This window comes from Vigna unguiculata, chromosome 10, assembly GCF_037176805.1.
Source record: "Vigna unguiculata cultivar grain cowpea cultivar isolate G323 ecotype 2 chromosome 10, ASM3717680v1, whole genome shotgun sequence".
Classification (NCBI taxonomy): domain Eukaryota; kingdom Viridiplantae; phylum Streptophyta; class Magnoliopsida; order Fabales; family Fabaceae; genus Vigna; species Vigna unguiculata.
In genome coordinates, this window is record NC_140801.1 from 5,569,359 (window position 1) to 5,637,952 (window position 68,594).

General features: G+C 35.2%; 5 protein-coding genes, 1 long non-coding RNA gene and 1 pseudogene across 8 annotated transcripts; 2 read left to right on the top strand and 5 right to left on the bottom strand.

Annotated features, from left to right (window-relative positions):
* Positions 1 to 1,924: 1,924 nt before the first annotated feature.
* LOC146882039 (uncharacterized) lies at positions 1,925 to 3,409 on the bottom strand. The gene is made up of 3 exons (XR_014984974.1): positions 2,858 to 3,409; positions 2,157 to 2,753; positions 1,925 to 2,072 (listed from the first exon to the last, which is right to left on the bottom strand). It is a non-coding gene; the product is annotated as an uncharacterized LOC146882039 (long non-coding RNA).
* A 1,279-nt stretch (positions 3,410 to 4,688) lies between these two features.
* Positions 4,689 to 19,087, bottom strand: LOC114167615 (uncharacterized). Of its 2 annotated transcripts, none has more exons than XM_085668162.1 (4): positions 18,523 to 19,087; positions 6,593 to 6,796; positions 5,795 to 6,514; positions 4,689 to 5,312 (listed from the first exon to the last, which is right to left on the bottom strand). In XM_085668162.1, exons 2-4 carry the CDS (start codon positions 6,782 to 6,784, stop codon positions 4,863 to 4,865), a joined length of 1,362 nt encoding a protein of 453 aa, XP_085524288.1. In that variant the 5' UTR covers positions 6,785 to 6,796; positions 18,523 to 19,087; the 3' UTR covers positions 4,689 to 4,862. The 2 variants fall into 2 exon arrangements, with proteins under 2 accessions (XP_085524288.1, XP_085524287.1); XM_085668161.1 differs by lacking the exon at positions 18,523 to 19,087 and adding an exon at positions 6,888 to 7,327.
* Positions 7,510 to 16,815, top strand: LOC146882040 (uncharacterized). Its single transcript, XM_085668160.1, has one exon. The coding sequence runs from the start codon at positions 9,165 to 9,167 to the stop codon at positions 14,841 to 14,843; it is 5,679 nt and encodes a 1,892-aa protein (XP_085524286.1). The 5' UTR covers positions 7,510 to 9,164; the 3' UTR covers positions 14,844 to 16,815.
* On the bottom strand, positions 17,395 to 19,007 carry LOC114165138 (disease resistance protein RPV1-like). Its single transcript, XM_085667248.1, has 2 exons — positions 18,523 to 19,007; positions 17,395 to 18,428 (listed from the first exon to the last, which is right to left on the bottom strand). Exons 1-2 carry the CDS (start codon positions 19,005 to 19,007, stop codon positions 17,468 to 17,470), a joined length of 1,446 nt encoding a protein of 481 aa, XP_085523374.1. The 3' UTR covers positions 17,395 to 17,467.
* Positions 19,088 to 20,927: 1,840 nt separating the features above from the next.
* LOC114165789 (TMV resistance protein N-like) lies at positions 20,928 to 24,867 on the bottom strand. The gene is made up of 5 exons (XM_028050371.2): positions 24,318 to 24,867; positions 23,143 to 24,226; positions 22,804 to 23,061; positions 21,972 to 22,700; positions 20,928 to 21,511 (listed from the first exon to the last, which is right to left on the bottom strand). Exons 1-5 carry the CDS (start codon positions 24,800 to 24,802, stop codon positions 21,062 to 21,064), a joined length of 3,006 nt encoding a protein of 1,001 aa, XP_027906172.2. The 5' UTR covers positions 24,803 to 24,867; the 3' UTR covers positions 20,928 to 21,061.
* Positions 24,868 to 26,817: 1,950 nt separating this feature from the next.
* On the bottom strand, positions 26,818 to 30,806 carry LOC114165787 (disease resistance protein RPV1-like; annotated as a pseudogene). The gene is made up of 5 exons (XR_003599783.2): positions 30,194 to 30,806; positions 29,017 to 30,103; positions 28,665 to 28,931; positions 27,810 to 28,540; positions 26,818 to 27,370 (listed from the first exon to the last, which is right to left on the bottom strand). The product of XR_003599783.2 is annotated as a disease resistance protein RPV1-like (transcript).
* An 8,223-nt stretch (positions 30,807 to 39,029) lies between these two features.
* On the top strand, positions 39,030 to 40,122 carry LOC146882041 (uncharacterized). Its single transcript, XM_085667249.1, has one exon. It carries the CDS (start codon positions 39,030 to 39,032, stop codon positions 39,774 to 39,776), a length of 747 nt encoding a protein of 248 aa, XP_085523375.1. The 3' UTR covers positions 39,777 to 40,122.
* Positions 40,123 to 68,594: the final 28,472 nt, after the last annotated feature.

Genomic DNA, 68,594 nt, shown 5'->3' on the forward strand with positions numbered 1-68,594 from the left:
AAAGTTTATTTAATAAGCTACGTTAAAATTTAAGAAGATTTTTGAAAACTGTATAAAGCTCTCTTAAAAAGGTAGGTAGATTTTTAAAATATTTTCCATTTAAAATTTTAATACAATAAATTCATATATAAAATTGAAATGAGAAACACAAAAAGTTGTTGGTTTCTAATATTTAATGTTATTTAATGACAAAGACATTCATCTTTGAGAAGCCGTAAAAATATATCTTGGAAGTAGGTTGGAAGAAACTGAAAAGTTCTTTAAGAGGTTGAAAAAATATAGCTTGGAAGTAGTGTTGGAAAAAACTGGAAAATTGTTTTAATTCTTAACATCTTTATATTTTTGGAAGATGAAAAGTAGATTTTGAAAAATATAAATATATTTTTAAGTAAGCTAGGTAAAAAAAACAAAGTCTTAATTTTTAATTTGGTAATTAAATATATTTAAGGTAAGTAATTTTAAGAAATTATTAACTGATCAGATTTTAAGAAAAGTGTAATATGTAATGACTATTTTTAAAATAAATTAATAAAATACATAATTTTTCTGTAGAAGAGGAGAAAATATTAATACTTATATAAAAAATATTTGTTAGTTATAAATCTTTCTTCTACTTTGAACTTTTTAAAAGTCTATGTTATCATTAATGAGACAAATTCATGGAGTCAGAACTTTATTTTAATTTTGTTTGTTCTTATGCCTTTATAATTTGTATTTATTATAAAAATAAAATGTAGTTTATGATTTGCATTTACTTCACTATAAAAATTCTGAAATAGTAAATATTATCTTATCAAATAAGATTTAATATTATATTTTAAAGTATACACTCTCGATTCTACAAAACATTTCAGTCATGTAATATCCGTAAATTCCACACAAAATCCTAATTAATTTATTATATTACATTCTTTAATTAGATTTATTTTATAAAATTTAGCTACCTTCTCCAAGAAACTTTGTAAAAGTTTCTAAAGTTGTTATTTTATCATATTTACTTCAAAATATTAATTATGAAGACCACCAATGATGTATATTTTGGGATAATGCACATTAGAACTCAAAACAGTATTGTTAGCTTTGCAATTGTATATAATTATATATTAGATTATATACTATTAGAGATTTTGGTCATTCAAAATGACTTTTACTCTATGGGAATGTGAGAAGATTTTTGGACCCCGTATAAAAGTTTTTCAAGAAGGTATGTAGATTTTTTAAAATATTTTCCATTTAAAATTATAATACAATAAATTCAAATATAACATTGTATTGAGACACTAAAAAAGTTGTTGGTTTCTTCATAATTAATGCTAATTGATTATAAAAATGTGTTGGAAGAGACAAATTTTTATCTTGAAAGTAGTGTTGAAAGAAACTGAAAAGTTGTTTTTATTCTCCTAAACATCTTTTAATTTCTGGAAGATGAAAAGTATTTTTTGAAAAGTATTAAAAGCATATCTAGCAAGCCAAGTAAAAAAAAAGTTTTAATTTTTAATTTGGTAAATAAATGTATTTAAAGTAAATAATTTTATTTGCATTTTTTATTAATAAGAAATTATTAATTAATCAGATTCAAAAAAGTGTAAAATGTAATATTATTTTTAAAACAAAAATTAAAAAAATAACTAATTTTGTCTATAAAAAAGGAGAAACTATTAATATTTATATAAAAATATTTGGTAGTTATCATTATGTATTCTTTTAATTTTAAATTATAAATATTTTTTGTACTCTGAAATTTTTAAGACGTGGGACTGGAATGAGGAAGCAAACAAATATATTTCATTCATGGATTTAACTTATTAAACTTTAATAAAAACGTAAATCGGGTAACAATAAAGAGATCTACTGATAGAATGCATTATTAAAAAAATACCATGAACGAAAAAAAAATGACACCAAGAGAGATGAAGGTAGAAAAATGAAGAAGATGAACGGGTTGCTTGTAAAAGGTGGAAAAATACAAATAAATTGGTAAATAAAAAGGTAGATTTTGATACAAATTACTTACCAGTTAAGTTGTACAGCGAAAAAGACTCTTGAATCAGTTTGAAATCTTGATTTGAAGCCTGTAAACAGAAGAAAAATATAAGAAACAGTTAGATCAAAGTACATAAATGCCAAAAATAGTTAGATAAAAAGTTTTTATAAACCTGATGTTAAATCTGTCGCAGTGAACCATATTAGACATGTAGCAACCCTAGAAAATACCATCATCGGAAAAAAATAGTTAGATCTGAGAAAATAAAAGAAGAATATGAGTTGTTCGCTTGAGAAAGGTCAAAATGAAAACGAAATCTGCGTAATAAAACCATATCTCGCAGTGAACCATATTAGTCTTGTACAAAAATGAAACAAATAGTTAGATCTGACAAAATATAAGAAGAAAATGAGTTGTTCGGTTGAGAAAACTCAAAATAAAATCGACTTCTGGGTTTAAACCTGTAAAAAAACGCATGAAAAAGTTAGATCTGACAAAATATAAGAAGAAAAATAGATGTTCGCTTGAGAAAACTCAAAATAAAAATGACTTCTGGGTTTAAACCTGTAAAAAAACGCATGAAAAAGATAGATCTGACAAAAAATAAGAAGAAAATGAGTTGTTCGCTTTAGAAAACTCAAAATAAAATCGACTTCTGTGTTCTTACCTGTAAAAAAGCGCATGAAAAAGTTAGATCTGACAAAATATAAGAAGAAAATGAGTTGTTCGCTTGAGAAACTCAAAATAAAATCGACTTCTGGGTTCTTACCTGTAAAAAAAACGCATGAAAAAGTTAGATATGACAAAATATAAGAAGAAAATGAGATGCTTGCTTGAGAAAAATCAAAATAAATACGACTTCTGGGTTTAAACCTCTGAAAAAACGAATGAAAAAAATAGATCTGACAAAAGATAAGAAGAAATGAGTTGTTCGGTTGAGAAAACTCTAAATAAAATCGACTTCTTGTTTTAAACCTGTAAAAAAAACGCATCAAAAAGTTAGATATCAGAAAATATAAGAAGAAGATGAGTTGTTCGGTTGAGAAAACTCAAAATAAATTCGACTTCTGGGTTAAAACCTGTAAAAAAGGCATGAAAAAGTTAGATCTCACAAAATATAAACCATCTCCATAGTCGTTTTTTTGCGATTTAAAAACAACTCGATGAAAAGAAGAAGATGAACAGAAGAAGATGTTAGAGAAGAAGCTAAGAAAGGCAGAGAAACCATGATGAACGCAGAGAAACAGAGAAAGAGAGAGAAAGAAGTGAGAAGGAGGAAGGTGAGAAGACTGAGGAGAAGTGAGAAGATGAAGCGTTTGAATCTGTGAAAGTGAGAATGAGAGACGAAAAATAAAAAAGAGAGAGAAGAAGTTTAAGAGAGAGAATTGAATTTGTATTTTGAAAGTGGAAAGAGAAGAAAAATAAGCGGTGGGATACGTGGAGAAAGTGGAAAGAGAGAGAATTTTTTTTTTTTAATTTTTTTTCGAAGTGTCAAAATGATGAGAGTGTGACACGTTAGCTTTTTTACTTTTTGTAGATAAAAAATTTTGAATTGAAGTGTGTGATATATAGTATTTAATTGAAAAAGTTGCTATTTGTTAGTTCTCATTTGTATATATATAGATGTTATTTATCATATCCTCACATGCCACAATGGTTGAGCACAAATAGGATATTTGTTCACATGTAGTAGCACAATGATTTCATGGCAGTCTATGAAACAAACCATAGTAGCAACATCGTCTAATCATACAAAATTTTTATTATTACGCAAGGTAAGTTGTAAATGTGTTTGGTTAAGGTCTATAATTCAACATGTGCAAGAAACTTCTGGCTATCCCCGACAAAAATGGAATCAACAACCATATATGAAGACAATAGTGTATTGTTCAATTGAAAGAATGATATGAATATCCAAAAGATTCATTCATGTGAAAACTTGGCAACTTTGGACTTCGTCATTTTAATGATGTAAGTTTACACGAGGGAGAGAAATAGAAGATATAAAGAATAATATTATATTCAAAAATATAGAATGATGTATTCTTTTTTCTTCATTAGCTTTTTATCCTAGTAAAGTTTTAACGAGGTACATCTTTTCAATGGACATTCAAGAGGAAGTGTTATGAATTAATGGTCATCCATTGATTTGATGCATTTACTCATATGAATTAAGGTGTTATGTAAATATTTGTATTAATTATTTGATTTGTATCATTTATGGGTTACATGTTTTATCTATTAGAACTCTCCCTATATGTAATAAGACACACACAAAAAAAAGTTGTTCCCCATTTTTCATCCTGTATTCTTCTTTTATTTATTTTCTCCATTATTAGCTTTATTTTATAACATTTTATACTTTTTTATTAGTTTTGTATTCTTTATTTTATTTAATTTTATGTTTTTAATATTATTAGTATTAATTGATGTGGGTTTTAAAATAAATTGAAATCCTTCTAATTTGTTCTCGTTATTTTGTAAAAAAATAAAACTAGTTAAAAAATGAAAATTGAAAAAGAAAACATTTTTAAGTGATTTATAAAAGAAAGGAAATAAAACAAAATAAAAAATAATCCAACAATATCAGCCTTTATTTCATAAAGCATGTCTTTTTTCTTTAGGAGGAATTCTTGATGAGATATTATATGCTGAAAGGCAAAACAATTGACAAAAGAAAGGAGAAAACAAATATAATAAACAACTCAAGTGAAACCAAACAAACACAACTTCAGGAGTGAGAAACAGGACTAATATAAACATGAATTTCTTAAATCTATGGTATACTATAAAGTAAAACATGTAAAGTATGGGAAAATATAATGCCTAAAGTGATGCTACTGTTCTCAAAGAAGATAAATAAATGACTCACCAGAACTCACATTACAACTTTCTTTATGAATCTAATGAGAGAAAATTTCTTTGGCTCAGACGTTTCTTCCAAGTTCTTTGATTCACCACATATCAGATACACCGCTGTATTCTTAACCACCAATCCATCACCAAAATTCACAAAAATTTCCACCTTGTCTCCAGATTCTAAATTTGACACTATGCCATGCCAATCATCATCATTAAAAGAAATTACTGTGCCATGATTGTGTATGTGGCATGTACACTTTGTGTAATTAACAATTAAGACCGTAGTAAATTCAGGTTCTATGATTTTAGGGTTTGATAAATAAACAACACACAGAGTCATTCCCTTCATGTCACTATCTGAAGGCACAGTGAAAGAAACAGAGTGTCCCTCACCCATATGGGGCAAACAATAAGGATCATTAATAGCTGGGAGAGAAACATCACAAGACTCGTTCCTTGCCAATACCTGTACCATAAGATAAAATGGTTAGTCATATATCTAATTTCGCTGGCTATTCAAATTGTCTTTTGAAATCATTATTTTAACATGAAAAATTACAAAGCGGGCATTTATAATCAAACATAATGAAAAACATACCAATAATTAATATAAACAAATCTAATTAGTAGTTTTATTGTGTACATATATATCACCATCATGTCGTTTAGGATTTAGAATGCATTAATAGTGTTTTCCTCTCTTCTAATTTTATTTCTATGATGGTTGGAGTTACAATAAAAAAGTGTTGAAATAAAACCAAAATCACTTGGTTAGTTGATTACCAAAATCAGAAACTTGTAGATAAGGTTGTGTGCCAATAAATGCGAAGAGTATTAAAATTTGCTATTGTTGATTCAGTTAGATACTTCATTAGGATTATTTTATGTTCTCTTAATAGGTTACATGATAGTGAAGGTAATAAACAAAAGGGAAAGCTAGAAAAGAACCTTAGATATGCTGTAGCCGACAGTATTCAAGAATTCATTGCATCTTCCAACACCAATCAAAGAAGACCTGATGTGATGCTTTGAAGTTCCTGATTCTGTAATATTTGCAAAATATTCAACCAGAATATCTTTAACTTGTTTAGATAGTTGAAACTCGGTGTTACATTGCACCACAACACTTCGAAGATTTCTAAGGTGGCTAAGTAATGGCCCAATATCATCCCATCTATTATCATCTATATCCATGCAAAACGAATGTATGTAAGATAGGGGATTCATTGTTGGCGACATCCAAGATCGAATGATAGAAGAAAAAAAATTACTCTCAAATGGACGTAGGGATATGTATCCAATGCCTTTTGAGCTTACAATTGAAAAAGGCACTTGTTTCACAGCTGTATTTTCAGTAATTAGAGTTATCAAGGATTCCAAATGTGCTACATCTTTATCCATTATGTCAATCTCCGAACAACCAGAGAGAATCAGAGTTCTTAAAGATTTCAACTTATATATCCTTCTGGGGAGATTGCTTAGACTTGTACAGTCTTTCAAATTTAGCAGTAAAAGATTGCAGAGACATCCAATTGATGGGTGTACTTTGCGCAATCTTGGACAACATTTCAGAATGAGTTGTTCAAGACTTGGTAGTCCGTTAAAGTCAGGGGTTGTTGTTAAATACTTGGAGTGACTGAGGTTAAGGACTTTTAGCGACTTCAAAACCTACACCAAGATAGTACAAGTTAGTAACCTATTTTAATTAAGTTTTGTGTTTTAATGAAAAATGGCTCGTAATAAAACCTGAGGTGCTTTCCAGAGGCGTCCAAGAAGACTGCGCTTTAAATCAATCGCTATTGCATCGTCCACACAAAATTTGCTATGAAAGTATTCTGAAGAATACCCATTCGAACTGATCCATCTTAGTTTCTGTAAAAGGTACTCAGAATTTATTGCTATTTCTACTTGATGTAGTTTCAGAGGCAACCACTGCATGGCTTTTGTCTCCTGTAATGAAAAGAACAAAAAAAAAAAAACAAATATATTGCACAGGACAAAACAAACACTTTCAAACTACGTATAAAAAAAATGTTCTTACATATTTTGTATCCTTATCAAACAACAGTCGCCTGTTCGGCCAAGGTTCCTTTACTGAAATTTCACGAATAATTGTTATTCCCATTTCTTGAAGCAAAGGATGCATTCCAAATTTGTTGTTCTTCTTAACTTTTACAAGGCTACGTGATGAGTCATTATTTTCTTCCATTTCACTAGCCTTTGTGTACCCATTAGACAGTTGATTAGTGCTTAATTGTTCATCATTAGAGTGTTTTTCATCTGTTGGGCTTTATTGGGCCACTGTTTCGAATTTGGACTAATTTCACATTATTTGGCCTGATTTTTGTTTTTAATTATTTTTAGGTATTTGGGTGAAGCAATTTTGGAGCTTGGACATTAATAATTACTTGAAGAAACTTTCCATATCATTTCCATGTCATTTCCACGTCAGCAAAGTCAATGGGTCAACATTTGAGGCCCAGAGTGGCATTTTTTGTAATTCTGCGGCCCATAATGGCAGTCTTGTAATTCTGAGTGGCATGGGTGATATAAAAGACGAATTAGGTCTGCAAAACCAGGAGGCCAGCCGCTCCTTCTTCCTCTGCACTGTTCAGAACCTCCATTTTCGTTCTCCAAGCTTCCATGGACGCTCACCTTGCGGTTTTTCACGTTTTTGGCTCATTTTTACCGTTTTTATGCATATTTGACAGCACCCATTGAGGGTTTTACGTTTTGGATTCGTTTTCTTGCTTGGGCAGTTCGTTTTGTGGGTTTATTGACTTGGAACAATACCCATTCATGGGGTTTTTGCATTTATATATGATATCACCGTTTTGCATTCCATTTAAGCTTTTAAATCTCATTTTTTGGTCTTAAATTGCGTTTTCAGATTTGATAGTTAGGGTTCTTGGTTCTGATTTTTGTGATTTCAGTTTTGAAGTGTTTAATTACTCATTTCCATGTGTAGCTAAATTCGTGTATTGACTCCTTGATGAAAAATGCGATGAAGCTTTGAGGTTGTGCTTGTTTTGTGAAATCTGCCATGTTTTTGTTCTGAATTCGTGGAATGCATGTGGTGAATCTGTCAATGCTTAATTTACGGAGTAATTGCATGTGTTTTGTTTAAGATACGTTCATGCTTAATGTATGTAGCTTGGCTGTCACGAATTTAAGGATGTGTGCATTGCTTAATTGCATAATGAAGCTAGATTGTAATTTTCGCTTAGTGAATTATTATGTAGTGGATTGAGACAAGGCAGAGTTGGTGTTAATTTGATGGCCTATGATAAGTGAAATTGCGTTTGAATCAGGGATGTCAATACGGTTTTAGTCACTGTAGCATTTAAATTAATCTATTGATTAGCATTCCGAATCTGTCTGCCAAACCCCCCCTTGTGTTTTATTGTTTTGTTCATCTGGAAAATTCGCTTTGAATGAAAATATTGGTCTTTGGGAGACGACTTGGTTCACTTTCATGTACTGCATTTAATATGTTTTAATTTGATGGGGTACGGCCTCTATCAAATTTGGCGCCGTTGCCGGGGACCAATCGTTTCGTTCAAAGTAAAATTTCCAGTGTGTTTGTGTTCTGTGTTTTGGTGTGTGTGTGTGTAGTTCAAGTGTGGTTGAGTTGGTATATGTTCATTGTGATGTTAATGTTGTGTTAAGTTCAGTGTCTGTTTCCATTCCTGTGTGTTTCTGTGTAGTGTAGTGAATAGTGTCGCGGCGCGCATGAATAGTGTCATTTGTAGTAGTAAATAGTGTTTGAATAGTGTCTGAATCTGGCATTTAACTTCTGGATTTTTGTTTTGGTAGCTACGAAGCTTGTTTTGACTTGAAATTTTTTTTCCCCACTTCTAAGACGTTGAACTTGATAGAAAAAATAGCTAGAGCAGTCGGTATGGTCTGAGTTAAGAGATTCAAAAAAATTTTGGACTGATTTTTAGTGAAACTTCAGAGGACCATAACTTTTGCTCTGGTTATCAGATTCACTATTATTTTATATGGATTTGGGGTAGAATTTGATTTCCTACCTTGTCGTAACCAGCATCGCCGGTTTGCCCCATCCGATTCTCCAGAAAATGCCATTTTCTACATTTCAGCAATGTTTTTTGTGATTTTTCTTCATTTTTTCCACTTTTGAAAAATTGTTAAAAATACTTGTGCTTTGAGTTTTCATCTGATTTTTTTTGTGCTTCTGTTTGACCACTTAAAGGAGTATCCTACCAATTTTCAAGTCATTTGGAGGTCGTTTGAGTATACTTGTAGTTATACCCTTTGTTATGCCAATATCACCACAATTAATGCTTTTTAGTGCATGACTAGGGGAAACCCAAGTGAATTACAACCATTTGACCCTGAGATTGATAGGACATTCCATAGAGGAAGTAGGCATCCTAGGAATCCATCTTTGCATGCTGAATATTCAGTGACATTTCCTGATTCTTCTGATTCTCATCACATTCCTGACACTCCTAATTCTTTGCATTCTGAGCATACTGTACATTCTGAGCATTCTCATACTGATAACATGGCTCAACCTCCTCCACCTCATGAGAGAACCATGAGTGAGCTCACTGCACCAGAGTTCACTTATGATAGTTTATGCATACAATACCCTGAGGAGGAGGTTCCATATGTGCTGAAAACTGGTTTGATACACTTGTTGCCAAAGTTTCATGGTCTTGCAGGTGAGGACCCGTGCAAACACTTGAAACAGTTTCATGTCGTCTGTTCCACCATGAAGCCTGCAAATGTACAAGAGGACCATGTATACTTGAAGGCTTTCCCTCATTCGTTGGAGGGTAATGCGAAAGACTGGCTGTACTACCTAGCACCCAGGTCCATCACAAGCTGGGATGACCTGAAGAGATTGTTCCTTGCCAAGTTCTTTCCTGCTTCAAGGACAACAGCCATACGAAAGGACATTTCTGGCATCAAGCAGCAATCTGGGGAGACCCTTTATGAGTACTGGGAGAGGTTCAAGAATCTCTGTTCAAGCTGTCCACACCATCAGATTTCTGAACATCTCCTCCTGCAGTATTTTTATGAAGGCTTGCACCACATGGATCGAAATATGATTGATGCCGCAAGTGGTGGTGCCCTTGGTAACATAACCCCAGTTGCAGCCAGACAATTAATAGAGAACATGGCTTCAAATTCTCAACAATTTGGCACAAGGAGTGATGCCATAGTTGTTAGAGGTGTTCATGATGTAGGAGCAGCCGAGTACACGAAGAAGTTGGAGAGTAAGATTGATGCTCTTACCACATTGGTCAACCAACTTGCTTCCAATCAGAGAGCTCCAGCTGCAAGAGTTTGTGGCCTTTGTACATCTGTTGATCATTTTACAGACTCTTGCCCAGCATTGCAACAACAGGCTTCTGCTTCTTCTTCTTCTTCTACACCAGTGGATACCCCTCAGGCCTATGCAGCTAATATTTTCAACAACAATAGGCCCCAACAGCAACAACAAAACCACCATGATTTGTCAACCAACAGATATAATCCAGGATGGAGGAATCACCCTAATTTGAGATGGGGAAACCAGGGTAACCAGCAGCCCCAACAATTTCAAAATGTGCAACCACCTCCACAACAAAGAGTTGCACCTGCACCACAAGCTGCTCCTGTTCCACCTGTACCCACACCAGCTCCTGCTGCAGCACCTGCACCTTCTTCTTCTACTTCATTGGAGGAGTTAGTCAGGATGATGACCCTTCAAAATATGCAATTTCAGCAGGAGACTAGGGCCTCAATCCAGAGTTTGACAAATCAAATGGGGCAGATGGCCACTCAGCTAAACCAGGCACAGGCTCAGAATTCTGACAAGCTTCCATCACAGACGGTGGAAAATCCGAGGAATGTCAGTGCCATTACTTTGAGATCTAGGAAGAACATTGAAGTTCCCACTTCCGAGCCTACACCTCCAAAGGAAGCCGACCCTGCCACACTTCAGAGAAAGCGTGATGCTCATGCAGCTGGTCCTTCCACATCTAGTGCGACTTCTACACCTTCCACCTCTACTGCTGCACCTTCCATACCTCTTCCTTTCCCTCCAAGAGCCATTCCAAGCAAAAAGATGGAAGAGGTTGACAGGGAGATCTTGGAAACTTTTAGGAAGGTGGAGGTCAACATACCTCTGTTGGATGCCATTAAACAGATTCCCAGATATGCAAAGTTCTTGAAGGAGCTATGCACGCACAAGAGGAGGCTAAAGGGAAACGAAAAGATCAGCATGGGCAGAAACGTGTCAGCATTGATAGGTAAATCTGTTCCTCAGATTCCTGAGAAGTGCAAGGACCCAGGTACATTTTGTGTACCTTGCATCATAGGTAACAATAAATTTGAAAATGCAATGCTTGATCTTGGTGCTTCAATAAATGTTATGCCTCTATCTATTTTTAAATCTCTTTCTCTTGGACCCCTGCAACCTACGGGTGTGGTGATTCAGTTGGCAAATAGAAGTGTTGCCCACCCCGCAGGTTTGGTTGATGATGTTTTAGTTCGTGTTGGTGAACTGATTTTCCCTGCTGATTTTTACATTCTTGATATGGAAGAGGGATTTTCACATGGTTCTGCACCAATCATTTTAGGCAGACCATTTTTGAAAACTGCACGAACCAAAATTGATGTCCATGCAGGTACTTTGTCCATGGAGTTTGATGATATTGTTGTGCGATTCAACATTCTGGATGCCATGAAACATCCTTCTGAGGATCATTCTGTTTTTCACGTGGATATTATTGATGATGCTGTTGATGGATTGATTTCTGATTTCCACTCTTTGCATACATTAAAACATTCATCCATGTCTGAGTTATCTGAATTTCCATGCATTGATGTTCTTGATTCTTATTTTGATTCTGATGATGCTGAATATGATGTGGATGATGTTGAATGTACAGAGTTTGACTCTCTGGATGTTGTACCTATTCACTTTGATGTTATACAATCAGGTTGCACTAACCATGTTGCAGGAAGTACATATGCATCTGATTGTTATGCTCAGGTACAGGCTGTGGAACCCATTTCTCCCTCCCCTCTGGTTCCTGATATTCAGCCAGCATCCAGTACTCTAGAGTTGAAACCACTGCCAGACAACCTCAAGTATGTCTACTTAGAGGAGGAGGACAAACTGCCTGTCATCATTTCCACCTCCCTCACTGCTGAACAAGAGCAGAGGTTGTTGCAAGTTCTTAAGAAGCATAAGAAGGCAATTGGATGGACATTGGCTGACATCCCTGGTATTAGCCCATCAACATGCATGCATAGGATATTGTTAGAAGATGGAGCAAAGCCAGTGAGACAGCCACAGAGGCGACTCAACCCTGTCATCTCAGATGTTGTAAAGAAGGAGGTGACCAAGCTTCTACAAGCTGGGATCATCTACCCCATTTCTGACAGTCAGTGGGTTAGCCCCATTCATGTTGTTCCAAAGAAGACTGGCCTCACTGTAGTCAAGAACGAAAAAGAGGAGTTAATTCCAACAAGAGTGCAAAACAGTTGGAGGGTTTGCATTGACTACAGAAGGCTAAACCAAGAAACCAGAAAAGACCACTTCCCCCTGCCTTTTATTGATCAGATGCTTGAGCGCTTGGCAGGTAAGTCCCATTATTGCTTTCTTGATGGGTTTTCTGGTTATTTTCAAATTCACATTGCACCTGAGGACCAAGAGAAAACCACATTCACCTGCCCCTTTGGCACTTTTGCTTATAGGAGAATGCCGTTTGGCCTATGCAATGCCCCTGGCACATTCCAGCGGTGCATGCTTAGCATTTTTAGCGATTTTCTTGAAAAATGCATAGAGGTGTTTATGGACGACTTTACTGTATATGGGTCCTCATTTGATGCATGTTTGGATAGTTTGGACATAGTTTTAAACAGGTGCATCCAATCTAACCTTGTTCTCAATTTTGAGAAATGTCATTTCATGGTAGAACAAGGCATAGTATTGGGGCACATAATTTCAAAAAAGGGCATTGAAGTTGACCCTGCCAAGATCTCAATTATTTCACAATTGCCTTACCCCTCTTCTGTGCGAGAGGTTCGTTCTTTTCTTGGCCATGCAGGGTTTTACAGGCGCTTCATTCAAGACTTCAGTAAGAAGGCCCTCCCACTGTCCAACCTATTGCAAAAGGATGTTGACTTCATCTTTGATGAAGGATGCAAAGAGGCTTTTGATTGCCTCAAGAAGGCCCTGACCACAACTCCAATCATTCAGGCGCCCGACTGGACAGCCCCATTTGAGCTTATGTGTGATGCATCCAACTATGCATTAGGGGCTGTTCTAGCTCAAAGGATTGATAAGCAGCCGAGGGTAATCTACTACGCCTCCAGGACATTAGATGCTGCCCAAACAAACTATACCACAACAGAAAAGGAGCTCCTTGCGGTAGTTTTTGCACTTGAAAAGTTTCGATCTTATCTGCTTGGTTCTCCTGTTGTTGTGTTTACTGACCATGCAGCTCTTAAGTACCTGTTGAAGAAGGCAGAATCAAAACCTCGGCTGATAAGATGGATGCTCTGGCTCCAAGAATTCGATTTGGAGATCCGTGATAGGAGCGGAGCACAAAACCAGGTTGCAGACCACCTAAGCAGGATTGAGAGGTCTACTGATGATGCTACACCGATCCGGGATGATTTTCCCGACGAAAGTTTGTTGACACTCTCTACTTCTTCCTCACCTTGGTTTGCTAACATTGTTAATTATCTTGCTGCTTCTGTTTTTCCTCCCCTAGCATCCAGAGCTCAATGTGATAAACTCAAGAGCGATGCTAGGTATTACATTTGGGATGACCCCTATCTGTGGAAAATGTGCAGTGATCAGGTTACCAGGAGATGCATTCCGGACCATGAGATTGACTCGGTCCTCAAATTTTGTCATTCATCTGCACCTGGTGGTCACCTTGGCACACAAAGGACAGCTCGTAAGGTGCTAGATTGCGGATTTTATTGGCCCACCATCTTCAAAGATGCGTGGAGGATTTGTAGCACATGTGAGGAATGCCAACGAGCAGGAGGAGCCATTTCTTGGAGACAACAGATGCCTCAACAACCCATGCTATTTTGTGAGGTGTTTGATGTCTGGGGTATAGATTTCATGGGCCCTTTCCCTGTCTCTTTTGGTTTCACTTACATCTTACTTGCTGTTGATTATGTTTCAAAATGGGTGGAAGCCAAAGCCACTAGAACTAATGATGCTCGAGTTGTTGTGGACTTTGTTAGGTCTCACATATTTTGCAGGTTTGGAGTTCCTCGAGCTATTGTTAGTGACCAGGGCACCCATTTTTGCAACAGATCCTTGGGGGTTTTGCTTCAAAAGTACGGGGTTGTGCATAAACTTTCTACACCATATCACCCCCAAACTAATGGGCAAGCCGAGATCTCAAATAGAGAAATCAAGAGGATCTTGGAGAAGATTGTGCAGCCCAACAGGAAGGATTGGAGCAATAGACTTGAGGACGCTCTGTGGGCTCACAGGACTGCTTACAAGGCACCTATAGGGATGTCTCCTTATCGGGTTGTCTTTGGTAAGCCATGCCACCTTCCAGTGGAGATAGAGCATCGAGCCTACTGGGCTGTCAAGTCATGCAACTTCTCTCTTGATCAAGCTGGGGAGGAAAGGAAGCTGCAGTTGAACGAGTTGGATGAGATCCGTTTGGAGGCATATCAGAACTCTATGTTCTATAAGGAGAAGACCAAGAGATTCCATGATAGCTCCATTGCTAGAAAGGAGTTTGTTGTTGGTCAGCAAGTTTTACTGTATAACTCCAGACTTGGACTCATGGGGGGTAAGTTGAGATCAAAGTGGATTGGTCCTTTTGTTGTCACTAATGTTTATCCTTATGGTGCAGTTGAAATCAAAAGCCAGTCCACAGATAAGAGCTTCAAAGTGAATGGGCATCGTCTTAAGCCATTCCTCAGCAATTCTGCGTTGGTGGATACTGTTGTGGAGGAAACTTCCCTGCTTGACCCCACTGCTGTTTCACCATGATTCAGGGAGTTTTCTTTTCCCTTCTTCTTTACTTTTATTGCACTTGTCCAAGTCTGTCTGTCTGTCTGTTGTTGTTTCCGTTTGTTTGATTCCTTTTTGTTAATTTGTGTTAGTTAGTGTTATGTTTTTGCTTTCTGTTTGGAACACTTACTTGACTTTTGGAGGATGAGTTGTTGTTTACTCTGTGAACTGATATCCTTGCTTTGTCTTTGCATGTCAAGTTGCTTTTGGAATTGTTTTATCCTGTGTGAGAATTTGAGCCACTTTCTGTTCTTTGTTGTGTGATACCGCCTCTTGAATGCTTGCACAATGGTCTTGGCTTGACTCTTTCTGAATACTTTTCTGATTCACATGCATGTTGGGATATGATTTAGGCAATTTTGTTCTGTGAACCTACAACCAGATGAGCCTACCTTGAACTGTTTCCATTGATACCCCTTTTTGAGCCTGCATACCCTTTCATTGTTTTACAGCTCATTACAAGCCCTTAGCCTGAAAAACCATGATTATTCCTACCTTAGGAAATTTTGGAGCTTTGGAATTGTTTTGGGAATGGGTGCTCAATTAAGTGTGGTTGTGCACGCACTTGTTGTTGGTTCCTTGAATTGCTCATTTGTACACCAAAGTGGGATTTCCAAATTGTTGTTTCTCTGCATGTTTTTTGTATAAAAAAAAAAGAAAAAAAAAAAGAAAAAAAAAAGAGAGAAAACAAAAAAGAAAGAAAAGAGAATAAAGAAAAGAAATAAAAAGGAGTTTGGATTTGAGCATTGTGTGAGAACCGAAGTTGGAAGTGTTGGTGTTTGGGATTACTTTCATGATTGATTGAGACTTATTCCCCATTGCTCCTCTATTTCCTTGGTTGCTTAGCTACTTATCCATATGTTCCACACCTTGTCCTCAGCCCCATTACAACCTTGAAAAGTCCTTCTGATCTAGATCTGCATGTGTTTCTGGTTTGGTTGTTCGTTCTAGAGGCTTGCCAAGTCTGTTTGATGTTTGTTTTTCAAGGGTGCTTTGAGAGTAAACAGTAGCCTAGAGATTTGAGTGATACAGTGCATATTTCGTGAGGTTATGTTGCTTTCAATTCTCTCCTTGAGCTGAACTGAGTACTTGACATGTCTTGAACTGCTTGGATGATGTTCATGGATACCTTGCAGCTTTGAATCCTTTTGTGTTAGATGTGTTTCCATTTGTCTGTGTCGTGTCTGTTTGTATTGTGTCTTTTTGTCTCTCTTGTTATGTTTGTGATGTCCTTGCTTTGCTTTACTCTTTAATTTTGCCCAGGAGTGCAAAAGGGTAAGTGTGGTCGATTTTGATGAGTCATTATTTTCTTCCATTTCACTAGCCTTTGTGTACCCATTAGACAGTTGATTAGTGCTTAATTGTTCATCATTAGAGTGTTTTTCATCTGTTGGGCTTTATTGGGCCACTGTTTCGAATTTGGACTAATTTCACATTATTTGGCCTGATTTTTGTTTTTAATTATTTTTAGGTATTTGGGTGAAGCAATTTTGGAGCTTGGACATTAATAATTACTTGAAGAAACTTTCCATATCATTTCCATGTCATTTCCACGTCAGCAAAGTCAATGGGTCAACATTTGAGGCCCAGAGTGGCATTTTTTGTAATTCTGCAGCCCATAATGGCAGTCTTGTAATTCTGAGTGGCATGGGTGATATAAAAGACGAATTAGGTCTGCAAAACCAGGAGGCCAGCCGCTCCTTCTTCCTCTGCACTGTTCAGAACCTCCATTTTCGTTCTCCAAGCTTCCATGGACGCTCACCTTGCGGTTTTTCACGTTTTTGGCTCATTTTTACCGTTTTTATGCATATTTGACAGCACCCATTGAGGGTTTTACGTTTTGGATTCGTTTTCTTGCTTGGGCAGTTCGTTTTGTGGGTTTATTGACTTGGAACAATACCCATTCATGGGGTTTTTGCATTTATATATGATATCACCGTTTTGCATTCCATTTAAGCTTTTAAATCTCATTTTTTGGTCTTAAATTGCGTTTTCAGATTTGATAGTTAGGGTTCTTGGTTCTGATTTTTGTGATTTCAGTTTTGAAGTGTTTAATTACTCATTTCCATGTGTAGCTAAATTCGTGTATTGACTCCTTGATGAAAAATGCGATGAAGCTTTGAGGTTGTGCTTGTTTTGTGAAATCTGCCATGTTTTTGTTCTGAATTCGTGGAATGCATGTGGTGAATCTGTCAATGCTTAATTTACGGAGTAATTGCATGTGTTTTGTTTAAGATACGTTCATGCTTAATGTATGTAGCTTGGCTGTCACGAATTTAAGGATGTGTGCATTGCTTAATTGCATAATGAAGCTAGATTGTAATTTTCGCTTAGTGAATTATTATGTAGTGGATTGAGACAAGGCAGAGTTGGTGTTAATTTGATGGCCTATGATAAGTGAAATTGCGTTTGAATCAGGGATGTCAATACGGTTTTAGTCACTGTAGCATTTAAATTAATCTATTGATTAGCATTCCGAATCTGTCTGCCAAACCCCCCCTTGTGTTTTATTGTTTTGTTCATCTGGAAAATTCGCTTTGAATGAAAATATTGGTCTTTGGGAGACGACTTGGTTCACTTTCATGTACTGCATTTAATATGTTTTAATTTGATGGGGTACGGCCTCTATCACTACGCTCTATCAAAATTCTTATTCCACTATCAGCGTATACTCCACAACCATTTAGGATCTTCGTAGCATAGGATCTGCCCTTACCAACAAAGAAACAACATACATCAAGGAATAAATCTTGTACCATTTCATTGCGTAAAGCTCTGAAGCTTATTCTCAAAATTTGTTCAACATTTTGTGAGGGAATTTTCTGTAACTCAAGGCATACCGAATACCATTCATTTCCCGTTCTTTCAAATAAACTACTTCCAATCACTTCAAGAGCTAGAGGTAGTCCTCCACAATAATGAACTATATCTATTGCATGCTCATAGTGTGGTTTTTTCGGTTTTGCTTCCCTAAATGCGTGCCAACTAAGAAGCTCAAGGGACTCATTTTCATACATTAGCTTGCTCTGAAAAATAGAATCAATTCCATGTTGCCTCAGTATGTGTTCGTCTCTTGTTGTAATGATTATTACAGTTCCTCCACTGAACAAATGATTGCATTTCAGTATGTCTAAAAGTTCACAAAAGTCAGGCAAGTCATCAAGTACAATGAGCATCCGTTTCCCGAAAAGTCTTTCTCGAATCATTTTTCTTCCTATATCAACGCTAGGTATCTCCACCTTTGTTTTTAGGACATCTAAAAGAAGTTGTTCTTGTAGACGAAGATCTTCTCTTATTCCGCTAACTTGTCTAATATCTTCCAAGAAACTTTTCTCCTTGAATGTATCATGAATTTGATGGTAGATGGCTTTGGCAAGAGTGGTTTTACCAGATCCTCCCTCTCCGCATATCCCTATTTTACAAATTTCCGTGGATTTATTTTTGATAGTTTGAATCACATCTTCCATTCGGGATTGTAACCCAACTGGAAATTTAGTTGCAGACAGGACCGGTAAATTAACAACGAACTTAGCAATTTTTTCCACTAGTTCAGCATCACTCCTTCAAGTTTAATAGCAGTTATGGAAGAAGTCATGTATTAACAAGATTAAAGTACAAGCTTAAAATATGGTTTTGATTGAGTGAGTGAGTGATTTACCTGTAATTGCGCTCATCATATCCAAAGCAATTTGCAGCTTTGGTGAGTGCGTGGCTCCACCTGGACATGCCATGCTCCAGTTCTTGTTCTGAGAATGTTTGGTGTGCAGTTTCTTTAAAGGCTTTTCCAAAACGACCCTGCTGAAGACGTACATCAGATGGCTGAATTTCGTAATATACGGGCAGAACATGTTGACAATAAGTTTCGTGACATTTGATGATTTGTTGAAGTTGATGAAGACACCAAGCAGACTCAGAATATGTTTTGGTGAAAACAACAATTGCTATCCGACAGAGGTTGAGAATAGGTTGTTGGATGTTCATTGGTTGCACTGCATCTTGATGGTGAAGGAAAGTGGTGAGTCCAACAGCAGAGAGGGCATAATGAAGATGAGAAACAAATTTTCTGTGAATGTCTTCTCCAGTAAAGTTGATGAGCACATCGTACTTCCGTGGCAGTTTGGATGTTGAAGAGGGGAAGTCCATGGAAGGAATTGATGAGGCGATGAAGAGTTAGAAGACAAAGAAAAACGGTCATAGAGATGATCTCTGCAGACACAAATCCATTGAAAGTATATAATAGTATTGTATCTTTTAAGCGTAGATCTCAAAGCTTTTTATTGAAATATTTTAATAAGTCTCCCTACAAAAGGATAATTCCATGCCCATGTTACCTGTTTGCTGCAGAAAATAAAAAATGCGCAATTAATTAATTTTATACTTGAGAAAAGTCAAACTATTCAAAAAATACTGATGGGTTTTTTAATCTTAGTAGATCTAGGGTAAGTTAATCTGATGCATATGTCTTAATAGCTTATTAAGCTTTGATTTTATGGTTATTACTGTAGTCTTGTCTATTGTAATTAATCTTGTTGTTACCACTCCAGCTGATTGCTATTTATTTCTGAGCCCTAAAATACCCTTTCCACGCCCACTTTTACACATTTCTTATTTTTTTCTCCGATTTTTATTTTATTATTTTATTAAAGCGAGAATGAAGAAATATGGAAAAGAAAGCATTTTAATCCTAATACTTCTATCCTTTGTTTAAACTTCCCCTATTTAATGTTTAGATCATGATATGCTATAAGTAAAAATGGTTAAAATTTATTTGTCAAAAAATTATTATCTAAATACATGTATTTATAAAAGACTCGAAATTAAAGTTGTGTTTTTTAGGTACATGTACTATTCACAAGGAATGGGAAGAGATGATTACGAGGTAAATAATGTGTTTTTTTTAGGTGATACAAGGTGATGGAAGGAGATGATTAGAGGGATGAACTGAAAATTCAATCTTATCATCTATCGTGAGATTAGAGGGTGACACAGTTGGATTTACCAAATTATCCTTTATTATTTAATTTTTATTACATATGATTTAAAGGTTAAAATCAATACACGTGATGGTTTTAATTGACTTCCTTTACTCTATGTTAACAGTAATAATAAAAAATTATTACTTCTAAAATTAACATTAAAAAGAAAAAAAAATTCCATGTAAATTAATTATTTTCCACCTTATATATTAAATTTATTTTTATACAAAATATATTGTATTATTCATTTTCTATAAATATTTTTTTTATATTTTCAATCATTCAATAAAGTTTATAAAATAATTTTAAATTTATATATAATTTTATATTACCTATAACAATAAGGACATTTTAGTAATTTAACTTTTTTTCTATTAAAAGTTTTTTTATAATATATCACATTTGTCAATTCCGTCACAAACTTTTACATACTTCACTTTCTAATTTACTCTAAAATCACTTCTGAATCACTTAAAAAAAACAGCACCAACTTCATCTTCTAATTCTTTCAATCTCTTCCTCTTCCTCTCCCTCTAATCATTCCTCTTAAAAGAATACAGCTTAAAATTTTAGGAAAAACCTAATACACTGTTACAAGTATTATTTGTACTGTTTAAAAACTTGAATTCACATAACTGATATATATTTACAAATTATAAATAGTACAAAAAATTAGCAAAATAAAATTTAATATAATTGGCGAGTGATACAAATAAATACTTTGACACTTTATCTGTGTTTTATATGACAGAAATAATCGGTATATAATTTAATATAAGTGTAAAAATATTTAAAGAATAATCATTTCCTTTTTCAAATTCCTGAACTCATAATTAATTAAGAACTAGAAATTTGATAAATATAAAACAAATAATAAGTGTAAAAACGATAAGAGAAATTAACCTTTGATACATTTAGTTTTAAACAAAGGGATGAGGCTACGGTGAAACAAAAACAAATCACACAAACCGAACAGCATCGGCCTTTATTTCATAATGCATGTGTTTTTTTAGGAGAACATCTTGGTGAGATATTCTATGCGAATGGAAAAGATTTGACAAAAGTAACAAATACAAAAATGCTCAAGTAAAGCAAATGAACCACAATGCCAATAGTGAGAAACAGGGCAAACTAAATATGAAATTCTTAACTACAAGCTACACTCTAAAGAAAAATATGGAAAGGGTGGGGAAAAATAAATTGCAATCAAGGACACTAGGATTACCAGAAGTCACACATTACAACTTTCTTTATGAATTCAATGAGACAATTTTCCTCCGACTCAAGCTCTTTCTTCTGGTTATTTGATATGAGATCGACAACTGTGTTTATGAGCACCAATCCATGAATAAAAGTCACAAAAATCTCCACCTTGTCTCCAGATTCTAAATTTGACATTATGCCATGCCAGTCTTCATCACAAAAGGAAATTACCGTTTCATGGTTGTGTATGTGGCATGTACACTTTGTGTAATTAACAATTAAAATAGTACTAAATTCAGGTTTAATGATTTTAGGGATTGATAAATAAACAACACACAAAATCGTTCCGGGCATGTCACGAACACTGAAAGAAACAGAGTGTCCATCACCCATATGGGTCAAACAATAAGGATCATTGACAGCTGGTAGAGAAACATCACAAGACTCACTGCTTGCCCTTGCCAATACCTGTACCGTAAGAAATCATTATTTTAACATTAAATTTTGCAAAGCTGGCATTTATAATCAAACACAATGTAATACAAATTCAAAAACATACCTATGGTAATTAATGTAAACAAATCTAATTAGTAGTTTTGTTGTGTACATATCACTATCATGTCGTTAGGGATTTACAATGCATTTCTGTTTTCGCCTCTTCAAGTATATTTCTACGATGATTGGGAATATTGTGAAGCAAGTAGAGTAAGAATGTGAAAATAAAAGCATAATCGGTTCGTTAGTTCATTATTAAAATCTTAAAATCAGAAACTCTTAGATGAAGTTGTGTGACAATAAAAGCGAACGGTACTAAGAGTTTATTAGTGTAGTTTCTGTCGGATACTTCATTGCGATTATTAAGTTCACTTAATTAACAGCTGAAATGATACAGCGAATGTAATAAACAAAGGGAAAGTTAGAGAAGAACCTCAGATATGGTATCGCTGAAAGTACTGAAGAATTCATTGTAGCTTCCAAAACCAATCAAAGAAGAGCTCAAGTGAAGCTTCGAAATTCTTGATTCTGTAATATTCACACCATATTCAGCCAAAATAGTTTCAAATTGCAAAGATAGTTGAAACTCGGTCTCACATTGCACCAAAACACTTCGAAGATTTCTAAGGGAGCTAAGCAATGGCGCAATATCATCCCAGCTATTATCATCCATTTCCATGCAAAATGAATGCATGTAAGATATGGGATTCATTGTTGGCGACATCCAAGACCGAATGATAACAGGAAAAAAACTACGAGACAATCCCTCAAATTGATGTGTTGATATATATCCAATGCTTTTTGAGCTTACAATTGAAAAAGGAAGTGATTTCACAGCTGTATTTTCAGCAATTAGAGTTATCAAGGATTCCATCTGCGTTATATCTTTATCCATTATCTCAATCTTGGAACAACCAGAGAGAATGAGAGTTCTTAAAGATTTCGACTTGTATATCCCTCTAGGGAGATTGCTTAGACTTGTACAGTCCTTCAAATTTAGCAGTAAAAGATTGCAGAGACATCCGATAGATTGGTGTACTTTTCGCAATTTTGGACAACATTTCAGAATGAGCTGTTCAAGACATGGTAGCCCTGAAAGGTTAGGTGTTTCTTTCAAGTGCATGGAGTGACTAAGATTAAGGAATTTTAGCGACCTCAAAACCTGCACCAAGATCTCACAAATGTTAGAAACGAATAACAAATATCATGGTACAATTGTTTTTAGCAAGCTTTGTGTTTAAATGAAGAATGGCTCGAAATAAAACCTGGGGTTGTTTCCAGACGCGTTGAAGAAGACTGTGTTTTAAATCAATCGCTATTGTGTCACCCCGACCATAGTCGTTAGGTAGGTATTCTGAAGAAAACCCTTGCAATCTTATCCATCTCAGTTTCTCATAAAGGTAGTCAGGATCTTCAGTGAATTTTGTCTGTGGGTCTCTTAAATCTAAAGGATTAAGTTCGGAGAAATCTCTTAAGGTTAAAACCAATCTCTGAATCACTTCTGTCTTCTGTGATGAAAGGAGCTAAGAAAACAAATATTTGCGTATGAGAAAGCAAACACTTACAAAAGAAGTTTCAAAACCATAGATAAAGAATATACTTACAGTATTATGTGGCAGTGCATATTCTACATCCTTATCAAACCACAGTTCAATGTTCTTCCCATGTTTGTTTCCTAAAATATCCAGACTAATTTGTCTTCCCATTTTTCGTAGCAAAGGATGCATTCCAAATTTGTTGTTCTTGGAAACTTTTATGAGGCTACGCTCTATCAAGACTCTTATTCCACTATCAGCGTCTACTACACAGCCATTTAGAATCTTCATAGCATAGGCTCTGTCCTTACCAACAAAGAAACAGCATACATCAAGGAATAAATCTTTTTCCATTTGATTGCGTAAACAGTCGAAACTTATTTTCAATTTATGTATAACAGAATGCTGGGGATTTTCCTCTAATTCAAACAATACACTACACCATTCTTCTTCCGTCGTTTCAAATAAAGTACTTCCAATGACTTCAAGAGCTAGAGGTAGTCCTCCACAATATCTAACCACTCTTCTTGCAAAGTCTTCGTATTCTTGTTTTGGTTTTGCTTCTCTAAATGCGTGCCAACTAAGAAGCTCAATGGACTCCATGTCGTTCATCAGCTGTATCGAAAATACAGAATCTGAATGATTCACCAATAGGTCTCTATCTGTTGTTGTAATGATTATTACGGTTCCTCCACTGAGTCTTTTACGATATCTGCATAAGTCAAAAAATGGACCATACTCATTCATATCATCAAGTACAATGAGCACTCGTTTCCCAGAAAGTCTTTCCATAGTCATTTTTCTTCCCATCTCAACGCTATGTATCTCCACCTTTCTTTTTAGTACATCTGAAAGAAGTTGTCTTTGTAAACTAACATACCCTCTCGTTAGATTAACTTCTGAGATATCTTCAACGAAACTTTTCTCCGTGAATGTACCATGAATTTGATGGTAGATGGCTCTGGCAAGAGTGGTTTTACCAGATCCTCTCTCTCCCCATATCCCTATTATACAAACTTCCTCGGATTTATCTTTGATAGTTTGAATCACATCTTGCACACGGTATTGTAATCCAACTGGAAATTTAGTAACTGACAGGACTGGTAAATTAAGTACGCTCTTAACAATGTTGTCCACTAGTTCAGCATCGCTCCTTCAAATTCAACAGCAGTTATACAAGAAGTCATGTATTAACAAAATTAAATCACAAACTTAAAGTATGATTGGTTGAGAGAGTGATTTACCAATGATTGCTCTCATCCCATCCAAAGAAATTTGCAGCTTTGGTGAGTGCTTGGCTCCATCTCGACAAGCCATCCTCCAGTTGTTGCCCTAAAAATGTTTGTCGTGCAGTAGCCTTCAAGGTTTTCCCAAAATCACCCTTCTGAAGACGTACATCAGATGGTTGGATTTCGTAATATACGGGCAGAACATGTCGGCAATAAGTTTGGTGCCATTTGATGATTTGTTGAAGCTGATTAAGACACCAAGCAGATTGAGAATAGGTTTTGGTGAAAACAACAATCGCTACCCGACAGAGGTTGAGAATAGGTTGTTGGATGTGCGTTGACTTCACTGCATTCTGGTGGTGAAGGAAAGTGGTGAGCCCAACCGTAGAGAAGGCAAATTCGAGATGAGAAACAAATTTCCTGTGGATGTCTTCTCCAGTAAAGTTGATCAAAACATCGTAATTCCGTGGGAGTTTGGACGATGAAGAGACGAATTCCATGGAAGGAGTGAAAGAGATGATATCTGCACAGACACAAAACCATTCAAAATGATAATGGTCTTATATAATATTATTGAAATGTCTTAACGAGTGCCCCTGCTGGGATGCTTCGCTTATATTTACTTTCACTAGTGGCACTTCAACGTCTCTTTACAAAGAATTCTTTTTCAAAATATTATTTAGCGTAGAGGAAAATATTATTATCTAGTAGTTGCAAATATTATCAATTTTATATTGGACATTCAAACTGCACAACCCTTGTTTCGCTTATATTAATACTACACAGTTTTAGGCTTTTATTTATAAAACGATAAATACAGTGTTTACAGCTATATATATATATATATATATATATATATATATATATATATATATATATATATATATAATCTCATTTATTTATTTTTATCTAATTATTTTAATACTGATTAGTCAGCATATTAGACTATAACAGTTTGGTTTTGGTTTAACAATTTCAAAAGGTCTTGGTCACATTTTTCTTGGACTTATTTTATTGCATTATCAGTCATTAGCTTGACCTTAGCGTGTATTATTTTATTTTAACGTGTTCGTACAATTGTTTTGGAGGTCATTTGCGAAATTCTTTTGGGAAATTTATCCACCCAACTAAGTGGACTGCATCTTGGATTATGCTAAAGGAAATTTATTTAGCTTATATACAATAATACCACATTGATGGGATTATCCCAACAACTTTTTGTAAAGTTTATTACAACTGTGAAATTAACGGGGTCCAATAAAAGTTCTAACTTTCAAATTCTTCTCTCAGATAGGTTAGTTCAGGTTAAGGTGGATTTGGTGATTTTAATTAACATTTAAAAATAATACTTTTAGTTCTGGTCATATATTGTATCACACAGGTCGGGTTAGGTCAAAGTTAAAGTGGGCAGTTTTGGACGAAAATTTCAAATGAGCTTTCTCGGATAAAGGATTGAGATGGATCGATTCAGGTCAAAAGTCAAGACAGACTAAAATTCAAGATGGATCGAATTGGATAGAAGGTAAAAAATGGTTGGTCCAGGCTGAAGCTGAATGTTAGGATGAGTCGATCTTAATGAAAATTTGGTCGAATTTGATTGAGTGTACCCCAATTGAAGCAAACGTCCCGTCCTATCTTTAGCCTATGCGGACTAACGGGTTCAACGTTCCAGCCCATCCTACATTTTCTTTTGCGGAACTACAGGGCCGCTCGCTTGATTGTGTCATTTTGGATTTCTTTAATGATAATTAGTTACCTTAATCCTCCATCAATTATCCTTAATTGAATCTATTAAATCTATTAAGGTAATGTTGCCATCGGGGGCCGAGGTCATCTTGCCCTATGTAAGTTGTGGAGCCGTGCTCATCTCATCCTCAACCTTCTTTTATAATTTGTTTATGAACGTTAGGATCTTTGTATGGTTAATAGTTGTTTATTAACTTATATATATTGATTATACCTTTTCTTAAATGATAACATTAGCTGATATTGAAAAAGATTTTTTTTGGGAATTGTAATTATGTGGGAAAAGGAATCACTAAAGTAACCTAATGCTATAGGAAGTAGATGAATCTTACGTAATGAAATTATTTTATAAACTTTTTTATGACTATTCTTGTTTTAATCAGCACAGTGAGTAACACTTTCTATATAAGCGACACACAGAGTATAAATATTGTAATTTATCATAATATAAGTCCATTTTACAATACTGGAAGTCTAAAATGTCAATAAAAATGTTGCCCACGATAGTATAAATAGTTTTTATACTTGTTTAAATAATTATTTTATTGAATCTATTTAAAAAATTGTATTTGGACATATGAAATGAATATTAATTTATAAGAATTTAGTTTAAAGCCTTTTTCACAAAATTAAAATAATTTGTGAAAACTATTTAAATTACAACTAAAAACTATAATGGAACTTATAAATGCAAATCGAAAACAACTGATATATTTAAATAGATTTGAAAAAAGAAAAAAAACACTAGTTAAAAGCTGAAAACTAAAAATTGCAACTGAAAACTATAATGATAGTTATAAATGTAAATTGGATTAATTCCATAACTAAAGTGATCCCGCAGTTCTAATAACAAGATGAATGACTTATCACAACTCACATTACAACTTTCTAATGAACTTACTGAGATAATTCTTCATTTGTTCAGGCTCTTTTTCTAAGTTATTTGACTCACCACATATCAGATAGACAATTGTGTTTTTTACGACCAATCTATGACTAAAACTCACAAAAATCTCTACCTTGTCTCCAGATCCTAAATTTGACACTATTCGATGCCAATCTTCATCATTAAAGGAAATTATTGGGTCATGCTTGTGTATCTGGCATGTACACTTTGTGTAATTAACAATTGAGATAGTAGAAACTTCAGGTTCAAAGATCATAGGGGTTGATAAATAAACAACACACAAAGTCATTCCCTTCATCTCAAGATCACGAGGCACAGTGAAAAAAATAGAATGTCCCTCGCCCATATGGACCAAACAATAAGGATCATTGACAACTGGGAGAGAAATATCATAAGACTCACTGCTTGCCAATACCTGTACCATAAGATAAAAAGTTTCTTCATTTATCTAATTATGCTATTCAAATTGTATTATGTAACCATTATTTTAACAATAGAAATTACAATGTGGCCATCAATAACCCAACAACAATGCAATACAAAATGCAAAACATATCAATGGTAATTAATATAAACAAATATGATTGATATTTTTTATGTGTATATATATCACCATCATGCCGTTAGGGATTTAGAATGCACTTCTGTTTTCCTCTCTTTTCGTATATTCCTACAATGATCTGGAATATAATACTTGTGAAGCAAGAAAGTCGAAACAAAAGCATAATCACTTGATTAGTTGCTTGCGAAAACCAGAATATTTTAGATGAAGTTGTGTGGCAATAGAATTATTTTATGCTTAATTGCTAGAATGATGGTGAAGTTAATAAACAAAAGGAAAGGTAGAGAAGAACCTGAGATACGTTATTGTTAATAGTATCTAAGAATTCGTTGTATCTTCCAAAACCAATCAAAGAAGACCTGAAATGATGGTTTGAAATTGTTGATTCTGCTTGATTATTTATACCATATTCGACCGGAATAGTTTCTACTTGATTACATAGTTGAAGCTGAGTGTCACATTGCACCAAAACAGTTCGAAGATTTGCAAGGGTGCTAAGCAATGGCACAATATCATCCCAGCTGTTGTCCTTCACATCCATTCAAAACGGATGAATATAAGATATTGGATTCATTGTTGGCAACATCCAAGACCGAATGATAGAAGGAAAAAAGTTATGTGACAATCCCTCAAATCCACATAGGGATATGTATCCAAAACTTTTTGAGCTTACAATTGAAAAAGGGACTTGTTTCACAACTGTATTTTCAGCAATTAGAGTTACCAGGGATTTCATAGGACTATATCCTTTTCCGATAGGTCAATCTTGGAACAACCAGAAAGAATGAGAGTTCTTAAAGATTTCAACATATATATCCCTACGGGGAGATTTCTTAGACTTGTACAATCCTTCAAATTTAGCAGTATAAGATTGTAGAGACATCCAATAGATTGGTGTACTTTGCGCAATCTCGGACAATCTTTTAGAATAAGCTGTTCAAGACATTGTATTCTTGAAAAGTCAGGTGTTTCTATCAAGTGCATGGAGTGGCTTAAGTTAAGGACTTTTAGCGACCTCAAAATCTACACCAAGATAGTTTTTTTTGACAAAATATTAGAGACGAAAATAAAAAAGGAAACAGTAGCAACTTACAATTTTATTTTAATTTAGCTTTGTGTTTCAATGAAGAATGGGTCATAATAAAACCTGGGTTTCTTTCCAGACGACTCGAAGAAGACTATGCTTTAAATCAATCACCATTGCGTCATGCAGATAAAAGTCGTTGGGTAGGTATTTTGAAGAAAATCCTTGCAAACTGATCCATCTCAGTTTCTTAGAAAGGTACTCGGAATTTTCAGTGAGTTTCAGCAGTGGCTCTCTTACCTCTGGATAAGGATCGAAGAAATCTCTCATGTTTAAAAGCATTTTCACAGGCAATCTCTGAATGACTTTTGTCCGTTGCGATGAAAAGAACTAAGAAAAACATATATATTGCACATGAGAAAGTAAACACTTCAAAAAAAAAAGTTTCAAAACCATAGATAAAGAATGTTCTTACAGTATTCTCTGTCAGTACATATTCTACATCCTTATCAAGCCACAGTTGACTAATCTTCCCAGGTTCCTTTCCTGTAATTTCACGAATAATTTCTCTTCCCATTTCTCGTAGCAACGAATGCATTCCTAATTTGTTATTCTTTTCAACTTGTATGAGGCTACGCTCTGTGAGAACTCTTATTCCATTATCAACATCTACTCCGAAGCCATTTAGGATGTTTGTAGCATAAACTCTGCCCTTACCAACAAAGAAACGACATACATCAAGGAATAAATCTTTTTCTATTTGATTGCATAAAACATCGAAGCTTATTTTCAATTTCCGAGGAACATTGTTTTGGGGACGTTTTGCAAATTCAAACAATACACCATTCCATTCTCGTTTCGTCCTTTCAAATAAACTACTTCCAGTGACTTCAAGAAGTAGAGGTAGTTCTCCAGAATAAGTAACTACTTTTCTTGCAAGGTCATTGTAATCTTCTTTTGGTTTTGCTTCCCTAAATGCGTGCCAGCTAAGAAGCTCAAGGGACTCCTTTGCATTCATTCGCTCTATCCGAAATACAGAATCAACTGGATGTCTTATCAGTAGGCCTTCGTTTGTTGTTGTAATAATTATCACAGTTCCTTCACTGAACCTTGCACGACATCTGCATAAGTCTAAAAGAGTACTATACTCATTCATATCGTCAAGTACAATGAGCACCCTTTTCCCAGAAAGACTTTCCCGAATCATTCTGCCACCCATCTCAACGCTATGTATCTCCACCTTTGTTTTTAGAACATTTGAAAGAAGTTGTTCTTGTAAATGAGCATGCCCTCTTATTTTACTAACTTGTGCAACATCTTCAATGAAACATTTCTCCTTAAATGTACCATGAATTTGATGGTAGATGGCTTTGGCAAGGGTGGTTTTACCCAATCCTCCCCCTCCATATATCCCTATTATACAAACTTCTGAGGATTTGTTTTTGATAGTTTGAATAAGATCTTCCATGTGGGACTGTAATCCAACAGGAAATTTAGTAGCAGACAAGGCTGGTAAATGAAGAACGGTCTTAACAATATTGTCCACTACTTCAGCATCACTCCTTCAAGTTCAATTGCAATTATTGGAGAAGTCATATTAACAAAATTAAAGTACAACCTTAAAAGCATGGTTGATTGAGTGAGTGATTTACCTGTAATTGCTATCATCCCATCCAAACAAATTTGCAGCTTTGGTGAGTGCAAGGTTCCACATGGACATGCCATGCTCCAGTTGTTGTCCTGAAAATGCTTGTTGTGCAGTTGCCTTCAAGGTTTCTCCAAAATTACCCTTCTGAAGTCGTACATCAGATGGCCGAATTTCGTAATATACGGGCAGAACATGTTGGCAATAAGTTTCGTGCCATTGAATGATTTGTTGAAGTTGATGAAGACACCAAGCAGATTCAGAATATGTTTGGGTGAAAACAACAATTGCTACCCGACAAAGTTTGAGAATAGGTTGTTGGATATGCACTGCATTGTGGTGGTGATGGATAGTGGTGAGTCCAACGGCAGAGAGGGCAGAATCGAGATGAGAGACAAATTTCTTGCGGATGTCTTCTCCACTAAAGTTGATTAGCACATCATATCTTCGTTGGCGTTTGGATGACGAAGACGCGAATTCCATGGAAGGAATTGATGAGGCCATCAACTGTTAGAACAAGAGAGCACAATAATTCTTATACATCATCTTTAACGACACAATCATTCATGGCACGCTACGATTAATAATAATTTTTTCATGGAAGCGCGTTTAGACCATTACAGAACCTCTTTTACTTTAACCATTTAAGAAATTAGACCAACACCCACTTTCAACAATACCAACAGAATAATTACTTTTTTTATATAACGTATTAACTTTACTTTTTATTTAAAAGCACAACATCGTGTCTCTTTTTATATGCTCACACCCCTTTTTTATGTTTTAAAAGCATAAGAATTGCAGTCTCTTTTCACATTAGACATATCTTTTAAAAAAAAAAAATATTTGAAAGGTCATTATAATTCTTTATATTGACTTTGAAGTCTAGCTTGCTCTGGTATCGTATTTCAAAACTTGTTTATGCTTTAATATTGTTCTGGATGATTGAAGAGTGCATATCGTGACTGTATATTTAGGTTTATGCTAGCTGAAATAGGAGAAAAGAAAGGGAAGAATAGTGAGATAGTTGAACCCATGTACGAGCTAAAATTAAGGAGAAAACCGGGTGAAAACTAGTTTTTTATGTTTTGCTATTATTTTGGATTTGAACATGAGTATTAAGAAATGAAATGATTTGAATTGCCTTTTCACATATAACAATTTGACAAATTAGAGGTAAAATATCTTGTTTAGGTTTTTAAGTTTGTTTCATAGCTTTTTAGATAAGTTTAGCTTGGTCTCCGGTTGAAATAATAGATGGATTATGTTTTGAGGATAATTATCTGTGACATCTTTTTGGCCTTTTCTGCATGCCCATGATTCTCTTTCACTCCATAAATGAAATTGCTACTTTGCACACTTCTCTTGGGAGGGGAACTACAAGAAAAAGCTTCCATCAGCGTCTCTAAAAATTCCACTCAGAGGTATAAAACGGACGTTATTGCGTCGAGTTGAGTGAAGTTATAGCATTTTGAATTTCAATTCCCAATAATTAGATCCTCTATCAAGAAAACATTTAATTTCTACTGAAACCAATAAACATAAAGTTGCATGATGATCGAGAGAGAGTGACAATACAATACATGAGAAAATATTAAATGTTGAAATCAAGATCGAATAAAAAGTATAGATAAGTATTACATAAAATAAGAAAATAAAAATGAAAAAATGACATTAGTCTCTTCACGATATTCCGGCCGACGTGGAGATAATGCTGAAGCCGATGCCCCCGAACGACACTCGCAAAATGCTGCCGACCCTTCTCAACAGACTTTTTTTTTAATGCTTTTAGATTTAGTTTTTGCCCGTTCGGTCATTTTGAACTATTTTCGGTTTTTTTTTTCGATTGTAGGCAAATGGGATGGGTTTATTACGCATATGGGCAAATTTTTTAAGAATTACGGAAGTAGGCAAAACGTTTTGGGGGTGCACGTTTTCGTAAGAAGAAATCGTGTAGCCCCCAAACGTTTTTGTGGGTCAGCGTGGTCAGAGGGGAAATCGTGTGGGGTGTGAACGTTTTTGGTGTGGTAATCGATTACGGTTTGTTGTAATCGATTACTGCATGTTGTAATCGTGCAGGGGTATAACATTTTTTAATCAGTAATCGATTACCGTAGTTTGTAATCGATTACTAAATGTGTTGCAGTTTTCTGGGTATTGTGTAATCGATTACGCACGTTGTGTAATCGATTACAAGCGAAATTTTTTGAAAAAAAAAAACATTTCACTCGATAGGAAAACAATGATGTATAATGTAATCGAATATGAGAGTAAAAAATAGTGATATTAGTGAAAAAAAAATGACTATCAATTAAAGTACTAACATAATAATATCAATGTCAAAGTGCATTAAAGAAATACAAAGTTTTTGAATGAAAATAAACATTTGAAATGCATCTAAGATGGAGGAAATTGGCGCCGCACATAAGCCATGTCTTCCTCAAGTTGTCCAACCCGAGCATCTATACTGTCAAATCTTGAACCAACAAAAGCCCGGAGATCGCGGATTTCATGGATAATATCATTAAGCATAGCAGCAGATGCATCCTGGGTAGGCTGAGGCGGTGGAGATGGTGTTCGGTCATCATGAATAGGTGCATTCTGCATATCACGTTTATGAATCCATTCACCATTTTGGTTTTTTACAAAACCAAAGGAATGAATCACTTCAGCACCAATTGGACCTGTTCTCCAATTAATCTCCTCAAATGGTTCATCATCTAGAGGAACATTAAACTTAATAAAAATGTCAGTAATATGATTAGCATATGGTAAAGGGGCATGGTCTTTTAATGCCTTTTTCATCCGATATCTAATCAGATGACCCCAGTTAAGTTGCCTTCCGGTCAGCATTGCCCACATTAAGATAATGTCTTCTTCAGTAGCTTGGGCAAGGTTAGTTGATCGGGGCACTAGGCATCGACATAAGATGTAGTGCAGGATACGTGTTTCCACTCTCATTTGCCCTGCCAGTATTCTTCCTCCAATATTTACATTGTCACGACAAATCATCATTTTTGCATTGTGACTTGAATAATCATCTCTCCATTCCTGAACTATGTTTCCCTCAAAACAGACCCCTTGAGTGCCCAATTGAGTGATACGATAAAACATATCTATATCCATCCTAATTTTGACATGCTTAACTTCACTAAGAATAACCCCTTCCTCAGTAATTTGTAAGTTGGAATAAAATACCCTAACTAATTCCGGATAATAACGTTGACGATTAGTCAAAAAAGGTAATAATCCCAAGTTGTGGAGTATATCATAGCACTCAAAATTTTGCTCAGCAAGAAAATCATCAGGATATCTGGGTTCAAGAATATCTTTGGCAGAAAATTTTGAATTATACCTCTCGTATTGTGCTACGGAAGAGAAGAGTCTCTGTGGTTGTGAAGGTTCGATTATTTCTTCAGGTTCGTTGATGGCGGGACCACGGCGGCGGCGAGCACCAACTTGAGTCTTGCGTTTCCTTGATGATTCTACCATTTGAGGGTGTTTTTGAAGATTTGAATCGGTGGGTTTTGTAGAGAATTGAAAATGAGAAAGATTGCAACAAACGGGATGTGATTTGGTGAAGATATGAAGGCAGAGTGATGAATTCACGGAGGAGAGAATGGAGGCGCGGGTGGGGTTTGTTTGATGCAGCGGCGGAGAGAGAAAATGTTGTTTTTATAGTGGAAGACGAGTCGTAATCGATTACAGGGTTTGTGTAATCGATTACGACGTTTAAAATAACATTCCAGGGGCTCCTGAAAGTTGTGTAATCGATTACAGGGTTTATGTAATCGATTACGAAGGAAAAGAATCAGTTGCAGTGGTTCGTGGTAGAGTGGTAATCGATTACAGTGTTTGTGTAATCGATTACGAATGTAGAAATCAATTTTGCCAAATTCTCCTGTTAATCGATTACGAGGGGTGTTGTAATCGATTACGAAGGTATTGTTTGTGTTCCAGGTTGTCCTGTTGCTTGCGTAATCGATTACAGCCTTTGGTAATCGATTACTTTGAACAAATTTGGGTTTTGGTAATCGATTACGGTGGTATTACAAGTCCAAATTTTGGTAATTGTAATCGATTACACTTTCATGGTAATCGATTACCACACACTTTCATGATAACAATTTATTTTTTTGGCCTTTGTACTCCATTGATAAGAAACTTTAACATATTCCATTAATTAAAGAGAAATAAAATGCGAAATAAGTTGCACATAACTTCAAATGGAAAGCAAAATAAAAAATAAAAAAAACAATTTACGGCAACCATCTGTATCTTCTTCTTCCGCGGTGATCCACAAACCATCCAGAATTGATATCTTGGTATTCTTCGGAAGGTGTTGGTGGTCTGATGTCTCTAGTTTGGATGAAAAGCTCGATATAGGAAGAGATGCGCGGTTTTTTGACAGATTGGTCTAGACTTTGTACGTGTGTCCAACGACTGATCATTTGTGAAACATCAAAGTCACATTTGATTTCCGCGGTGTCATGATATAGTCGCCTATTGCGTATTGTTGAAGGGCGACGATAGTCAATTTGCTTCACAACTCTACGGTCACCACACTCCACTAATTGAGTTACGGTTTGTAATAATTCATTGTAGGTGCAATTATGTGTGATGGAGAATGTTTTCGTGGAATCGGAACGAAACTCAAGACCAAAACCTAATCGACTCTCTATGATAGTAGCACCCCTTAAAGGTCCACCAAAATAAATAATAGTTGGTGAAGTTGGGAGAGTGTTTGAGGATGATGATGATAGGGTGTTTGTAGTTAATACAGAAAGTATTTCTTCAGGTGATCTTGTGAAAGTCACGTACAATTCAATCATGGTGTTCAAAGGGAAAGAAGACTTACATTCCAACATTTGAAAAACATGTTCATCTGTCTTTATTTCAAATGCGTCATAGACAACATTTCCTTCAGAAGTCATTGTGGGTCGTCTGAAGTATAGGTTGTTAATGGTTGTGTGTGACTGGCTTGGAATGGCTGCACAAACTCTTTGCTTCAGCATGTTGTATGTGCAGTTGTATGGAATGCGAACAATCTCTGGAGTCTGACATATGAACTTCACCCCATCGTCACAGAGTTTGATTTCACCGTTTGTGTATAAGGCAGCTATGTATGAATTGGAGAAATCCTGTGACTCTGTTATGCCAAACATTTCAGGGGAAAATTGTTCCATCTTTGGGTTTTGTATTAACAAAGAAAAAGAGGAAGGAGATGTCAAGCAATTGATGTGTTGAGAAGTTGAAACTTTGCATTTGATGTAGTGTGGGGATGTGGTTTTTATAAGCATAGTAGTTCCACAATTATTGAGTGAATGAAGAAAGACAAAATGATAAAGGTTGAATTCATTACGTACATATGGAATTGACATATTGAAATAATACACATACAAAGTACCATATTGTCCCATAATGTTATAAGTTTATTTCACAACAACATTATTCAACGGTGGCTGCCTGTGCCACATTGTGGCCTTCGTGTCGGTCGTCGAGGTCGTCTCTCAGGTTGTGGGGGAGGAGGGGGTGACTCACTTTCGTCATCAGTATCTTCCACTTCCACAGATTCAGAACCTCCTTCTGACACATTAAATGAAATTTCAGGTCTGTAGTATGGTTGTGAAGATGAGGCACCTCGGTATGCAGATGGTGGAGTTAGTGCTGATGTCCCAAACATTTGTGATGGAACACCCCCATAGCTAGAAATGTGTGGGCCACTTGAACCACCATAACATTGCGCTGGACCTGATCCAAAGTTTGAAGGTGCTGGAAAAAAACCATATGAACTGGGAACCTGTTGAGATGACGATGGAGGATGCATTCTGTGATCCCAATTCCCAAATCCAGCAGATACATTTTGTGACTGAAGGAGGCCGGAAAAGGGTGTATTCGGACGAAACTGCTGATGTGAAGGCGGATTCTGATATTGCTCCGGCATGTCATACTAATACAAAATAAAAAAATCAATTTTATTATTTCAAATCAATTATGATCAAAACTTTAATTAACATGCAGGGAATGATAAATTGATTCTCACTTCATCATCGGATGATTGCGCATTAGCCGTGATATACCGGATGGTATGATTTATGTACCATTGCATGTACGGCGAGTTATCACGCAGATGGCCGCTTTTGGTGAAAGGTTCGCCCTGAACAATGGAATTATGGCGATTATTCCATAGCATGATAAAGCGATTATGATATTGCCTCCAATTAATTTCCCCCCTTCCTCGGAGATCAATTTGGTGAACCTCATCCAGGTTCATCGGGTCGGATGGAATGTTTTGTCGCCAGCCAAACTGTCTAACTACCCGGTCAACTTGGTGAAATTCAACCGTCGCAAAACAAATAAGAGGAACCAATGCCCGACTAATGGGAGAAACATTTATTATTATCATGCGATTAACATGTGGCTGTCGATATGGTGTCCATAAAAACTGCAAAAATTAGTGTTAATAATTTGAAAAGATAAAACTAAGGGAATTTCAAGGAACAAAATACTAAAGCATGGATTGATAATAAACCTGCTTTGGTTGAATTTGATCAAATTTTTTCCGGAAGCCAACCACAGTTGTTTGGTCATGGAACACAGAACGTGTTTGCCGACACCATCTCACACTTAAGGGAAACGCAAGCCCAGCCACAATCTCGTCCTCCGTGACTGCTTGTATTTCTGGAGAGATGCATGTAAATCTCTCCCATGCCCAACACTGGACCAATAACATGCATTCACCAATGTTGTCTTGATGGAATTTTGTGCTGTGATCCAGTGCACGATAGAGGCATGCCAATACTGCGGAACCCCAACTAAAATTTGAAATATGCTCCAAATCTGCTAACAATGGCAAGAACATAAAATGCACGAGACTGGCTGATGTATCCGGCATCAACATGCTGCCAATCAAAATGAGGATGTGTGCTCGTGCATACTGTCCAACTGTAGCCAGTGTTGCGTCATCCGATAATTCTCGGAATCTGCTATTCAGCCATGATAGCTTTATCCGGTTCCCTGTAAACATATTTTCGGGAGGAATATCCCCCAATAAATCTTGACACAGTTGTAGTAGGTTTCCTGAAGTTCCACCGGTGACAGGTTCACCATCAATTGGCATCCCCAGTTGTAGTGAAACATCTTCCAGGGTAACAGTTGTTTCTCCGAGTGGCATGTGGAAGGTGTGAGTTTCAGTCCTCCACCTTTCACATAATGCTGTTACCATTAGGTGGTTAATTTCCATATTACTCACTTTCAGAACGTGACCAAAACCAGCTGCATCAATTACCATTCTAACCCTAGGGTCAATAAGATCAGTATGTTTTAGTATCCAGATAGAATGGCGTCGTGGTCGGAGGACCCTCTCGTTTCCTTCCCAAATGTGGTTGGTGATGTGATCGTCTTGATGACGCAACACAGGCAAGTTTGCTGGGAGGTTGTTGTTCTGAGCCATAATAAACTACATCAAAGTTTATGAAAATATTAACAGAATATCATTTGAACTTAATCACTAACAAAACAAACAAAAAACAAATTATCATAAAATTTTCCAAACCTGTTAGGTTAACGGAGGACAAATAAATTTTTCTATGCTGCAAATCCAACAACTACGGGAAGCCAATGAAGTATTCAGTGATGTGAATGTTGCACCTCATATGGATACTTAAACTACTTCACAACACTATTCACTCACATGGCTTACTTCTCATTTTTCTCTCTCTCACGTACTCCACCACATGTCTAAAAAATAGGACACTATTTTCCTATACCTCCATGCACACCACCACATGGCTACCTATGTTTGCCACTCAAACCTTCTCTTCAATAATAATCACTTTTTCAGAGAATCTCATACTATTTCTTATATTTGCAGGTGGCAGAGACATTTCCAATCAAACCATTATTGTGAATACTATCAAAAAGGTATGCATTATTTTCAATAGTAATGTGCAGAAGCGTGATTGATTTAATTTGACCACAGAAGCGTGAATTTGTAATAGTATGATGGCAGGTGCAGTCCAGGAATCACGCAGAATCGAAAAAATGTAAGAACAAAACGTGCTGGGGGTGGACGTTCTCTAAATAGAAAACGTATTGGGGGGCACGATTTTAAAATAAAAAACGTGTGGGGGGGGGCACGTTTTCTAGTAGAAAACGTGTGGGGGGGCACGTTTTCTAGTAGAAAACGTGTGGGGGGTGCACGTTTTCTTAAAAAATTAATTTTTTTTTACTTTTCACACCCCCTGACCCCTCCTTTTGCACACCAACCCACTCCAATTCATTGTAGTTACTAAACGCGTATATATTCAACCACACTACCATTGTTTCTCTTATCAAAAGTTCTCTGCATACAAGCTTCACATCTGCAATTTTCTGATCTATTTTTGGATCTAAAAAATTCCGGTGTAACCTTCCATACCAACCTGTTCAGAATGAATTCCTGGAATTATGGAGGATCTTCTTCGTCTAATCCAATTGATGACGAACCTATCATTCCAGACATTGTCGAAGACTTTACTTCCGATGATTTTGAGGAAGACAATGCAGACAATCAAGAAATTGTCCCAATTCCTCCTATGGATTTCAATCCCTATGGGGAAGTCCAACTACAAGAAGCCATGCAATTCGATTCTAAAGAAGCAACGGTGTCTGCCATCAAACATTATCACATCACTAATGGATACAGCTTCAATGTGGTAGAATCAAAACCGCATCTTTATGTTGCACGATGCATCCATTACAACAATGGATGTCAATGACGTCTGAGGGCCAGTTATAGTAAAATCCGACATCATTGGGAAATCAAGTCCATTGAAGGTACACATACGTGTTTCTCTGCATTAATGTCACAAGATCACTGCAACCTAGATTCCACCCAAATTGCTTCAATTGTTTTTCATTTGGTCCGCACAAATCCAAGCATTCACATCAAAAGCTTGGTCGCTGACATCAAAATTCGTTACGGATACACAGTCACATATAGAAGAGCATGGATTGCGAAGGAGAAAGCAATAACAATGGAGTATGGTGATTGGGACCAATCTTATAATGAAGTTCCCAGATGGTTACTAGCTGCCCAGCAAACCAATCCTGGGACAATTTTTCAACTTTCCGGTCCTCCAGTTAATATTGATGCTGAGGATGGAAGTTCCACATACATTATGGAACGTTGCTTCTGGGCATTTGGACCTTGCATTGAAGGTTTTAAGTATTGTAAACATGTTGTTCAAGTGGATGGAACCTTTTTAACAGACAGATATCATGCCACCTTGCTTACTGCAATTGCTCAGGATGGAAATAGAAACATATTTCCTTTGGCATTTGCAATAGTAGAAGATGAGACAAAGGAGGCATTGATTTGGTTTTTTCAACTACTGCGAGAGCATGTAACTCCTCAACCAAATCTCTGCCTAATTACTGACAGAGGCAAGGGAATTTTGTCAGCCCTACGATCGGAAGAAGTTGACTGGGAATCAGACAATCTTCACTCTGTCTACTGCATACGTCATCTGGGTTCCAACTTCAACAATCGCTTCAAAAATGCCGATCTCAAGAAACAATTCATTAACTTGGGTAAGACGTTTTCCTAACTTTAAATTCCAGATGCACAAAATATTTCCCATACATAATACTTTTTCATTTCATTTTATATTTCTTTTTCACAGCTTATGAAGTCAAACAACCTATCGTGCAAGCAAAACTTTCAGCTATGAGGTCCCAATACCCACAAGCAGTAGCTTGGATTGATAAAATCCCCTTACATAAGTGGTCTCAGGCTTATGATGGGGGGCGCAGGTACACGCACATGACAACAAACTTGGCGGAGTGCATGAACTCTGTGCTAAAGGGGGCTCGCTCATTACCTATCTGTGCACTTTTGAAAATTACATTTCAAAACATAAATGCCTGGTTTGTTGAACGCGGCTTAAAGGCAGACTCTATGTTAAGAGCTGGACATCAATATCCAGAAGATGTCACAACCTTGCTCCAATAAAATCAACAGAAATCTGCATATTGTCATGTTCAACGCTACGATCGAGATAATTCAGAATTCGAGGTGCAAGAGATATCGAGCCCCCATCACTATCGGCCAAAACCAATTTCATTCACTGTCAGATTAAACGATTGGTGGTGTGATTGTGGTCACTTCCAAGCTAGTCGATTACCCTGTCAGCACGTCATAGCTGTTTGTTCTTTTGGTCACATGCCACTTTCAAATTTTATCGATCCAGTTTACACCCTTGATAACATAAATAAGGCTTATCAAGTCCAATTCCACCCCCTGCGAAATGAGGACTATTGGTCAACATATACAGGTCCTAATTTCACTCCAGACCCCCAAACTAGGCGTAAGGCTTCCGGACGACCTCCAAGGACTAGGATCCATAACGAAATGGATCAACCCGTTACGGATAAGCCAAAAAAATGCTCTTATTGTCGCACTGAGGGTCATCATAGGGGACAATGTCCATTTCGTCAATAAGTTGTACATTTTTTATTTCAATTAATTTAATTTTCAATGTTTTTTTCTTCTTTCTACAATGTCAAAACTAAGACAATTTTCTATGAACATTAATATGTCTTATGCCTTCATCAACTAAAAGTTCAAATACTTTATTCTTTTATGGACCAACAAAACTTTATTAAATGAGAACAAATTATTATGCTCGCCTATGTATCCAATTCAAATTTAACAACTTTGTTTTTCAAAATTTGCAATGTAATCGATTACACTTCACTCCAACAAATGCATTAACCATGTAATCGATTACACTTCGTCTGTAATTGATTACATTACACCCAGAAAACTGCAAAACATGCAGTAATCGATTACAGTATGGGGTAATCGATTACTCATCTAAAAACGTGCTCCCCCCCAACGATTTCCTTTCAATGTCGTTCCCCCCCACACGTTTTTCTTTAAATCTCGTCCACCCCCCCACGATTTCCCCTCTGACCACGCTGACCCACAAAAACGTATGGGGGCTACACGATTTCTTCTTACGAAAACGTGCGCCCCCAAAACGTTTTGCCTACTTCCATAATTTTTAAAAAATTTGCCCATATGCGTAATAAACCCATCCCATTTGCCTACAATCGAAAAAAAACCACTATTTTCAGTATAGGTTATAGCCACCGCTTAAGCCATGGTAAAAGACCTAACCAGTCTGCTTGGCTCTCTTTCAAGGGAGAGAGCCTTCACTCCGCCGTCGGGATACTAGGTGAAATGGGTTACTTCACTCCTATTCATTGATGTCTTGGACGGAGGTATTCTTGAGAGTAAACCTTTATTCTTGGATAGATGCTTTATTGCTGCTCCCTTTATTATATAATGATCTACCACCTTATTTTCAACGTTTTTGAGAATTAAATTAGTTATATTTAAAGTTTATAGTAAAATGTCAATAAAATAAAATTGACACATGAGAATGAGAGACACATTTATTAAAAACTTAATTACTGATTATGATATTATCTTTATTGACTTTGTCAGGTTAGAAAGAAATATTACAGATCTCACTACCAAAAAAGTGGGAAATAGTGACCGTTTTCGGTGACTGAAAATGACAGTAATTATTAGTGACCGAATCAGTGACCAAATATATTTTCTTAAATGAGTGACCGATTTAGTGACTGATTTTTTGGTTATAAAATAACAGTAATAGAATCGATTACAATTTTATTTAAGTATAATGTTACTATATATTTTTAAGTTACCTAAAGTTATCCTCTCAAATTTCACACTATTTCCCTCTCAAATATTGACTTTCACGAGACCACCAAATATTCACTCTCAAATTTCAGTTTCATGGCTTTAATTTTGAGACCACCAAAGTCATCCTCACCCTTCATCATCGTCGCTTCACAAACCATTCCCTACGAACCAGAACCAAGCCCATTCACGAACCGGCTTGAGGTCGGTCCCTTCACAAACGAGCTTGATGCCCCTTTTCGAATGAGAAGAACGAGCTTGACGAACCAAAAACAGTCCCCTTCACCAACTAGACTTGTCTCCTTCACGTACTAGACAAGCAGAAACCCTAATTTGGGGGAAGCATAAACCCTTCATGAGAAATTAATTGTTAAAGTAGCGCTCAAAATTTGTATTGCAACGCCTATTTCTCTTACTTATGGAGGGTTTTATGATGGGTTTTGGGTTTATGTTTTGGGTATTCATGGATGATTTTTGTTCATATTTGATTTTTTTTTTTGGTTTTCTGAAACTAGGGTGTGATCTGTAACATGTAATCACCATACTATGGACTCCTCACCCATTAGTAGCCGACAGGAACTCAACCAGTTCCATGCCCATCATGTTTTCAACTACCAAGCACATCCCAAACCCCTATTGGACTTAGTCCTTCAAGCTCAAACACCACACCACATGCATATACATCCTATACTTAGGAAAAAGTATCCAAATCACACCCACAAGCACATACAAACATGGAAAAATCGCATAAACTCGCTTAAGCCAGGGACTCTCGCCCAAGCTAAGCCCACAGCCTCGCTTAAGCTAGTTCACCTCGCCTGAGTGAGCTCAAAACAGTGGCTGCATCACGTTGTCTCGCTTAGGTGAGATTCTCTCGCCTGGGCGAGTCACACCTTCGCTCAAAACAACACACAGACCTCGCCTAGACGCGTATTCGACAAAAACATCACCCCTGCACTTCGAGAACTCGCTTAGGCGAGCCATTCTCGCCTAAGCGAGAGTGTCAGTCGTTCAAAACTCAAAACCTCTCACCTGGGCGAGATATCGCGCTCAAAACTCTCAGGTTTCCTCGTGACCTCGCTTAGGTGAGTGCCTCTCGCCTGGGCGAGAGACCATGTCGCTCAACCCTTTTCCTGGTCGCCTAGGCGAGAACCACGAACCAGAACCCAAAGTGATACTTTGCAACTCTCGCTTAGGCGAGGTGGACCCGCTTGGGCGAGACTTGCATGGTCTCAAGTTTGTTCACGCACTCAATTCACCCCAACTTTGCCCAATTCACACAACAAAACATACCAATATAGAATTCAATCATTGCCCAGCATAAAACAATGGCTAGCACACATCAAACATGTTACTTCATCTATTGATATTACCCCAATTCGAAATTGAGTCATCTTTACCAAATTCCATACCAAAACCCTCAATATACCCAATATAAGCACACAAGACTTTGCACCCAAATGTCCAACCAACCAATTTGCATTCACAGTACATAGGATACGAAAATGTACATCATCTAGAATTCATGTGAGAAAACCAATAAGTCCAGAATCATAGCACACACATCAATGAATTCATATGCACAAAGACAACTCCCCTAACTTGTTCTTGATTCAATTTGGGGAAAAAGAGAATGTTCCTTTGTTACCCACTCTTTTGTTCCAATACCCTCCCAATTCAGCCTTCAATTCTCTTCTCACACCCTCAGAACTCATGCTCCTCTCAAAAGCCAATTCCCTTCCCTTTACTTAACATTTGGCTTTTATAAGTGTCTTTAAGATGGGTTTTAAAAATAAAAGGAAATTGGGCTTTTAGTGTGTTTAATTCTCATTTAGGATAATTATAGGATGTTTTCCAGCCCCTCTTGGCTTCCCCTTCTAGATTTTCTATTGCCCTCTCATATTCCCTCCAAAACTACACTTTTAAAAATAAAGTTCCAATTTCATTCCCAACCAAGTTTGAACCCATGACCATTTAGTCACCCCTCAAGTGCATAACCAATTCAACCAATTCATGTTAGTGATACATTCCAATCATGATAAGCTCACAATGCCAATTCCATACCCATACATATTATAAAAAATCAATAATAAAACAACAACACATAAATGGCATACATAAGACTCAAACTCAAGTCCTCTCACATAATCAAAGTACTCTCAACCATTTGAGCTAATACTTTTCCACATCACATAAACCAATAATTAATGCCATAAAGGCGCTTTCTACCTGCATTTATTAATTAATCAATTATTTAATAAATTAATTTTCACGGGTCTTACACCAACAAACTAGAATCTGATCCAGGTCTAAAAATTGCCTAATCGCTTGGCGAAAACTTCTCTTTATGGCATATCGCTTGGCAGTTTACACCGTTTCGCCAAGCAACACACTAGTAACTTGTAATTTATTGGTTTTTGGCATTCTAGAATAGGTTCCAATCAATATATTTACACAAGACACTCAATTCACGTAAAACATGCAACCATGGCAAGTCAATACACTTTCATATCATTAAGTTGAACTCAAGTACACAGTATCACATGGTCATACATAAAACACAACCACATAAATATCCACATTCCTAATCAATATCCACTAGACACATCCATGCCTCTCCGATACGTGTATCCCAACACATGAACACCATATCCTTGCTTTCGTACATCCAAGAGAATCACAATAAATTTACGTAAAACCATCAAAACAAAGTGTTACATCCAACACACAATATATGTGACCCCAACAAGCCCAAGCTCAAGTGCATCAACAAGCCCAAGCCCACATCAAGGCCCAATCACTCGAAGCATGATGAGGAAGATTCACATGGGCCTTTCACAAGATGATCAAGTCAATCATGGGCTTTTTACATTATTCACATGGGCTAAAAAAATCTCTAAAATATGAGTTGCTGCATGAAGGAAGTAGTCTAGATTTAAATTGGGTCATTGTTTAGGCTTTGCTTTCAACAAAAAGCTAGAACACTTTTGGATCAATTGGGCCGAGCCCAATTTACTATCTTTGGCCGAGAATCCTTAGCTTTCTTTACACTTGGATGCAAGAAAAGCATGAGCAAAGCAAGGAGAATGTGATGGTAGCATGGAGCGTGTGACTTTGGCAAGGAGAGTGTGACATGCCACTAGGCATCATTAAGACTCATCTCCTAAATCACATGGTCTCCAATCAAGCTTCTCCTCCAAGCTACATTTGCATTACATCTTTGTTGCATTTTCTTCTTATTTGGTCGGCCATGTGCCTGTAAATAGAGCCATTCAACTATTGTAATGGTTACTCTTGAGTTGCTAATAGATGCTAGTGTTGAGATTACTCCACACTTCTATTAATTTGAGAGCATACATGAATATCCTTCTCCTTCATCTCCTCTAGCCACCTTCCATACCATAACACCACTTCTACTCTTCATCTTCACCAAAAACCTTCATTACCGAGAGCATTTCTTGGTCATATCTTCATTTACGTTGCACTTCATCTACTTCTTGGTGTCTTCCATGGATTTCCTTCCACTTCTCCATCAAGAACGTCCATCAACAATCATGGACAACCAAATAATATACAAATCAGGAAAAACACATCACCATTGCCCCAAAGTATCGTACGGTCAATAAAATAATAATAATAAAAATAACAACAACAATAACAACAACAATAATAATAATAATAATAATAAATAATAATAATAATAATGAAAATAATAATACAATAAAATAAATCACAGGTTCATATTGGGAACTCCACCTAACATTATGGAGTATGGTTTGTAACATGATTTTCATGCACGTGTTTCTACGAGTTGTGGCTTGTGGCAACAAAAGATATCTTAAGGTCATCATTTAAATATGTAGAATGTGGATAAACATGGTGGTGGCCATGCTTTATGGAGTAAGAGGATAAAGTTTCTTTGACGAGTGTGTGCGTAAACTTGATTTATGTTTATGTATATGTTTATGCTATTAGCTCACCCTATCTGCTTGTGTTTGACGATGATTGTGTAATTCAGTACACGGGAGCAGATGATGTTGTAGGTGGTGTTGGTGAGGCATAGAGTCGGAGAGGGGCTCACTTGGGGAAGCTTTTACGAAGTTTTATTGGGTTGCGGATTTTTATATTTTTGTAAACATTTATTTTACCATTCCATGAGCTTGTAATCGTCATTTATAAATTGTGTTTTTTGAATTATGGCGATGTAACAAATGTTTTACTTTCCTCGCATTTTGGGAAAGACAATTAAATAAATGCTAATTTATTTTCAGATTATTCTATTTTATTTTAAATTCGTAATATCCGGCTAGGATGTTAAACTAACCACTCATGCTCCCAAAGCATCTCGCAACTCTAACTGCTAACTCCTTATCCTTCACAGGTGCCTCCATATATGCATCTTCATCTACTCATACAAATAAGGTGATTATTGCACAGACATGACAAATAAACACAAGAGAGTAAAATAATTTGAAAAAGGAACATTATATAATAATAAAACATGTTGTATCACAATACAATGCACTCCAAACAATCAAATAAATATAAACCATATAATCAAAGACCATTCTAACTCAATTATCCGAATACATGCCCTTGTGGTAGCCGTAACTGCTCTATAGAGTCATTATGAATGTGTTTCACCCTTCTAATCACATGACGGGTTCCTCTCAAAATTTGCACAGTGTATGTAAGACCCGAGAAATTTAAATAATTAAATAAATAATTATTTAATAAATGCGCATAGTAGGAGCCTTTATGGTATTTAATGCGAATTATTTTAATGTGAAAATGTACTAGCTCACATGGTTGAGAGTACTTGGTTGGGTTGAGAGGACTTGGGTTCAAGTCCTATGTATGCCAATTGTATGATATTTTAAAATGTGCATTATTTTAATGTTATGATTGAATGTGAGTAGTGATAATGTAACCCTAAAATTATAGGAATTATCACGAAACATGAATTGGTTGTGCACTTTCTTTTTGATTGAATGGTTGTGTGTTCAAACCTTGCTAAGAAAAAATTAAACTTTCTTTTTTCTCAAATTTTCTTTAGGCAAGAATATGAGGGGTAGAGAAACCTAGCTTCAAGATGGGCAGCGTAGGGGGCTGGGAAGGCGCCACTAATGGTCTTTGAATGGCCACTAATTAAGTTGATTTTTGGAGAAGAAAGAGAGGAAAAGTGAGGGAGCAAAAGGGCACACGAATTTGGCAGTGAGAGAGAGTCTGAAGGTGATTTTGAGGGGAATTGAGCAGAGCATCAAGTGCATTGGGAGAAGTCCAAGGGTGGACTAGTGGTGGCACAAGAGAGGTCCTAATTCTTCCAAGTGAGTAAGAATTATCCAGGTAAGGGGAACTGACCTTATTTCCTTTATGAATTTTACATAAATAGAAACGTAACCTTATTTCCTTTATGAATTTTACATAAACAGAAAAGTTTGGTGGTGGTGATGTTGTTTAAAAAAATCAATTTTGAACGGTTTGATTTGTAATATTTTTCTGTCTCATGTTATGGTTCAAAATTGGTTATTTATAATATTCTTTATTTATTTTTCTTTAGGCTGAAATATAATTAAAGAATATGAAACTGTGCAATTTAAGGGAAAGAAAGAAATAAAAATTCTTAGTACTCGGGCTAGGCATTGAATTGTTACCAAACCATTTTGTTTAGTTGCAATTTATGGAGAATTTTGTGTAGTGAATTGGTGCGTATTTTGATAAAGATTCATTACTTTGCTTTTAGAGATCAACAATGATCAAGTATATTAAAAGCTACTGGAAGTATTTTGTTGGTGTAGATAATATGGTAATAATAATATGTGATGCAATTTTATAGAGTTAAGTGTGTGGAGTAATTTTAGTGGGCGATCACATGGGTTTGGAGATTAAGTGTGCATAATTGTGAAAGGGTTGGATCTAATTTGTGCAGAGGTGTAAGATTTTTTTTCTAAAGGGACAAATTAAAGTATGAAGTGGTGCAAAAAAATTAGTTTTCTAAGCGATGCAAATTTTAATATATTCAACTATGTGTGGTGGTTCTAGTGTATTGAATGGCGTATTGGCTAAACGGATTAATTCGAAGAGATATCTGGTGGAGTGTATATGAAACGAGACCATTTTTATTTAAAAGGTCTGCGATAAATATTCATTAAGGGAATGGAATTAATTTGCAAAAGAAAGAGTGACTTAGCATTTTTGGAAGAATTGGCGTCGTTGAACGACTCTTAATTATTGGCAGACTTACTAAGCAAGATTTGGTTTGCTGTGGGAATGTTAAAACAACATGTTGCTGTTTTAAAATTTTGATTGTTGTTGGTTTAACAATGTTGATGTTTATGTATCATTTGATGTAGTTTGAGTGTTGTAGTTTTCCATAGTTTTCCATTCCTATGAGTATGAGTGATTCTTAGTGAATTCAAATGTTATTATTTGTCAGATCGTTGATTTGAGGTCTATTATTTGCAAAATATGGCATGCATTACTGTAGTATTTTTGGTTTTATGATGATAAAATTTCTTAGGAATTTTGATGTAAGAATTATGGTTGTGCATGGTGCTTGATTGCATGGCATTACAGGTACTTAAATGTTGGCACTCAACCATTTGGAATGATTACTATTTTGTGATGCACGTATGTCATGCTATGATGAATCAATGTCTAGAATACATTGACCTATGAATATGAGTTATAAATAATTGAATCGATTGTGGTATGGCTGGGTAGTTAACATCATGTCCTGATATGTGAGGGTGCAGTAATACCTTTTGTAGTATTTTAGATTAAGGAGTGACCTAACTTGGATGCCAAAACCAGCAGAACAACGCTACTGGTATGGCGCCTGGTGACCTACGGGTGTCCACCATACGATTGGATCAGTATGAATGTCCCTACACCACTGGCTCCTAGCGACAAGGGGTGCTCCACCAAGCGATAGACCCTAAAATAATGGGTCTGACTGGAGCCTGGCACTTGGCGACGGGAAGGTTCTGCTAGGCGATCTGCACGTTAATTTTGTTTGGTGACGCTTAGGCTGCGCCATGCGATAGTGTTGCAATTATTAGCTTGCGTGTATTGTTTGTACGCGTGGATGCAGACTTGGATCAGGAGATGTGGTGCCATGAGTGGGTAGGTTCATGGATGATGGTGAACACGTGATGATATGAGCGGGAAGGTTCATATCTTGTTACTCTTGTGTGGGGATACGAGCGGGTAGGTTCGTATGTTTCGTGCTCACATCTAAGAGATGCTGCGTGCAGGGAGGTTCGTAGCTGGTGGATCACGTGTGTTGGACTACGGGCGGGTAGGTTCGTAGAGCAGGAGTACGAGCGAGGAGGTTCGTAGAGGCAAGACCACGAGCGGGCATGTTCGTGTGAGCATCATAAATCCTAAGTCCAAGGTTAATTATTTGTGTGATTTGAAGGTTGAAAAGCCTTGGGGTATTAAGGTCTTGGCTAAGAACTAACTAGACTAAATTAGTTTGGTAATTGATATTATTAATGTATGTGTTATTTTCATTATGAGCTCACCCTTTTTGTTTGTGTTTGGTGATGATCATGTGATTCGTTACACGAGAACAAATGATATGACAGGTGATGCTGGCGATGCATAGAGATGGAGAGAGGGTTAGCTTGGGGACTTGAGCTAGGAAATACATTATGTTTTCTTCTGTTTTGTCGTATTTTGGAAATTGTAATAAGATTATTACTTTAGCTTTAATCGAATTTTGTCGTATTGAATAATGTTTTAAATTTCCCGTGTTTTGGGAAATGACATTTTAATAAATGAGGTTTATTTATTAATTTATTATTTTATTATTTTAAATCCGTAATATCCGGTCGGGATGTTACAATGTACATTTTTATAATGGTTCCCAGAAAATACAAATTGCTAATGGAAATACTCTTTCTACCATTAATATTGGTGACCTAAACCTTGATTTTTAGAATGTGCTGGTCTCGCCTGGACTAGCTTCAAATTTATTGTCTATTGGTAAATTAGTAGACAATAATTGTGATGTTAAAATTTTTCGGTCTGGTTATCTTGTGTAAGAGCAAGTATCGGGGAAGGTGATCATGAAGGGGCCTAAAGTGGGATGATTGTTTTCACTCCAATTTATTTATAATCATTTTTCTTTCTCTTGTAATAATGTTCTAAATATCTATGAGGTTTGACATAGAAAATTTGGTCATCCAAATTCTATTTTTTTGTCTCACTTATTTAAAACTAGTTTGTTGGGAAATAAAATTGTTCTTCTTGATACTCATTTTTCTTTTTTTGTTCTTAAATTGGCTTAAAGTAAAACTTTTCCTTTTCCAAATAGTGTTCACCGTGTTTCGTCTTGCTTTGAAATAATTCATAGTGATGTTTGGGACATGCCTCTTGTTGCTTCTCATGCTTATTATAAATAATTTGTCACACTTATCGATGATTACAATCACTTGGATATATTTTCGTCACTCTAAGTCTGAAGTATTTTTCATGTTTAAGAAATTCATGGCATATGATGAGACTCAATCCAAAACAAAATTCAAACCTTCCGCTCAAATCTTAGTGGTAAATACATGTCTCATGTGTGTCAAGAATACCTTCAACAAAATGGTATTGTATCTCAATGTTCTTGTGCTAATACTCAGCAAAATTACATTATTGAATGGAAAAATCGTCACTTGCTTAATGTGAGTCGCACATTTGTACAAGCTTTTGTTCCATCCAAATTTTGGGTGGAAGCTCTATATACTATTGTGTTTTTAATCAATCGTCTTCCTTCTATGGTAATTGATTTTGACTCTCCTTTTTTTCGCCTTTTTCAAACTCACTCTGATTATAGTATTTTACATACTTTTGGATGTGTGTGTTTTGTTCATTTAACCCCCGCTTAAAAGGCCTAAGCTTGAGGAATAACAGGTCCAGTATGCCTTTTTGGGGTATAGTCCCTTTCATAAGGTTTTTGTGTGTTGTGATACTTCTAATCAACATTTCGCATTTCCAGAAATGTGACATTTTTCGATAGGCAATTTATGTTTCCTTGTCTTTCTCTTCCTTCAAATGATTTTGCTATTCTTCCCACATTTTCTACACTATCCTCACAACAACAAGTTTCCACTCCCCTTTTCGACTCCAATCTGCCACTTGTATCTATACTAATTTCACTAAGACAATCTGGTCGAATATCTCGTGCTCCTAATAGGTATTTGTCAGTGTAGGGAAAGGAAATGGACGCGGTTATTTTTAACTTTTGGCTTCGAGTTCGCACCCGAGTCATATGCAGGCAAGGTAAAATGACAATTGTTTATGCCTCAGTTATGAACCAAGACATATTTGAGCGTTACTACCTCGATTCCCTCCATAACCAAGGCCTAATGGGTATCTGAAATATAAAAAAGAAAATAAAATGTACTTTCTGCCTCGGGTCTAGTCCAATTGAGGCAGAAAGTGAGATATACTACCTCGGTTATATCCAAACTGAGGCATATTAGCTATTAAAAATAAAAAAAATTGAAATAAACTTCTGCCTCGGTTTTGGTTACAACCGAGGCTAAAGGTGTCATTTTTTTAAAATACAAGTTTTGTTTCTTTCATATCCAACACATTAAACCTGCAAATTTTCAATCAGAAAACCAAAACTAGCTAGAAACAGAAGCCAAATGCTATTCAAATAGAAAATGTGGCAAAATACTTAAATGTTATTCATATTAATGTACTATTCATTACAATCTCATATGCTACCATAAACAGATATACTAAGTATTATTGTACATTTGTATAATGTACTTTGCACAAGTTACCCTTAAATATTTGATGGACTTGACGAGAATTGATGTAGTGGTATTGAATCTTTGCACACAAGATAATAATTTAAATTAGTATATAAAATAAAACAAAATTGCATACAAGTATTTGATATAGTGAAATTATTACCGTTTTCCAACCACTTGTGATACGAGTACGTACAAGAGTTGACATCCATTGCATTAAATAGTAACTGCACTCATATGATCCGGTTTATAAATTAGACTACAATGAATGTACAATTATAAGTAATTGAAGAAGAAAATCATAGGCTCGGACTAAAATTAAGAACCTGCGAATGTGAAACGTCAGCAGCAACGGAGGATAATACCTACAACTCTACTCACAGTCGCATAACAGGAGCAACAGTAACTGAACACATAGTATAAGGTATTTTCAGATATTAATCATTACATATGTTAAAAAAAAACAGCAACCTTAGAGTCAACCTCTTAAATAACCGTAATGAACACCGGAACAAGACCTCCAGGCGAAATGTCTTCCCTTCCATTAATAGATTTATAGAGAACGCAAGAGAAAGCTAAAGAACTAGGTGATTGAGTGTTTATTAATTATGTTGGACATTTTGTCTCCTAAGCCCTAGGTCTCATAGAAATGAGGTTTCATCTTGCATCTTAATTTGCATTAACAGTAAGAAATCAGAATTGTTCCGTGCAAAATCAAAACTTGGAAGTGATCAAGGCATCTGGCAGTTGGGTGTTGATACTAAAATCTAGGAATGCCTTTGATTACGACACACAATAAAGCTTACCAAACCAAACAAAAAAACCCTCAAATTTGGCAGCTTTGATTTCAAGCAAACAATGACACCAGCTACCAATATTTAATAATATTATAAACATCACCTTTCAAAAATTTGAATGGGAAATTCTGAGAAATTGATATAGTAGTAAGAGGTATAATTTTAGATTATATTATCCTTTAATCCTCTTAACGTAACGAACATTTTTATGTTTTTCATTTACAATTAGTCAAACTAAAACCGAGAAAAGGATGTTTTTATAAACTTTTTATTCTGTAATTGAATTTTCATTAGAAAATTGAAAGATGAAAAAGATAAAGTCTCTTTTAAGCAGCTAGTGGTGGAGTGTCTATTTCTTTGGTATAATCGCGGTTTACAAAATAGATTAAACGGCTATAAATAAAAAATCATTATTGTTATTTCAATAAATAAATCGAACTATAACACAATCATTTAAACATTCAACAAATTTATCAAGGGTATATATTTCATTCAAAGACAATCGTTATAGTGTTTTATAGAAATCCTGAAATAATTATCACCATTTATTTAAAATGATAAATATAATAACATTCGTTTATCTTTCTATTAAATTAAGTTTAAGAAAATTCAAGTTGGAAGAGTTTATTGATTGAGTAGAAGGAACAATTTCTTAAAAATTTCCCATAACGTTCGTATTTGGAAGACCAATCCCTGCAACGTAAAATTTTCTAATAAAAGCCTCACTATTGAATGCAAATACCATCCCCAACCAACTTTAATATGCATGACCTTCATACCTAATGGAGGCCCTTGACAATTAACTCAATTTCCCAATTGATTCAAAAAAATATTCAATTTGATGAAGGACAATTTTCTGATCTACTACTTATGCAAAATCAAGGTAGTAGAACCAAATGCAAGAATTACGCACAGTGCCTTTATATATATATATATATATATATATATATATATATATATATATATATATATATATATATATATATTTTATGCATTATCTTCACGCAATCAGAATCGTGATGGGATAATAAATAAATAAAAAAGAAACGGGTTCAAAAAAGATTTGGAATCGTCACCATAGTTTTTTATTAAAATTATGAAAAACCTTAAGATTAAAGCAAAGTCTGCGAAAAAAATAGATTTTTGGATCTAGGAGTCGGTTACGCATAAGAAAAATCTTAGCACCCGACCACGCCTGCCCGAGGACAGTACCTTTAATTATACAAGCAAGTTGATGTAATTTTTCCCAAAAATAATAAGACAAGTAATAATAAAAAGAAACAGATATTTTTGTAATTTTTTATGCCCGACAAGGATTGACAAAGGTCCTACGTATTCTCGTTCATAATGAGAAATCAGGATTACGTCATTCTTTAAAAGACTTGTCTGCAAATATTCCTATCCCTTCCTCTGTGTCACAATTTAGTGTTGGGTGTAAACAATAAGGCAAGATGAGGCGTGAGTGTTTGGTGCTGGAATGAGTTGGCGATGGACTTTGGGAGGAGAAAAAACGGAGAAGGTGTATTCGTGAATTGTGGAATCGGGGAAATGAATATGAGATGAATGAAGGATAGAAGAAAGGATGATGTTGTGATGAGCGTAATGAAGATGGCAAGGGTTGCGTGTGTAATGGGTATTTGATGTGGTTTTTTTTTTTTTAATCAGCACAAAAAAATATATTGAATAGGGACAATTGGGTTATCCCAACCCATACATAACGTAATATATACAAAAAGAAAGACAAATGGCAACAATATACCATTCCTTCTCTAAATGATGCTGAAAAAAAACATTATCATGACAACAATCCCATTGAAGACTAAGTTTTACATTATAGTTCCTTTTCTATAACAATGTCAAAAGCATCTATTCAAAGAGTCATCCATGCATACTTGAATCAAACATAGTCTCAATTCTTTTCATTGTAGATTTTGTGGTCTTCAATGGATCGTCGACATAATCCTACAACCATGAAAAAAAACCATATCCAAGAATCCCACAACAAAAAAACCACAACATCATGCAAAAACAAAACACATAAAGACACATAACGGTGACAACTCACTCATTACGCTTTTCAAAACATGCATAAGAGATCAATGGAGTTTTAGATGTTATGATTAGAGTCGCATTGATTTTAGACACGTGGTTGGGCATAAGCACCAGTCCGAATACGAAAAAGATGCTCTTGGGTACTTATTTGTGATCCAGGCCCATGTTTTAACTTGTGCCAAAGAAAACATTTCCTCAACATCTACTTTTGCATTCCTAAAAATGATATTATTCCTTCGGTTCCAAATACTCCAAATTGTTGCCACCCACATACATCTCCAAACAATATTGCAACTTTTACTTAATCCTAGGTGTTCGAATTGGAGAAAATGAATCTCAGCAAAATTATGATGTACTGAGTAGAGTCCTAACCAAGAATCACACATTTTCCATAAACGTGCAGCTATCCTACAACTAAAGAATAAATGGGTGACAATTTCATCGCAACAGTGACAAATGACACAAACTTTGCTGCCTACCTCAACACCCCTATTTTGTAGGTTATCATATGTGGCCACTCTATTAATTATAACCCTCCATGCAAAGTATTGGGCTGATGGTAATGCTTTCATTTTCCAAAAGAGTTCGAACAAATTCTCTTGTTGTGTTCCATTACTCTTATTTAATTTCTTATATGCAGATTTCACTGTATACAAGTTTGTTTCGTCATCAATCCATATTCTCTCATCCTCTCTATCTCTAAGTAATGTAGTGCCCTCCACCTCCCTCATGAGGTTTGCCACTGTATCCTTCTCCCATTCGAACCACTCTCTTCTCCATTGTAAGTTCCACTTTCTCCATTCCAATATTCGGCATCCCCTAACTTTGCTATCTTTAAGATTGAATTTGTATATAACCTCGGATACTTATCCTTTAGGGGGATTTCACCTAGCCATAAATCATCCCAAAAATTGATTTTATTACCTATCCCTATATTCCATCTTATATTTCCATCAAACCAATTTTCCTTACACCCTCCCCCACATATTTTCCTAATATCTCTCCACCACCATGAGTCATGACTACAAACTTTTTTATCATCTAATTTTCTCCAAGACTCATATTTGGATAGCACAATATCTTTCCAAAGTTCAGGTTCTTCCTTACCTAGTCTCCATTTCCATTTTCCTAGCAAGGCTATGTTGAACTTGTCCAGGTCCTTTACTCCCAACCCACCATCTTCCTTAGTTTTGCATATATGTTCCCACCTAACCCATGCAATTTTCCTACCTTCATGGCCCTATCCCCAGAGGAACTCCCTCTGTAATTTCCTAATAATTTTCCCCACACTAACAGGCATTTTGAAAATAGATAAGTAATACAAAGGAATGGTAGAAATTACAGATTTTATTAATATTACCCTTCCTGCAAAAGATAGATGTCTTCCTTTCCATTTAGACAACCTCTTTCTTATATTTATTATCATATCATTCCAAAAAACTTTTTTTCTATGATTTGCCCCTACCTTTATACCTAGGTATAGAAAAGGTATATTCATAGTCATACAATTCAGCATTATAGAGAATCTTTCAATCATTCTATTTTGCATACCAATACTTCCTAGCTTGGTCTTATGAAAATTAACTTTTAGTCCAGAAGCTATTTCAAAACATCTAAGAATACTTTTTATGACCACTATGTTTTGGGTTTTAGGTGAGCAAACAAATATTGTATCATCCGCAAATTGTAGCATGTTAATCGGTATTTGCTTCTTACCCACCTTTATTCCTTCTAATAAACCTTTATACTCAACTTGTCTAACTACTCCTGCTAACCCTTCAACAACTATGAGGAATAAAAAAGGAGCTAGTGGATCCCCCTGCCTAAGGCCTTTTGTAGGGAAAAATTGCTCTGTTGGGCTACCATTGACTAAAACTGAAATGGTTGATGATTCTAAACAACCCCTTATCCATTTTATCCATTTATCACAAAAACTCAATCTAGCCATCATGTACAAAAGGAATTCCCAATTGACTGAATCGTATGCTTTCTCAAAATCAACCTTTATAATGGTGCACTTACCCTTTATTCTCCTAACTTCATCTATGACTTCATGAACTAGCACCACACTATCCAATAGGCCTCTGCCCTCTATGAATGCAGATTGTTTTTGGTCAATTATCTTATGTAAGACTTTTTGCATTCTTTTTGATAAAATTTTGGATATTATCTTGTAGACGCTTCCTACCAGAGATATAGGCCTATATTCCTCCAAACCTTGTGGGTCCTCTGTCTTTGGTATTAAAGTAATAAATGAAGCATTACTCCCTTTAGCCAACTTCCCATAACTACGAAAACTATTCATAGCCCTTATTATGTCCAATTTTATAGTGTCCCAGAATTGTTTAATAAAATTGAAATTGAAACCATCAGGTCCAGGGCTTTTGCTACTATCACAATCCCATATTGCTTCCTTGATCTCATCTTCTGAAAATCTACTTGTTAGTGAGACGTTATCCTTCCTATTAATACTTGTGAATTGTACATTATCTAACCTAACTTTAAAATCCGATTTCTCCGTAAATCTTTTTTCAAAGAAATTTTTAATGTTTTCTTTGACCTTCCTTGGTTCCTCACACCACTGATTTTCGATTTTAACACCCTTTATCATATTTTTCATCCTTCTCCATTTAATCATCTTATGAAAAAACTTGGTATTTAAATCACCTGTCTCCAACCATTTCACTCTTGATTTTTATTTATGTAACACTTCTTGTCTATAATTTATCCTTTTCAGTTCTGCAAACATATGTTTTCTCTCACTCATACCCTCTTCATCTAAGCCATTGTCTTTATCCTTTTTATCTAACTCACTAATTTTTGACATTATTTTTTCCTTACTTCTATCTACATGTCCAAACACCTCCTTATTCCAAACCTTTAAGTCCTTTTTTAACCTTTTCAACTTCTCTTTTAAAATCCAAATTTCATTTCCATTTATGTTGTAATTCCTCCACCACTCTTTAACTATGTCCATAAACCCTGCTTTTGTGTGCCATACATCTAGATATCTAAAAGGTTTAGGTCCCCAGTCAATGAGGGGGTGTTTAATTACTAAAGCACAATGATCAGAAACTTATCTATCTAACACATACTGCTTAGATTCAGGCCACAAATCTAATCACTCTTGTGATACTAGTGCTCTATCCAATCTACTCTTTGCAGTTCCATTTGATCTATACCATGTAAATTTTCTTCCTATCATAGGTATGTCCATAAGTTCCATACCCTCTATGAATGAATTGAACTCTTCTATTTCTCTTCTACCTATTCCCATTTGAGATAATCCTTTCCTTTCACTCGAGTTTCTTATTGCATTGAAGTCTCCTAGCATACACCACATTTTATTTTGATCTTGCCGCCTAATCTTAATTATATCCTCCCACATTATTCTTTTTTCATTAAAAGCACACGGGGAATAAACATTTACAATGGTTATAGGTTGTCTTTTAACTCCCCACTTCCCTTCTAGTATTACGAAGCCTTTACTACTTCTTGATTTTGAGAGACAAAAACTATATTTATTCCATATACATAATATGCCTTCAGCGCCATTCTCTGACCCATGATGAGTCCATTCTATATTATTGTCGCCCCATATTGCATAACATTTCTCATCTGTTATATTTGTTTGTTTTGTCTCTTGAATACATGCCATATCTATTTCCTCCTTCATAATTATGTCTCTTAAATATCTACCTTTTTCAGGTCCTCCTATCCCTCTAATGTTGAAACTGATGATCCTCATTTATTTTTATCTTTGTTCCCTTCCTCACATTTCTATCTATTACTTATATCCCTTTCTTCCATTTCTGTTATTCTTTTTATTATATTTGCATCCTCCCCCGTGTATGTAAATCCTAGGTTTTTCCCTATGTTCCATAATCGGAGGGCTTCTAATGAATTATTTCTAATCCAAAATAGCCTATTACAATTATTTATGTCCATATCAGAGACAGAATTACAAGGGGAATGAATAGCTAACCTCAATTGGCTTGTTTGTTGAGGGTCACTTGGCAAGCATAATGCGTTAACATTCCGGTAATTATCTTTTCTCCCACGACTTGTTTCACCAACCATTAGATTTCGCCGCTACAACATGATCTCTGGATTGATTTGCATCTTCTTTATAAGTTTCATCTTATTGTGTTTGTCATCTTCATCTTGGGTCTGGTTTGCATCACTATCGCGAGAACCACCAATTTTCCCATATTCTTCCCAGTTTTCAGTATCGTTGTGTTCTACCCTTGTCAACTATGGTTCTGTTTGCCCTTTTTGCAAAGACGAATACTCTTCTATGCTTTTTTCATTCTCATGGTTTAGATTCATCTCTCTCACACCACACAGAGAGTTGTCTCTCAAGATATTCGGGCTCATGAAAACTTGCATATAGGGGTTAAAATCTAAATGGGCTTTAATGGTCAGGTCCATTTGGTTATTCTGCTGATTTATGGGCTTAAGTTGAGTCGACTCTTGAGCCCAATTTTGATATAGCTGTTGTGAGTGACTTACAACAGATTTGGTCCTTGATCTGCGCTGATCATTGTTCAGTCCATTTTCCCCCACCGTTTGATGCTCTGCATTTCCTGCTAGCCAACTTTCCATTGTAGTGTATCTCTGTGTGTCCTTACTATTATCACTTTTTTCCTGTTGAAAACATACTTCTTCTAGAGAGCATATGTGACACGCTGATTGATTGAAAGTTTTTGAGCCACATGCCTGTCCCTCGGGGTTTGGTGCAGTAGGTATGGCTTCCGGTGAGCTCACCGTTTGAAACTCATATTTTCCGTCCAGGACCTCGATATCATTGATGCTTGCACATTCTGAATCAGATGGGTGTTGAAAGCCATTTCCTACTAAGGAGTTCGAGGAGGAATCCTCTCTTGTCTTCTTATCCTAACTTTCGCAACAACATCTAGGTAACACCATAATGGACGACTCTTCTTCAATGGATATCGAACACAATATACCATTAAGATTCATCTTCTTTCTTAGTTTTGGCTTTGCTCTGATGGGCATGCGTATGCATAATCTCGCGTACTCGAGTTCATCCCAATTTTTGGTTGCGCTATCAATCGATATTAATGTGCCAATCGTTCCAACGATCTTCTCAAAGCACTCCTTCCCCCACAAGGATAAAGGAATCCCCCTACATCTAACCCATGCTCGTCTATGCCCTATGACCGTGTTTCTAGTCCATGTAGAAATTGTTTCAAAGATTGTTAACAACCACTCTTAATTTTCCTCAATAGCCTTCGCTATATTAGCGTTCCCTTTAGCAGTAAGGAGCATTGTATCGTCACTCATATACCTCAAACGTATGAAGTCTAGACCATTTAGGATGAAGCTTTCTCGGATAAGCTCAATATTACTCATGTTCTACACCCTTCCAATATAGTTGTGATGGAGCCATTCCTTCTCCTATTCTTTCACTTGTATCTCCACAACAGCCAGTATGCCTGTGTTATTATAATTTGTCGCTTCTCCCTTCACTATTTGGGCATATGTTTGTGTACTTTTCCTCTTCCAGACTTTCTTATAGGTTGGGGATATATTATTCTTGAAACCATCATTTTCACTCCTTTGTCCACCTTCTTTTCTAGATGCATCAACGTATCTGTGATATTTTGGCTTGTTAACGTGGATCTTCATGTTGCCTATCTGAATATTATCCAGTTGTTTTTCAAGAGTTTGTGGGTTAGATATTCCACGGTACCTTACAAACCCAAACCTCTAGCCTCTTTGATTAAGTCTCCTGGATATAAATAGGTCTTGTACCTTTCCCCATCTGTGAAAGATTCTCCACATTTCATATTGTCCATAGTTGGAAGGGAAATGTGTGAAGAAGAAAGAAGTTAGATCCATCAGCTCCTGTGTGTGTTCTTGTTCCACGAGATGTGTAAATGATGATTGTTCTCATAAAACTTGTGAAACCTAATTAAAACTGTGTTGGATATTGGCTTTGTCTGTATGAACGACCAACTATGACATGGGTTTTGAGCATGGTTTGGTTGGTTTGGGTATTTAATGGGTAGTAAGTGGGGTGTTGAAACTTTGTTATGTATGTGTTGGCCGTGAAGGATGGAGATGGTGCAGGGTAGTGATTCTGGATATGGTTATCAGTGAAGAAGATGAAGGATGGAATGACTTATTTGGAGGTGTTCGGTTGCCAGAAAAATGAAGTATGAAGATGGCAGGGATAAATGGAGGGAATTCGTGGCTGTGGGGGTTCAGTTGGGAAGTGAGTGTGGTGGGTTAGAAGATAAAGCACTTGTCATGTTATGATAGGCAAAACTACTGTTAAAGCACATTTTGTTTCCCAGCATTTGAACAACAACATGCATTTGACATATTTGGACTAGGTTTCAAATGAATGATGCAGCAAATCTCACACACAGCCCTAACATGTTATTCAAGCATAGGAGACAAAATACAACACAGTTTCATCATGCTCACCCAAGTATTCATGTGTAGAAGCTTACCTCTTGGTGGCTTGTGCAAGTGTTTTGTGGGCTCTCCACTCCTTCACTCGCTCCTCTTTTTGCAAAATCTTACCCCCTTTCCCCACCACGTCTCACCCCCTTTGTTTTTGAAAGCCAAGAAAACAAGTAGCCACCACTATTGTGACTGCCATGCTTCGATTGTCATGAGTGTAGTAGTGTCTACCATGCTACGCTGCCATGCTACAATCTCCCATATTTCCTTTTTTATGCCAAAACTTAAAAATGGGGCAAAGTATGAAGATGGACATTTTTCTTTGCATGAAGGAGGAAAGGGTGGCAAGCTAAGTCAATTGAGTTTCATTTTTTTCATTTTTTATTTTATTTATTTATTTTTATACATTTTTATTTATTTTTTAAGAGAATAAAATAAAATAAGATAAAATAAAAATAAGATAAGATAAGATAAAGTATAAATAAAAATAACATAAAATAAAATAAAATTTAATAAAAAAAGACAAGATAAAATAAAATAAAAATAAAACAAGATAAAATTAAAGTTAAAATAAAATAAAAGTAAAAATAGGAATATATATTTACATCCATATCAATGTTTCACTTTTTTTGTAAATTTTTCTTCTTTTTTTTTTAAAAAAAAATAAGATTTTTATTTCTTAACCTGGACGAAATTAGGTATTGACACTAAGAAAAGGTGCATCAGAAAAAGGAGAAGTATATCCCGTTTTAGTGGGTTGAAAGGTAATGGACGTGGCGCCTAAGCTCCATGCGTTCCGCAACAGTGAAAAAGGCATTTATGCTCTGCAACAATGGAAGAAGGGAACCTGCATAGAAGAAGAGAACCAACACATTATGTAATTGTTAGAGACAAAACGCAACAATGAAGACATTGTCGTTGCACCACATGAAGAAGACGCTCCAATAGTGTGCGATTATGTATTTAACCCTAACATGACTTATTGCCTCGATTGATTTAAAATAGAGGCATAAACATGTATATGCCTCAGTTAAGTAGCATTGGTACATATTCCTCTTGAAATATAACCACATATGCCTCGGTTAAAATTGGACCGAGGCCTGAAAGACTATCTACCTTGGCTAGGTGTCCACCTGAGATATAAACCTTTGCATTTAATTTTAAAAATTGAAAACAACAGGAAAGCATAAAAATTTTGGGGCATATATGCCTCGGTTGTCTTTAAAATTGAGGCATAAACATGTATATGCTTCGGTTGTCTATAGAAATGATGCATAAACTTTCTTAAATATTACAAAATGCCACCACATCTTCATACGCATCGTTTGCACTAGAACTGAGGCATATAGGATACTGTAAAAATTCCAAACTACACTATGTATATGCTTTTTCTCATACTTCTCTAACAACTTCTCTTTTTAAGACATTTATTCCTACTTATTACTCACAAGCTGTTAAAGATATATGTTAAGTAAATGCAATGAATAATAAACTTAATGCTCTACAAGAGAACTTCACATGGAATATTGCTTCTTGGACTCCTGATATCAAACCATAAGGTTGCAAATGGGTGTATTATGTGAAACTAAATTTTGGTGGTTCATTTTATCATTACAAGGAAATACTAGTTGCCATAGGAAGCAAACATGAATATGACATTGATTATGATGAGACATTTGCACCTTGTTGCCAAAATGACAACTGTCAGAACTATCCTTTCTAAAACCACCTCTAACGGTTGGTCCTTTCATCAAATGGATGTGAAGAATGCATTTCTTCATAATGAGTTGACTAAAGATATTTACATGCTTCCTCCTCAAGGCCTCCTCTCTTCATCATCAAAGTGTACGATACTCATTCATATCATCAAGTACAATAAACACCTTTTTCCCATAAAGTCTTTCCCGAATCATTCTTCTTCCCATATCAGCGCTACATATCTCCACCTTTGTTTGTAGGACATATGAAAGTTGTTCATGTAAATTAACATACCCTTTCATTTGACCAAGTTGTGAAATATTTTTAATGATAACTTTGTCAAGGGTTATTTTACCAAATTCGAATAACCCAACAATTTAAATGGTCAGATTAGATTTTAAAATTTTAAATACCCATTATGCTAGATTGGGTAGGTTGGATCCAACTTGTCTATTGCTCACCCCTAATAATAATAATTAATCATTATTTTATATCATACATTTTGTTATTATATGTGTTTAATTTTTTTAATACATGTATTTAAATAAAACATGTCTATTCATTCATTTCCATCAACCTTTTCTCTTTTCTCTCTCTATATAATCATAAAAATTACCAATGATTTAAAAATACACTACTAAAAAATTTATATTTCCTGCTAATTTTGTTTTGAACTTTATTTTATAAGAAATACTTATAAATTTTATTATGAAAAAAAATTTGCAGAAAATTGCTACCAATTTTTTTGCAAAATATTTTGTATAAAGCACTTTTCGTAACAAATTTTATAGAAAATACTTGTGAATTTTATAATTTTGTAAGAAATAATTACCCACGAAGTAATTACCTACTAATTAAAATTCTTAGAAAAAATAGTAGAAAAAAATCTTTTCTTGCAATTTTTTTTAACAAATTTACAAGAAAATTCTCATGTAATATGAGAACATTTAGTAGTGATAATATAATTAATATTATATGTCATTACTAATTTGTACACATTGCATAAAATTTTTATTAATTATATTCCTATTAAAAGAAACATAATTTTATGATATAAAATTTTATATCAATAAATATTTATTTGTGATATATATAGGGACTAAATTGAACAAAAATAACAAATATAGGGACCAAAAATTAACTTTTTACATGCGGCACGCTACTGGGTTGAAACGTGGACATTTAAAAAAATAAACAAATAAAAAAATTCAAAAAATTCAAAAAATTCAAAAAAACCACGAAGTCACACGTGGAAGTCATTGTTCATGGTTGTTAATGATTTAAACGGTGTTAGCAAAAAGAGACTTAATTGAACAAAATTGACGAAAATTGAAACATATATTTGAACACAAAACCAAAATTAGGACTTATTTGACAAAGCTTGAAGGAAATTGGAATCAAAAAAGTATTTTAACCTATCTATCTATCTATCTATATATATATATATATATATATATATATATATATATTATTTTTATATATATTGTCACTTTTAATTAAATTTTGTACAAATTAAAAAATAATGAAAATAATATATAAGTAATGAAAAAATTTATATTTATTACTAGTGTAATAGTATGATGACAAAAATATTCTTAATTATATGAAAGACAGATTATACATTGAAATCTAAATAAAGAAAAATTTAATAATTGTCTCACTTATAGAGACTTATATGTGTGAATCCATTAAATATTTGAAATAAATTTGTAACAGCTATTATTGACAAAAATAATATAAAGTATAGCAAATGAAGAGTTTGTCACTAATAATGAATAACTATTAAAAAAACAATTTTATTATGTAATTGTGTTTAATAATTATTTATAATTAATTTTTATTTTTTTAATATAACTATTTTAATTTGTCAGTATTATAATAAATTAAAAATTAGTCACAAATGATATATAAACAAAATTTATATTTATCACTAACTTTTTGTTACTAAGGTTTATATTTATAGTATAATATTAATATTCACTTTTGTTTGAGTAATTAAAGTTTATTTTTTTTAAAATAACTAAGTAAAATAACATTAATTTTTGAAAAAATGTAGAAATTATCGAAAAGTAATTTTTTTAAAAAAAATTAACTAAGTAAAATAGCAAGGACGTAGAAGGAGTTGAAAAGGATAAAAAAAAAAAAGAAAAGGATGAGCGGCAAAAATGAAAGCTAAGAAAAACAGATAGCGACAAAAAAAGTGGAAAAAGGAGGAACTACGGGAAAACTTAGTTGAGGATGAAGAAGACATGATAACACAAAGATGAAAATAATAACATTGTGTTTGGACCAGAGATTTTAACAATTTTGAGAAATTGAAATACCTAGTAATTGAATTACTTATAATTGAATTCTCTTAATTTCTTAAATACTGAGTTTGGATGAAGTGATTAAAATATCTTACATTTTAATTTTCTTGTTTAGATAAAACAATTTAATTTCTATTTTATGGAGAACTAAACTCCACATTTGAGTCTAACTTATAACTTAGTTCAACCTAGGTCGATTCGACTTCAACACAACTTAACTTGGCTCGACCTACAACATAGGTGTCAACATCCAATTTCGTCCAAGTGAATAAATTTATTTTCAATGAAAAGAAATGTGAAACAAAATTTTCTTCAAAGATTTTCAAACTTTAATTTTAGAAAAAAAAAACGAAACAAATAGAGATGAAAAAAAGAAAAGAAGGGAAAAAAGAAGGAAGACCCCAATTTGTTATTAATTATCACACTCCTTTTCAGAAGCCCAACAACTCAACTTATCTTCTACCTTTGCTTTGTTCTGATAGAGAAATTAGTGATATGATTCTAATAACTAAAATCAATATCTCTTCATATAATTAGAATCAATATTACTAATTAGAATTGATTTTTGTGCTTTGATTTGTTAATGGTTAGAATCAATATTTCCGATCTTGATTGATATTGTGCTCTGATTTGCTATGATTTGATTTCCATAATGTGTTGTTATCATGACCAATTTCTTCCTTATATTGTTCATTACAATTAAGGGGTAGGATTGCAATTTGTTAATATAAATAGACAGTCTGTTCCATGGGAAGGGACCAAAAAATATTCTCTACACTTCTCTAATTCTTTCCCATCACCATTCCCACATATACACCTCCTTTTTTTTATCTTTCTTTCAAAAAAAAAAACATATTGAAGGAGGTAAAAAAAAAAGATGTTTTGTACTCTTCCTCTCTTATTCTCATTACCACCCACACACCTCTTTTATTATCTCTCCTGAAAAAAGAGAAAAAAGAGAGAAGATAGTTATCATATACAAAATGAGAGGGTTAGATTGATACAAGAGGAATTGAAAAGTGTAGAAGGTATGTAACTGTCGTTATCCTTTTTTATTTATTCATCCCCTTTTTCTTATATTATCTTTTAATATTGAACATGTTTTTGTTTTACACCTAACTTCGGTCTTTTGCTTAAGGGATATTATTTTCTACTATTCATAAATATTTTATTCTAAAAATCATAAAAAATAGTTTTCTTCATTTTTTTTAGTGTCTGTCTGGTCGCTCGCGTCGCGTGACACCAATTTTTCAAATTTCTTTTTCTAAAAAATGGAAAAAAGTATATATAAAGAACTAAAGATAAAAAACAATTTATTTTTTTTGTTTAATGTTTGTGTCTGTCTAGCCGCTCGCATCGTATGACAACTATTTTCAAATAATTCAAATTTCCAAAAACAAACATAAAAAAACAAGTTTTCAAAATTATAAAAATATCAAATCAACAAGTTTCTCAAATAGTTTTTTCATAAAGAATTAGGTAACCCTTGATTCTCTATTGTGAATGGAGATACGTAGGAGCGATGATTAATCCTCGTTGGCCCAAAAAAATCAAAAAAATATTTTTGTTTCTTTTGTAAATTCATTTATTATTATTTTTGGGAAAAAAAATAAATATTTTGAAAACCACATCCTTTTGCATGTTTAGTTAAAGGTACCATCCTAGGATGGACGTTGTGGGGTGCTAATACATTTCCCACGCATAACTAACTTTCGGACCTAAAATCTGGTTTTTTTTTTACCTTGTCTTATTTTGTTGGTTTTTTCGTCGTTTTCCAGAATAAACTATGGTGGCGACTCCAATCTGTTTTTTTTTTCAAATTTTAATTTTTGGTTCGTCGTCACGTCACGATTTCAGTTGAGACAATAAGAGACAAGGCTCGACCTTCGACTAGGACTGACTCGATTCAAAGTCATCTCGTCTCAACCTTCAACAAGAGCCAACTCGGCTCAACACTTTGGCCAAGGCCGACCCAGCTCGACCTTCGGTTCAAGACGACTCGGCTTACAACCATCTAATCGTGACGTTCAGCCCAGGCTAGCTCGACCTTCCACTTGGGCTAGCTCAGCTCGACCTTCACCCTTACCCAACTCAGCTCACCTTCTGCTCGAGCCCGCTCAATGGGACTTTTGCCTGAACCGAGTCATCTTCACCATCTACCCGACTTGACTCAACTTTTTGGACCTGTGGACTTTTTTTGTCCTAAGCAATGAACAATTTCACAACTTGGAGAATCTTAATTTCCTTCTTTTAAGAGTGAATTTTGAATTCTACTATTTTAGTTATTTGAAATACTTTCTTAAAATTTCTCAATTTTAATTTCCTTTTAATTTCCTCATACAAACATGTCATTTTCCTTGGAAGAATTTCAATTTCTCCAAATAAATGAATTACTCTCTTAAATTGTTTCATCCAAACACACCATAAAGAAAAAAAGATATAAGAGGTATGCTTTTCCTTCATTGTTTTCTTTTCCACTCTTTTTTATATCATTTTGGTCTATCTGATTTGAATTTACCATGTTGACCACCATTGTAGCGAAATCATTTAACTATGAAAGATTTATGTGAAACCCAAAAGTAATAAAAATGTCAATTTTAATAAAAATATTAGTATAATATTTATAAAATATTAAATTTGGTCTCAATTTGGAAGGGACAAAAAATTGTTCCTTTTTAACCAAAAAGGGACCAAGTTAAGCAAAAATAACAAATATAGGGGCTGAATTGAACAAAAATAACAAATATAGAGAATAAATTGAACAAAAGAAAATAACATATCCACAAACTAACATATGGCATTAATGTAACGTCTTAGCTGGATATTACATAATAAAATAAATAAAATTTAATAAAACTCAAATCATCATATATTATTATTTCCAAAAGCGCAGGAAATTTAAAACTCGTCCATCACGTTAAATTCAAATTCATAAGTCCATTGTAATTACTACAAGTTCCATAACCAACTGAAAGATAAATAACAAAATTATTAATTGCTCATAAAATTCTACCAAGATGTCCTTATCATTGTCTCTACGCATCTCTAGCATCACCTAGAATATGATATACTACTGTGTGAGAAGTCATACGATCATCACCAAACACAAACAAAAAGGGTGAGCTCAAATCAACATAAACACATAATTTAACAATATATACACCTTACCCAAAATACTCTAACACAACTCAATGCTTATTCTTAAACCCTTGTTGCCAAATGTATTCTCAAACATCGTCTCATTATCTAAATGAAACTAAACTATCTCAAGAATATCATATTATTACCATGGCCTCAGGATATATCATGCTTTCACGAACCTGCTCGCTCGTGGTCTAACCTCTATAAACCTCCCCACTCGTACTTCAACTTTACGGATCTCCCCGCTCGTAGTCCAACATGCATGATCTATCCAACTATGAACCTCCCCACTCGTAGCAACTCTTAATTGTGAGCATGGAACATACAAACCATCTTGCTCGTATCCTCACACGAGAGTATCATTTATATGAATATCCTGGCTCATATTAATCACGCGGTTCACCAATCACACATAGACCGCTTGGCGAACACCCCCACCACCGAGCGCCAAGCAATTCCAGACCCACTATTTTAGTGGTTGTCGCCTGGCGGTTCACTCCTCACCACG

Coding starts and splice junctions, on each gene's coding strand:
- LOC114167615 (XM_085668161.1), bottom strand. CDS start 7,055: ATGGAAGAAAATAATGACTCATCACGTAGCCTTGTAAAAGTTAAGAAG. Junction 6,515..6,592: donor GCCTCTGGAAAGCACCTCAG/GTTTTATTACGA, acceptor ATCTTGGTGTAG/GTTTTGAAGTCGCTAAAAGT. Junction 5,313..5,794: donor TCGGCTACAGCATATCTAAG/GTTCTTTTCTAG, acceptor CTTATGGTACAG/GTATTGGCAAGGAACGAGTC.
- LOC114165789 (XM_028050371.2), bottom strand. CDS start 24,802: ATGGAATTCGTCTCTTCATCGTCCAAACTCCCACGGAATTACGATGTT. Junction 22,701..22,803: donor GCGTCTGGAAACAACCCCAG/GTTTTATTTCGA, acceptor ATCTTGGTGCAG/GTTTTGAGGTCGCTAAAATT. Junction 21,512..21,971: donor TCAGCGATACCATATCTGAG/GTTCTTCTCTAA, acceptor CTTACGGTACAG/GTATTGGCAAGGGCAAGCAG.
- LOC114165138 (XM_085667248.1), bottom strand. CDS start 19,007: ATGGACTTCCCCTCTTCAACATCCAAACTGCCACGGAAGTACGATGTG. Junction 18,429..18,522: donor TATGATGAGCGCAATTACAG/GTAAATCACTCA, acceptor CTATTAAACTTG/AAGGAGTGATGCTGAACTAG.
- LOC146882041 (XM_085667249.1), top strand. CDS start 39,030: ATGTCACAAGATCACTGCAACCTAGATTCCACCCAAATTGCTTCAATT.
- LOC146882040 (XM_085668160.1), top strand. CDS start 9,165: ATGACTAGGGGAAACCCAAGTGAATTACAACCATTTGACCCTGAGATT.